This window comes from Oncorhynchus nerka, linkage group LG12 (assembly GCF_034236695.1).
Source record: "Oncorhynchus nerka isolate Pitt River linkage group LG12, Oner_Uvic_2.0, whole genome shotgun sequence".
NCBI lineage: Eukaryota > Metazoa > Chordata > Actinopteri > Salmoniformes > Salmonidae > Oncorhynchus > Oncorhynchus nerka.
The window spans coordinates 86,490,128-86,551,989 of NC_088407.1; the positions used below are offsets into that span (position 1 = coordinate 86,490,128).

General features: G+C 44.9%; 2 protein-coding genes across 2 annotated transcripts in view; both read left to right on the plus strand.

Moving 5' to 3' along the window:
- LOC115138855 (E3 ubiquitin-protein ligase TRIM9-like) overlaps positions 1-11,226 on the plus strand; it is an 84,998-nt gene extending 73,772 nt beyond the window's left edge. The window contains exons 7-12 of the mRNA XM_065025086.1: positions 1-138; positions 3,929-4,067; positions 5,507-5,545; positions 6,271-6,574; positions 8,442-8,604; positions 10,002-11,226. The exon at positions 1-138 is cut by the window's left edge and continues 8 nt beyond it. Of these exons, the coding sequence (XP_064881158.1) occupies positions 1-138; positions 3,929-4,067; positions 5,507-5,545; positions 6,271-6,574; positions 8,442-8,604; positions 10,002-10,079 (861 nt within the window). The 3' untranslated portion in view covers positions 10,080-11,226. The remainder of the gene's footprint in view (positions 139-3,928; positions 4,068-5,506; positions 5,546-6,270; positions 6,575-8,441; positions 8,605-10,001) is intronic.
- Positions 11,227-24,255: 13,029 nt separating this feature from the next.
- Positions 24,256-59,361, plus strand: LOC115138854 (glycogen phosphorylase, liver form-like). The gene is made up of 20 exons (XM_065025906.1): positions 24,256-24,558; positions 26,261-26,362; positions 26,796-26,874; positions 28,032-28,135; positions 36,553-36,684; positions 37,145-37,256; positions 39,446-39,528; positions 41,279-41,416; positions 41,508-41,600; positions 44,531-44,677; positions 45,337-45,500; positions 46,731-46,845; positions 46,967-47,068; positions 49,012-49,159; positions 49,927-49,985; positions 50,723-50,864; positions 55,412-55,619; positions 55,955-56,089; positions 56,512-56,578; positions 58,745-59,361. The coding sequence occupies exons 1-20, from the start codon at positions 24,316-24,318 to the stop codon at positions 58,931-58,933; spliced, it is 2,562 nt and encodes an 853-aa protein (XP_064881978.1). The 5' UTR covers positions 24,256-24,315; the 3' UTR covers positions 58,934-59,361.
- Positions 59,362-61,862: the final 2,501 nt, after the last annotated feature.

A 61,862-nucleotide genomic window follows, 5' to 3' on the forward strand; every position in this document is an offset into this window, starting at 1 on the left:
GCCCCCATGCTCCAGCTGGAGGAGTGCTGCACCATCAACAACAGCGCCACGTTGTCATGGAAACAGCCACCTCTCTCCACCATCGCCGTGGATGGATACATCCTGGAGCTGGACGACGGCAACGGGGGACAGTACAGGGTGGGTGTTGTCATGGTAACAGGGACAGTTCAGGGTGGGTGTCTCCCTAGTAACAGGTGACAGTTCACGGGGGGTGTCTCCATGGTAATGGGGGACAGTACAGGGTGGGTGTCTCCATGGTAACAGGTGACAGTTCAGGGTAGGTGTCTCTGGTAATGGGGGATTATTCAGGATGGGTGTCTCCATGGTAAAGGGGGACAGTTCAGGATGGGTATTGTCATGGTAACAGGGGAACGGTTCAGGATAGTTGTCGTCATAGTAACACAGGGACACTTCAGGGTTGGTGTGTTGTCATAGTAACTAGGGCCAGGACAATACCAGTATCGCAAAATTATACAAACCTGCTGTATGTCAAATATTGTTATAAATGTGACTCTGGTTTCTTTCCAACATTAGGGCTATTTTCCTACAGAAGTTAAATCTGCTTCGTGTTTTGTATTGCAATACTGGTGTTGTCCCGGGCCCTAATAGTAATGGGGGACAGTTAAGTGTCTCCATGAGAACCTGGAAGTTCTTTCAAATGCTTATTTATTGCTCAAACCAGCCTTTGTTGGAGATTGACTTAGCTTCAGTGTTTCTTCAGTTCAGGGTGGGTGTCTCCATGGTAACAGGTGATCATGATTCTGGTGTTGTCACGGGCCCTAATAGTAATGGGGGACAGTTCAGGGTGGGTGTCTCCATGGTAACAGGTGATCATGATTCTGGTGTTGTCACGGGCCCTAATAGTAACGGGGGACAGTTCAGGGTGGGTGTCTCCATGGTAACAGGTGATAATGATTCTGGTGTTGTCACGGGCCCTAATAGTAATGGGGGACAGTTCAGGGTGGGTGTCTCCATGGTAACAGGTGATCATGATTCTGGTGTTGTCACGGGCCCTAATAGTAACGGGGGACAGTTCAGGGTGGGTGTCTCCATGGTAACAGGTGATCATGATTCTGGTGTTGTCCTGGGCCCTAATAGTAATGGGGGACAGTTCAGGGTGGGTGTCTCCATGGTAACAGGTGATCATGATTCTGGTGTTGTCACGGGCCCTAATAGTAATGGGGGACAGTTCAGGGTGGGTGTCTCCATGGTAACAGGTGATCATGATTCTGGTGTTGTCCTGGGCCCTAATAGTAATGGGGGACAGTTCAGGGTGGGTGTCTCCATGGTAACAGGTGATCATGATTCTGGTGTTGTCCTGGGCCCTAATAGTAATGGGGGACAGTTCAGGGTGGGTGTCTCCATGGTAACAGGTGATCATGATTCTGGTGTTGTCACGGGCCCTAATAGTAATGGGGGACAGTTCAGGGTGGGTGTCTCCATGGTAACAGGTGATCATGATTCTGGTGTTGTCCTGGGCCCTAATAGTAATGGGGGACAGTTCAGGGTGGGTGTCTCCATGGTAACAGGTGATCATGATTCTGGTGTTGTCCCAGGCCCTAATAGTAATGGGGGACAGTTCAGGGTGGGTGTCTCCATGGTAACAGGTGATCATGATTCTGGTGTTGTCCCAGGCCCTAATAGTAACGGGGGACAGTTCAGGGTGGGTGTCTCCATGGTAACAGGTGATCATGATTCTGGTGTTGTCACTGGCCCTAATAGTAATGGGGGACAGTTCAGGGTGGGTGTCTCCATGGTAACAGGTGATCATGATTCTGGTGTTGTCCCGGGCCCTAATAGTAATGGGGGACAGTTCAGGGTGGGTGTCTCCATGGTAACAGGTGATCATGATTCTGGTGTTGTCCCAGGCCCTAATAGTAACGGGCCCTAATAGTAACGGGGGACAGTTCAGGGTGGGTGTCTCCATGGTAACAGGTGATCATGATTCTGGTGTTGTCACTGGCCCTAATAGTAATGGGGGACAGTTCAGGGTGGGTGTCTCCATGGTAACAGGTGATCATGATTCTGGTGTTGTCACGGGCCCTAATAGTAATGGGGGACAGTTCAGGGTGGGTGTCTCCATGGTAACAGGTGATCATGATTCTGGTGTTGTCACGGGCCCTAATAGTAATGGGGGACAGTTCAGGGTGGGTGTCTCCATGGTAACAGGTGATCATGATTCTGGTGTTGTCACTGGCCCTAATAGTAATGGGGGACAGTTCAGGGTGGGTGTCTCCATGGTAACAGGTGATCATGATACTGGTGTTGTCACGGGCCTTAATAGTAATGGGGGACAGTTCAGGGTGGGTGTCTCCATAGTAACAGGTGATCATGATACTGGTGTTGTCACTGGCCCTAATAGTAATGGGGGACAGTTCAGGGTGGGTGTTTCCATGGTAACAGGTGATCATGATTCTGGTGTTGTCACTGGCCCTAATAGTAATGGGGGACAGTTCAGGGTGGGTGTCTCCATGGTAACAGGTGATCATGATTCTGGTGTTGTCACGGGCCCTAATAGTAATGGGGGACAGTTCAGGGTGGGTGTCTCCATGGTAACAGGTGGTAATCCATACGCTGATGGAATCTTTTTGATAGATTCGAGTCATGTGATCGAGAGGCATTGAATGATATCGTTCCAGGAGGAAGGGCCTGGTCAATAACACAACTGTCAGCTGGGAGGGTCTCAAACACACACACACACACACACACACACACCCACACACAGTCTTGTTCTGTCAATCAAGAGGTATAGATGTACTCTACTACTACAGTACTACTACTACTACTACTACTACTACTACCACTATTACTACTACTACTACTACTACTACTATTACTACTATTACTACTATTACTACTATTATTATTACTACTACTATTACCACTATTACTACTACTACTGCTACTACTACTATTACTACTACTACTATTACTACCACTACTACTATTACTACGACCACTACTACTACTACTACCACTACCACTACTACTACTACTACTACTATTACTACTATTACTACTACTACTATTACTACTATTACTATTACTACTACTACTACTACTACTATTACTACCACTACTACTATTACTACGACCACTACTACTACTACTACCACTACCACTACTACTACTACTACTACTACCACTACCACTCCTACTGCAGGTACTACTACTACTACTACTACTACTACCACTACTATTACTACTACTACTATGACTATTACTATTACTACTACTACTACTACTACTACTACTATGACATTACTACTACTACTACTATTACTATGATTATTACCACTACCACTACTACTACCACTACTACTACCACTACTACTACTACTACTACCACTACCACTCCTACTGCAGGTACTACTGATGCTGCTTTTCTCACGCAGTACCAACTCCTGGCCTCTCTTTCCCTCCTTTCCTCTCTCTCTCTGCCCCCCCCCCCCTCTCTCCCTCCCCCTCTCTCATCAGCACTGAGTCTAAAAGTCTCTAAATGGGCCAGTGTAATTATAGAAAGATAGAGCACCCACCCCTCTGTTAGCCTTGGTTGATAGTGTTTTATTCATCTTCTTGTTATTGGACTGTGTGTTGTTAAACAAGCCCACATCTTAACCCGTTAGACCAAGAGGACATTCTCAAGGTCCAAGGATGCCATGTGGGCTTTACAAGTCTCAGGCAGAGCTACCTCATCACCAACAAATCGCCTCTGCTACATTAGCTAGTTAAACGTGTTTTATACTCTTGTAAACGGGTCAGTTCTACAGTCTCCGTTGTGACAAATAGCTGCCATCGTCTAGTACAACCATCCTTCACATTCTGTTTCCAAACAGAAGTACGAGGCTAGCCACAATCATACCAGTGTGACGATTATCTAACAGGAAGTTGTCATGGTTCTAACAGGAAGTTGTCATGGTTCTTACAGGAAGTGTACGTGGGGACGGAGACGATCTGCACGGTGGATGGACTCCACTACAACAGCACCTACATGTCCAGGGTCAAAGCCTTCAACGCCAGCGGGGTGGGACAGTACAGCAAGATACTGGCCATGCAGACCTCCGAGAGTAAGCCCTACCTGAGCCCGCTCTATAGAGCATATGGCCCAAATGGCCCCCTGTTCCCTATGTAGTGCACTACTTTTTGATCAGGCCCCATAGGGTGACAAAAGTAGTTCACTCTAACAGGGAATAGGGGGCCATTTGGGATGCAGTCATACCGTATGTGCTGCAGTGTCACCAACTCGTCTTATCCATCGTTGTCATGCCCGAGACATGTATGTTTAGCATGGCAATGAGCCCACGCAGACAGCGGTTGGCTAAAGCACATTCTGATTGGTGACGGTGAATCTAAAGAGCATATAGACAGCTGCCTATCAGACCTGGGTTCTAATTGAGCAATAAGGCCGGGTGGAGGGGGGTATATGGCCAATATACCACGGCTAAGGGCTTGTTCTTATGCACGGCGAAACGCGGACTGCCTGGACACAGCTTTGGTACACACACATACAGTATTCCCACTCTCCCTTACCCCTGCCTGCCACCTGCTCTCCCATTGTGTATGCTGCTCAGCTCTACACGTACGTACGGACAGACAGACAGACAGATAACAGAATCTTGTCGCGCGTCAGTGGACCTGTGAGATCCAGGCAGCTCCTTCTCTCTTTGTGACGTGATTTTGGACTGGATTGTCTCTTTTGACGTTGTCCTATGTAGCTGTTGGTTTAACAAGGATAACACTGTATCTGGAAAACAAGACAAACATGCCTGGATAGATTCTATTGGTTTCAGGTTTCAATTGACATATTTTGATGCCAGGCAACAAGCATTTGTTCCCGCCTTTAATTTTGTCCCCGTCTGGTAAATAGTCTAGGGGACAGAGTGCTGTAATAATCTACGTAGCCCTTGTCGTTGATTGGGAAAAGAATCCCGAGGCTGGTTGGAATATGAGTCTTCTCTGTGATACTAAAATGGCCACTGAACAGAAGCAGTTTCCCTGATAAACTCAACACGGCTTTTACAGTCTCTACCACCCCCCCCCCCCCACCCTCCACCCTCACCTCCTACACACTGTGCTTTTACTCTGCTCCCTCTCACTCTCTCCCTTCCCCTCACTCTCTCTCTTTTTCTCTGCCCCCTTTCTCTCCCCCCCTTCATCTCTCTCTCTCTCTTTCTTTCGCTCTCTCTCCCTCCCAACTTTCTTCCCCCTCTTCCTCTCTCTCTCTCTTTCTTTCTCTCAACCCTCTCTCCCCACTTTATTCCCCCTCTTTCTCTCTCTCTCTCTTTCTTTCTTTCTTTCACTCTCTCTCTTCCAACTTTCTTCCCCCTCTTCCTCTCTCTCTCTTTCTTTCTTTCACTCTCTCTCTCTCCCAACTTTCTTCCTCCTCTTCCTCTCTCTCTCTTTCTTTCTTTCACTCTCTCCCAACTTTCTTCCCTCCTCTTCCTCTCTCTTTCTCTTGCCGTCTTTCTCCCTCTCTCACTCTCCCTCTATTCATTTCACATTGCACCTGGACAATCTCCATGTGATATGCAAATACTGGCCACAGGTATGGATGGTTCACACACCCTTTAGCCCTCTCATTGCTGAATGTCTACTCTGCTCCACTCCTAACCTGATCATTGCCAGTGTCATCACAGCAACCAATCATTGAATTGATAACCAAAGGGTGAGCAGTTTGCTGTCCAATGAGGGCTTCAGTTATTCCAGGTTTCACTGGGAACCTCCAATCAACATTTTTTTTTTAAACTTATGTTCCCATGGGAACTCTCGTGTTCTGATGTTCCAATTACCATGGTAACAGTATCAAGTCCCATAGAGCGCCCACAGAGATAGCAACGGCCCTCTCCTTGAGTGTCTACTGGACTATTGTATTTGTAATATCTGTCATTTATGTATAATAATAGTGTATTTGACAGTATGTGCCAGAGATATGTGTTTTGCCTGTACCGTACCATAGAGTATGAGCCAGTACATAAGTCTTCTATTCTGATAACACTCTGGGATGCAGTAGCTGTCATTCCACTCCTTGTATTCACGTGTCATATGCCAAAGACAATGTTCGTCAAGGAGTGGAATGATAGGTAAAAACGTGAACAACTTGAGGTCCCCGGGACCGAGTTTGGGAAACGCTGGTCTAACCTCACCTCAGACCACCAGTTTCTAGCCTCATCTCCTCTGTTAGGTGTTTTCACCATGCTGATGGTTCCTTATGGTGGTAAAACCTAAAAGTGAACTTCTTTATCTGTCTGTGTGTGTGTCTACTTCTTGTAGTTGCCTGGTTCACCTTTGACCCCGCGTCAGCCCACCCTGACATCATCCTCTCCAACGACAACCTGACAGTGACGTGCAACAGCTACGATGACAGGGTGGTCATGGGTAATTCAGGCTTCTCCCGCGGTGTGCACTACTGGGAGATCACGGTGGATCGCTACGACAACCACCCGGACCCTGCGTTTGGGGTTGCCCGCGGCGACGTGCTGAAGGACGTGATGCTGGGGAAAGACGACAGGGCCTGGGCCATGTACGTGGACAACAACCGCTCCTGGTTCATGCACAACAACTCACACACCAACAGGTAGGTCACCTGGTACACCTGATGCATCCACACCAACAGGTAGGTCACCTGGTACACCTGATGCATCCACACCAACAGGTAGGTCACCTGGTACACCTGATGCATCCACACCAACAGGTAGGTCACCTGGTATACCTGATGCATCCACACCAACAGCTAATGGAGAGGCTTTGTATAATGAAACACCAACCAATCCACTCTGGCTAGTGTAACAGTGTTGCTTCCATTCATCTCCTCGCCCCTGACCTGGGCTCAAACTAGTGACCCTCTGAACACATCGACAACAGTCACCCGCAAACCATCGTTACCTACAGCTCTATAAAAGCCACGGCCCTTGCAGAGCAAAAGAAACAACTACTTCCAGGTCTCTGAACGAGTGACGTCACCGATTTTTAAACACAACTAGCTGCTAACCAGCTGACCATTTCACACCGGTTACACGACTGTGAAGATACTGCTTCTTTTACCTGTATGCTTAAGATGTGTCAGTAGGACTCAAATCAAATCTACTTGTATTTGTCACATACTTGGTAAACAACAGGTGTAGACATAGTGAAATGCTTACGGTCCTTTTCCAACAATGCAAGTTTTTATTTTTCTTAAGAAGAAAGAAAAAGGACTGTAGGTATTTACAGAGCTTTCAGAAACTATTCACACCCTTTTACCTATTACACATTTTGTTGCGTTATAAAGTGATTAAATAGATATTTTTTTCTCACCATAGTGTTGACTCAAGGGTGGGAATACTTACTGTATGTAAATTAGATATTTCATTTATTTATTTTTTGTAAAAATGTAAACATGCGTTCTCTTTGTCATTATTAATATTATTAATCATTTTTAGATTTTTTTTGTATTTTTTTTATGACGAAAATCCGGTGTTTCTATGTCAAACAGAGCATTCGGAAAGTATTCAGACCCCTTGACTGTTTCCCCACTTTGTTACGTTACAGCCTTATTCTAAAATGGATTCAATTGTTTTTTTTCTTCCTCATCCATCTACACACAAGTCCCCATAATGACATCACAATACCCCATAATGACATCACAATACCCCATAATGACATCACAATACCCCCTAATGACAAAGCAAAAACAGGTTTTTCGATTTGGGTGGAGTGCTACAGAGATGGTTGTCCTTCTGGAAGGGTCTCCCATCTCCACAGAGGAACTCCGGAGGTCTCTCAGAGTGACCATCGGGTTTTTGTTCACCTCCCTAACCAAGGCCCTTCTCTCCAGATTGCTCAGTTTGGCCCGGCGGCCAGCTCTAGGAAGAGTATTGATGGTTCCAAACTTCTTCCATTTAAGAATGATGGAGGCCACTGTGTTCTTGGGGACCTTCAATGCTGCAGACAATTTTTGGTAACCTTCCCCAGATCTGTGACTCGACACAATCCTGTCTCTGAGCTCTACGGCCAATTCCTTCGACCTCATGGCTTGGTTTTTGCTCTGACATGCACTGTCAACTGTGGGACCTTATATAGACAGGTGTGTGCCTTTCCAAATCATGTCCAATCAATTGAATTTACCACAGGTGGACTCAAATAAAGTTGTAGAAACATCTCAAGGATGATCGATGGAAACAGGATGCACCTGAGCTCAATTTGGAGTCTCATAGCAAAGGGTCTGAATACTTATGTAAATAAGGTATTTCTGTTTTTTTTTTATACATTTGCTAAAATTTCAGGAAAACCTGTAATTCACTTTGTCATTATGGGGTTTTGCGTGTAGATTGATGAGAATTGTATATTATTTGATCAATTTTAGAATAAGGCTGTAACGTAACACAATGTGGACAAAGGGAAGGGGTCTGAATACTGTATACTATGCATACTGTATGTATTTGACAGTCTGTGCGTCTCTTCAGGACGGACGGGGGCGTCAGTAAAGGGGCTACAGTAGGAGTGTTGTTAGACTTCACCAGAAGGGTCCTCATCTTCCTCATCAACGACGAACAGCAGGGTCCTGTGGCCTTCGAAGGCATCGAGGGGCTCTACTACCCTGCTATCAGCCTCAACCGAAACGTACAGGTAACATAGAAACAACATAGAAACAACGTTATAGCCCCAACGTAGAAACAACGTTATAGCCCCAATGTAGAAACAACGTTATAGCCCCAACGTAGAAACAACGCTATAGCCCCAACGTAGAAACAACGTTATAGCCCCAACGTAGAAACAACATTATAGCCTCAACGTAGAAACAACGTTATAGCCCCAAAGTAGAAACAACGCTATAGCCCCAACGTAGAAACAACGCTATAGCCTCAAAGTAGAAACAACGTTATAGCCCCAACGTAGTAACAACGTTATAGCCCCAACGTAGAACAACACTATAGCCCCAACGTAGAAACAACATTATAGCCCCAATGTAGAAACAACGTTATAGCCCCAACATAGAAACAACGTTATAGCCCCAACGTAGAAACAACGTTATAGCCCCAACATAGAAACAACGTTATAGCCCCAACGTAGAAACAACGCTATAGCCTCAAAGTAGAAACAACGTTATAGCCCCAACGTAGAAACAACGTTATAGCCCCAACGTAGAAACAACGTTATAGCCCCAACGTAGAACCTTACAGTTTCTAGTCCAACACTCTAACCACTAGGCTACACTGCCACCCCAGCTTGAGACAGTCATTTGTAGTTCTGTATGATAGCCACATTAGCAACTAATTAGCATTCCATTTTTTTTGAGGACGACAGGGCTAAACACAGGAGAATATATTGATAAAAGTCACCTTGTCCTAGAGAGATTTACACGGTTGTCAAAACGTCACGCCTCCACTAAACACAGCCCTCATATGTAGTTGGGGCGGCAGGTAGCCTAGCGGTTAGAGCGGTGGACTAGCAACCGAAAGGTTGCAAGATCAAATCCCTGAGCTGACAAGGTAACAATCTGTCATTCTGCCCCTGAACAAGGCAGTTAACCTAGACCAGTTAACCCACTGTTCCTAGACCAGTTAACCCACTGTTCCTAGACCAGTTAACCCACTGTTCCTAGACCAGTTAACCCACTGTTCCTAGACCAGTTAACCCACTGTTCCTAGGCTGTCATTGAAAATAAGAATTTGTTCTTAACTGACTTGCCTAGTTAAATAAAGGTACATTTTTTTAAAAGTATTTCTAAAATCTACTACAGAAAAAATGAATGGTGAAAAAACGATTGGAACTGTTTGACTGCTAGGTTTTATGGGTATTGTGGCTCTATTGGTAATGCAGTGTTTGCTAACACCTCATGCAGTGATACAATAGCTCAGTCTACTTCACATTAGTTCAACGACTCCACCTGCTGTTCAATACCTGCAATGACATCTACAGATAGTTGTTCAATCTGCTTCGAGAACTATTATTTTCTGCTGCTAGGATATGAGGAAGGGGAGGAGGAAGGAGGAGGAAGATTATGATTTTTGTTTGTTCTGTAGGTGACCCTGCACACCGGCCTGCCCATTCCTGACTTCTACACTCCAGGGGAAGCAGACCTGTCTGGCTCAGTGTGTTAAGGAGTTGACTCAGCACTGCAGTGAAGCAAGACAATACAAAGGGCTATGTCCCAAATGGCACACTATAGCGCACCCTATTCCCTTCATAGTGCACAGGGCTCATAGAGCTCTGGTCAAACGTAGTTCACTATATAGGGAATAGGGTGCCATTTGGGACTCAGAGAATGGCAACAAGCTGCTCACCTTCTGGGCTCTCTAAGTGTGGATCCCAAATGGCACCCTATTCCCTGTATAGTGCACTGCTCTTAGCTAGACTCATGCTAAAACGTAGTCTGCTGTATAAGGAATAGGGTTCCGTTTAGTGCTCGTTCAACTCACAGCCATGTACACAACACCACATCCCTATTCCCTAGCTTCTATAGACCAACCAGGCCCATTGTCAGGCGTCAGACAGCGCAACCGTCGCCTGTTGATCGCAGGACCAGCGTTGGGTTGGAGTGACGTCAGTGTCTGACGCAAGACAATGCTCCTGCCCTCTACAGACCACTGGACGGTCCGGACCCATAGGCTTGACTGTACAGTACAAGATACTCTCAATACCCAGCCATACAGTTACTGTACAAACTTACTGAGCCATCAACACCCAACTCTCAATACCCAGCCATACAGTTACTGTACAAACTTACTGAGCCATCAACACTCAACTCTCAATACCCAGCCATACAGTTACTGTACAAACTTACTGAGCCATCAACACCCAACTCTCAATACCCAGCCATACAGTTACTGTACAAACTTACTGAGCCATCAACACCCAACTCTCAATACCCAGCCATACAGTTACTGTACAAACTTACTGAGCCATCAACACCCAACTCTCAATACCCAGCCATACAGTTACTGTACAAACTTACTGAGCCATCAACACCCAACTCTCAATACCCAGCCATACAGTTACTGTACAAACTTACTGAGCCATCAACACCCAACTCTCAACTGAAATGGAACTCTGATTTGGCTTAATTATTATGATTGTTTGAAAAGTGAACTAGATTCATCCATCTAACCAATCCAAGAAGACTACTTACTGCTCATCACCAGACTCTAGAACCCCTCTAGACTCTAGAATCCTGCCCTGTTAGTTCTGGTTCTAGATCTCTGAAGAAGACAACATATTATGTCATCATAGAACCTTTAACTTTAGACATTCTCTGTCTCTCTCTGTCTCTCTCTCTGTCGCTCTCTCAGCAACACACACACACACACACACACACAATGACCCTGTTACCATAGTCTGTACAAACCACTTCTCCACACTAACATTTCAACAGAATCCTTGTCCAACCAAACCCATATACATGAGAGTGCAGAATGGAACAGGAGTGGATTACCCTTGATGACAGCCAGAGAAGCAGAACAGGACACTCATCTACCTGCTGAAGAGGCCCGCTGGGCCAAAACTGGTTGAATCGACGTTGATTCCACGTCATTTCAACCCCAAAAAATTCAATGTGATGAAGTTGAATCAACGAGAAAAACTGATTGGATTTGAAACAGAGTTGTCAACGTAAGGGAATTCTGTCATTTCTTTCACCAAACTTGTAACTTCAATCCAATCCAATGTCAGGTGGGACGGACTGTCATGTGGGACGGACTGTCATGTGGGACGGACTGTGGGAAGGACTGTCATGTGGGACGGACTGTCATGTGGGACGGACTGCCATGTGGGACGGACTGTCATGTGGGACGGGGACGGACTGTCATGTGGGACGGACTGTCAGGTGGGACGGACTGCCATGTGGGACGGACTGCCATGTGGGATGGACTGTCATGTGGGACGGGGACGGACTGTCATGTGGGAAGGACTGTCATGTGGGAAGGACTGTCATGTGGGAAGGACTGTCATGTGGGACGGGGACGGACTGTCATGTGGGACGGACTGTCATGTGGGACGGACTGTCATGTGGGACGGACTGCCATGTGGGACGGACTGTGGGAAGGACTGTCATGTGGGACGGACTGTCATGTGGGAAGGACTGTTATGTGGGAAGGACTGTCAGGTGGGACGGGGACGGACTGTCACGTGGGACGGACTGCCATGTGGGACGGACTGTCATGTGGGACGGACTGTCATGTGGGAAGGACTGTCATGTGGGACGGGGACGGACTGTCATGTGGGACGGACTGCCATGTGGGACGGACTGCCAGGTGGGACGGACTGTCATGTGGGAAGGACTGTCATGTGGGACGGGGACGGACTGTCATGTGGGACGGACTGTCATGTGGGACGGGGACGGACTGTCATGTGGGACGGACTGCCAGGTGGGACGGACTGCCAGGTGGGACGGACTGTCATGTGGGAAGGACTGTGGGACGGACTGTCATGTGGGACGGACTGTCAGGTGGGAAGGACTGTCATGTGGGACGGACTGTCATGTGGGACGGACTGTCATGTGGGACGGACTGTCATGTGGGACGGACTGCCAGGTGGGACGGACTGCCAGGTGGGACGGACTGTCAGGTGGGAAGGACTGTCATGTGGGACGGACTGTCATGTGGGACGGACTGTCATGTGGGAAGGACTGTGGGACGGACTGCCATGTGGGAAGGACTGTGGGACGGACTGTCATGTGGGACGGACTGTCAGGTGGGAAGGACTGTCATGTGGGACGGACTGTCATGTGGGACGGACTGTCATGTGGGAAGGACTGTGGGACGGACTGTCATGTGGGACGGACTGTCAGGTGGGAAGGACTGTCATGTGGGAAGGACTGTGGGACGGACTGTCATGTGGGACGGACTGTCATGTGGGACGGACTGTGGGACGGACTGCCATGTGGGACGGACTGTCATGTGGGACGGACTGTCATGTGGGACGGACTGTGGGACGGACTGTCATGTGGGACGGACTGTCATGTGGGAAGGACTGTGGGACGGACTGTCATGTGGGACGGACTGTCATGTGGGACGGACTGTGGGACGGACTGCCATGTGGGACGGACTGTGGGACGGACTGTCATGTGGGACGGACTGTCATGTGGGACGGACTGTGGGACGGACTGTCACGTGGGACGGACTGTAGACGTGGACTGTATTTCTATTGTATTATGTAATTGAGACGCTACCAGAGGCTGTGTTTTTTTAACCTGAATCGCATCCGTAGTTTGTAACCAACGAAATACAGTCGACTTATTCTATTCTACCAAGAAGACCTTTATTTATTCAAACCTATGGTACATCCCACATGTTCCCTAAATGAACTACTTCTGCCCAGGGCTCGTCGGGATGGGGAGGTTGTGGTAGTGTTGGGGGTGGTGGTGGTTTGGGTGGTTGGATTGGGGGTGGAGGTGGTGTTGGGGGAGGTTGTGGTAGTGTTGGGGGTGGAGGTGGTGTTGGGGGTGGAGGTGATGGGGAGGTGGAGGTGTTGGGGGAGAGGTTGTGGTAGTGTTGGGGGTGGAGGTGGGATTGGGGGTGGTGTTGGAGGTGGTGGTAGTGTTGGGGGTGGAGGTGGTGGTGGGGGTGGAGGTGATGGGGATAATGTGGTAGTGTTGGGGTGGAGGTGATGGGGATAATGTGGTAGTGTTGGGGGTGGAGGTGATGGGGGTGGGGGTGGAGGTGATGGGGTGGAGGTGGTGTTGGGGGTGGAGGTGATGGGGATAATGTGGTAGTGTTGGGGGTGTAGGTGATGGGGGTGAAGGTGATGGGGGTGGTGGTGGAGGTGATGGGGGTGGTGGTGGAGGTGATGGGAGTGGTGGTGGAGATGATGGGGGTGGAGGTGGTGTTGGGGGTGGAGGTGATGGGGATAATGTGGTAGTGTTGGGGTGGAGGTGATGGGGATGGGGGTGGAGGTGATGGGGGTGGTGGTGGAGGTGATGGGGGCGGAGGTGATGGGGGTGGTGGTGGAGGTGATGGGGGTGGAGGTGATGGGGTGGTGGTGGAGGTGATGGGGGTGGTGTTGGGGGTGGAGGTGGAGGTGATGGGGATAATGTGGTAGTGTTGGGGGTGGAGGTGGAGGTGATGGGGGTGGTGGTGGAGGTGATGGGGGTGGAGGTGGAGGTGATGGGGGTGGAGGTGGTGTTGGGGGTGGAGGTGGAGGTGATGGGGATAATGTGGTAGTGTTGGGGGTGGAGGTGATGGGGATGGAGGTGGTGGTGGAGGGGATGGAGGTGGAGGTGGTGGTGATGGGGATGGAGGTGGAGGTGGTGGTGATGGGGATAATGTATTTATATTTTTTATTGAACCTTTATTGAACTAGACAAGTCAGTTAAGAACACGTTTTTATAATGCTTGATGTTTCACTCCTGTCTGTTTTGAAATAAGGGGCTACTGCAACGCAGCGTACTAATGCTCTTCCTGTAGATGACTGAATCCTAGGGTCCCATATAGCACCCTATACCCTATAGAGTGAACCACTTTACACCAGTGGCCATAGGGCTCTGGTCGAAAGTAGTGCACTAACTAGGGCAGCGGTTCTCAAAGTGGGGTACTGTAGGGTATCCATTTTAGTAGATCTCAATATATACACTTCATGACCAAAAGTATGTGGACGCCTACTCGTCAAATATCTCATTCCAAAATCATGGGCATTAATATGAAGTTTGTCCCCTTTTTGCTGCTATAACAGCCTCTACTCTTCTGGGAAGGCTTTCCTCTAGATGATGGAACATTGCTGTTATAACAGCCTCCACTCTTCTGAGAAGGCTTTCCACTAGATGATGGAACATTGCTGCTATAACAGCCTCCACTCTTCTGGGAAGGCTTTCCACTAGATGTTGGAACATTGCTGCTATAACAGCCTCCACTCTTCTGAGAAGGCTTTCCACTAGATGATGGAACATTGCTGCTATAACAGCCTCCACTCTTCTGAGAAGGCTTTCCACTAGATGATGGAACATTGCTGCGGGGACTTGCTTCCATTCAGCCACAAGAGCATTTGTGAGATCAGGCACTGATGTTGGGCGATTAGGCCTGGCTCGAAGTCGGCGTTCTAATTAATTCCAAAGGTGTTCGATGGGGTTGAGGTCAGGGCTCTGTGCAGGCCAGTCGAGTTCTTCAACACCGTTCTCGACAAACTATTTCTGTACGGACCTTGCTTTGTGCTGAAACAGGAAAGGGCCTTCCCCAAACTGTTGCAAAAAAAGTTAGAGGCACAGAATCATCTAGAATGTCATTGTATGCTGTAGCGTTAAGATTTCCCTTCACTGGAACTAAGGGACCTAGCCTGGAACCATGAAAAACACGGCGGTCCCGTTCTGTGAGCTTGTGTGGCCTACCACTTCGCGGCTGAGCCGTTGTTGCTCCTGGACATTTACACTTCACAATAACAGCACTTACAGTTGACCGGGGCAGTTCTAGCAGGGCAGAAATTTCACGAACTGACTGACTTGTAGGAAAGGTGGCATCCTATGACGGTGCCACATTTGAAAGTCACTGAGCTCTTCAGTAAGGGCCATTCTACTGCCAATGTTTGTCTACGGAGATTGCATGTCGGTGTGCTCGATTTTATACACCTGTCAGCAAACGGGTGTTGCTGAAATAGCCAAATCCACTAATTTGAAGGGGTGTCCACATACTTTTTATTTTATTTTTTACATATAGTCAATATTACTAACAACAACAGATTAAAATCATTTTGGCGAAGGGATCCGTGGAATAAGTTAAGAGAGTGTAATACATTAAAATACAATGTAATTTTATTAATCTACACGTTTCTGTCCTCAACCCTGGGTGGCTTACAGGGATATTGGTATCCACAGTACTCCACCAATTGTACATTTTTCAACTCAATTACCCCTCAAAATATTATATTTTTTACAAACAGAAATGCACTGTAATTTAAGCTTTAAAATGGCAATGATTTCTTTCTGCCTCGTGGCAAAATGAGTAGAATTGCAGAAAATTCGGCGACATTTTCTCATTGCCAAGGAGATGGGTCTTTAAAACGTTCCTTCCCGGGATCAAAGACTTGGTTCGTCCGGCAACGCCATGCCAACGCCAACGCCATGCCAACGTCATAGTAGAAGTCCTCGTGTTTTTATCTCACTCGAGTTGTGTTCTGATTAGGAGTTTGAGAACCCCTTATCTAAGACATCGTTTTTTGTATGATTGTTCTTGAAAATGCTCTTTATGTGAAGGAGATGTATAGATGGATTGATTATTGATGTTTACACAGAGTATCTTTGATTTTTCATATAACATTGTTGTTCTTTTTTAAATATTTTTTTTACTTAATATATGATTTTAATGATGAATGGAATATCCCATTAAGGTATTAGCTGTCTACAAGCAGGGCTGTTTCCTGGTTGTCTATAAGCAGGGCTGTTTCCTGGTTGTCTATAAGCAGGGCTGTTTCCTGGTTGTCTATAAGCAGGACTGTTTCCTGGTTGTCTACAAGCAGGGCTGTTTCCTGGTTGTCTACAAGCAGTGCTGTTTCCTGGTTGTCTATAAGCAGGGATGTTTCCTGGTTGTCTATAAGCAGGGCTGTTTCCTGGTTGTCTACAAGCAGGGCTGTTTCCTGGTTGTCTACAAGCAGTGCTGTTTCCTGGTTGTCTACAAGCAGGACTGTTGACAGGGAGTGGCAAGAAGTAGAATGATAGCACAATCAGACTGGTACCCAGGCTAGCGCTAGTGGTTGATGGGCTACAAAACCTTCAAAAAACAAAGACAGGATGCTTCACCTAGAGCAACTCTAGAACAACTCTAGAGCAACTCTCGAACAACTCTAGAACAACTCTCGAACAACTCTCGAACAACTCTAGACCTACTGGAGTGTTCACTTCAGCACACAGTGTCTGTGTCCCAAATGGCACCCAATTCCCTATTTAGGGCAATACATTTGACCTGGGCCCATAGGTCTCTCGTCAAAAGTAGTGAACTATATAGCGAATAGGGTCCCATTTGGGACAGAGGCAGTGAGATCAGTGACACTTGGCATTCACCCTGAAATGATCCCTTTTAAAATCCCTTTAACATCCCTTTAAAATCCATTCAAAATCCCTTTAAAAACCCTGTCAAATGGGCTAACTAACTAACTAACTAACTAACTACAGAGGATTTATGTCTTGAGGCATCCTTTTTGTAAGCGTATTCATTTCCTTGATGTCATTAGGAATCAAACAAAGCACTCCACAGGGGGACTTGGATGGTCATCAACCATCTTCCAACTGCCGGTTCTTTGGGGTGATGGTTCTTTGGGGTGATGGTTTTGGGGTGATGGTTTTTGGGGTGATGGTTCTTTGGGGTGATGGTTCTTTGGGGTGATGGTTATTCGGGGTGATGGTTCTTTGGGGTGATGGTTCTTTGGGGTGATGGTTCTTTGGGGTGATGGTTCTTTGGGTTGATGGTTCTTTGGGGTGATGGTTATTCAGGGTGATGGTTCTTTGGGGTGATGGTTCTTTGGGGTGATGGTTATTCGGGGTGATGGTTATTTGGGGTGATGGTTCTTTGGGGTGATGGTTATTTGGGGTGATGGTTCTTTGTGGTGATGGTTCTTTGTGGTGATGGTTCTTTGGGGTGATGGTTATTTGGGGTGATGGTTATTTGGGGTGTTGGTAGACCTATGGAAATATATTGGGGTGTTGGTAGACCTATGGAGATATATTGGGGTGTTGGTAGACCTATGGAGATATATTGGGGTGTTAATCGGCCTATGGAGATATATTGGGGTGTTGGTCGGCCTATGGAGATATATTGGGGTGTTGGTAGACCTATGAAGATATATTGGGGTGTTGGTAGACCTATGGAGATATACTGGTGTGTTGGTAGACCTATGGAGATATATTGGGGTGTTGGTAGACCTATGAAGATATATTGGGGTGTTGGTAGATCTATGGAGATATATTGGGTTGTTGGTAGATCTATGGAGATATATTGGGGTGTTGGTCGGCCTATGGAGATATATTGGGGTGTTGGTAGACCTATGGAGATATATTGGGGTGTTGGTACATCTATGGAGATATATTGGGGTGTTAGTTATTTGGGGTGTTGGTAGCTCTATGGAGATATATTGGGGTGTTGGTAGACCTATGGAGATATATTGGGGTGTTGGTAGACCTATGGAGATATATTGGGGTGTTGGTACATCTATGGAGATATATTGGGGTGTTAGTTATTTGGGGTGTTGGTAGCTCTATGGAGATATATTGGGGTGTTGGTAGACCTATGGAGATATATTGGGGTGTTGGTAGACCTATGGAGATATATTGGGGTGTTGGTACATTTATGGAGATATATTGGGGTGTTAGTTATTTGGGGTGTTGGTAGCTCTATGGAGATATATTGGGGTGTTAGTTATTTGGTGTGTTGGTAGATCTATGGAGATATATTGGGGTGTTGGTAGACCTATGGAGATATATTGGGGTGTTGGTAGACCTATGGAGATATATTGGGGTGTTGGTAGACCTATGGAGATATATTGGGGTGTTGGTAGACCTATGGAGATATATTGGGGTGTTGGTAGACCTATGGAGATATATTGGGGTGTTGGTAGACCTATGGAGATATATTGGGGTGTTGGTAGACCTATGGAGATATATTGGGGTGTTGGTACATCTATGGAGATATATTGGGGTGTTAGTTATTTGGGGTGTTGGTAGATCTATGGAGATATATTGGGGTGTTAGTTATTTGGGGTGTTGGTAGACCTATGGAGATATATTGGGGTGTTGGTAGACCTATGGAGATATATTGGGGTGTTGGTAGACCTATGGAGATATATTGGGGTGTTGGTAGACCTATGGAGATATATTGGGGTGTTAGTTATTTGGGGTGTTGGTAGATCTATGGAGATATATTGGGGTGTTAGTTATTTGGGGTGTTGGTAGAACTATGGAGATATATTGGGGTGTTGGTCGGCCTATGGAGATATATTGGGGTGTTGGTAGACCTATGGAGATATATTGGGGTGTTGGTAGACCTATGGAGATATATTGGGGTGTTGGTCGGCCTATGGAGATATATTGGGGTGTTGGTAGACCTATGGAGATATATTGGGGTGTTGGTAGACCTATGGAGATATATTGGGGTGTTGGTAGACCTATGGAGATATATTGGGGTGTTAGTTATTTGGGGTGTTGGTAGACCTATGGAGATATATTGGGGTGTTGGTCGGCCTATGGAGATATATTGGGGTGTTGGTAGACCTATGGAGATATATTGGGGTGTTGATCGGCCTATGGAGATATATTGGGGTGTTGGTCGGCCTATGGAGATATATTGGGGTGTTGGTAGACCTATGAAGATATATTGGGGTGTTGGTAGACCTATGGAGATATACTGGTGTGTTGGTAGACCTATGGAGATATATTGGGGTGTTGGTAGACCTATGAAGATATATTGGGGTGTTGGTAGACCTATGGAGATATACTGGTGTGTTGGTAGACCTATGGAGATATATTGGGGTGTTGGTAGACCTATGAAGATATATTGGGGTGTTGGTAGATCTATGGGGATATATTGGGTTGTTGGTAGATCTATGGAGATATATTGGGGTGTTGGTCGGCCTATGGAGATATATTGGGGTGTTGGTAGACCTATGGAGATATATTGGGGTGTTGGTACATCTATGGAGATATATTGGGGTGTTAGTTATTTGGGGTGTTGGTAGCTCTATGGAGATATATTGGGGTGTTGGTAGACCTATGGAGATATATTGGGGTGTTGGTAGACCTATGGAGATATATTGGGGTGTTGGTACATCTATGGAGATATATTGGGGTGTTAGTTATTTGGGGTGTTGGTAGCTCTATGGAGATATATTGGGGTGTTGGTAGACCTATGGAGATATATTGGGGTGTTGGTAGACCTATGGAGATATATTGGGGTGTTGGTACATTTATGGAGATATATTGGGGTGTTAGTTATTTGGGGTGTTGGTAGCTCTATGGAGATATATTGGGGTGTTAGTTATTTGGTGTGTTGGTAGATCTATGGAGATATATTGGGGTGTTGGTAGACCTATGGAGATATATTGGGGTGTTGGTAGACCTATGGAGATATATTGGGGTGTTGGTAGACCTATGGAGATATATTGGGGTGTTGGTAGACCTATGGAGATATATTGGGGTGTTGGTAGACCTATGGAGATATATTGGGGTGTTGGTAGACCTATGGAGATATATTGGGGTGTTGGTACATCTATGGAGATATATTGGGGTGTTAGTTATTTGGGGTGTTGGTAGATCTATGGAGATATATTGGGGTGTTAGTTATTTGGGGTGTTGGTAGACCTATGGAGATATATTGGGGTGTTAGTTATTTGGGGTGTTGGTAGACCTATGGAGATATATTGGGGTGTTGGTAGACCTATGGAGATATATTGGGGTGTTGGTAGACCTATGGAGATATATTGGGGTGTTAGTTATTTGGGGTGTTGGTAGATCTATGGAGATATATTGGGGTGTTAGTTATTTGGGGTGTTGGTAGAACTATGGAGATATATTGGGGTGTTGGTCGGCCTATGGAGATATATTGGGGTGTTGGTAGACCTATGGAGATATATTGGGGTGTTGGTAGACCTATGGAGATATATTGGGGTGTTGGTCGGCCTATGGAGATATATTGGGGTGTTGGTAGACCTATGGAGATATATTGGGGTGTTGGTAGACCTATGGAGATATATTGGGGTGTTGGTAGACCTATGGAGATATATTGGGGTGTTAGTTATTTGGGGTGTTGGTAGACCTATGGAGATATATTGGGGTGTTGGTCGGCCTATGGAGATATATTGGGGTGTTGGTCGGCCTATGGAGATATATTGGGGTGTTGGTAGACCTATGGAGATATATTGGGGTGTTGGTAGATCTATGGAGATATATTGGGGTGTTGGTCGGCCTATGGAGATATATTGGGGTGTTGGTACATCTATGGAGATATATTGGGGTGTTAGTTATTTGGGGTGTTGGTAGACCTATGGAGATATATTGGGGTGTTAGTTATTTGGGGTGTTGGTAGCTCTATGGAGATATATTGGGGTGTTAGTTATTTGGGGTGTTGGTAGCTCTATGGAGATATATTGGGGTGTTAGTTATTTGGGGTGTTGGTAGACCTATGGAGATATATTGGGGTGTTGGTAGACCTATGGAGATATATTGGGGTGTTGGTCGGCCTATGGAGATATATTGGTGTGTTGGTAGACCTATGGAGATATATTGGGGTGTTAGTTATTTGGGGTGTTGGTAGCTCTATGGAGATATATTGGGGTGTTAGTTATTTGGGGTGTTGGTAGCTCTATGGATATATATTGGGGTGTTAGTTATTTGGGGTGTTGGTAGACCTATGGAGATATATTGGGGTGTTGGTAGACCTATGGAGATATATTGGGCTGTTGGTCGGCCTATGGAGATATATTGGTGTGTTGGTAGACCTATGGAGATATATTGGTGTGTTGGTAGATCTATGGAGATATATTGGGGTGTTGGTAGACCTATGAAGATATATTGGTGTGTTGGTACATCTATGGAGATATATTGGGGTGTTAGTTATTTGGGGTGTTGGTAGATCTATGGAGATACAGTGTATTCGGAAAGTATTCAGACCCCTTGACTTTTTCTACATTTTGTTACGTTACAGCCTTATTATAACATGGGTTAAATCGTTTTTACCCTCATTGTTCTACACACAGCACCCCATAATGACATCACAATACCCCATAATGACATCACAATACCCCATAATGACATCACAATACCCCATAATGACAAAGCAAAAACAGGTTTTTAGAAAAGGTTGCATATTTTAAAAAATTTAAAAACTTTTTTTAAAGATATCATATTTACATAAGTATTCAGACCCTTTACTCAGTACTTTGTTGAAGCACCTTTGGCAGTGATTACAGCCTGAGTCTTCTTGGGTATGACGCTACAAGCTTGGCACACCTGTATTTGGGGAGTTTCTGACTTCTCTGCAGATCCTCTCAAGCTCTGTCAGGTTGGATGAGGAACGTCACTGCACAGCTGTTTTCAGGTCTCTTCAGAGATGTTCAATCGGGTTCAAGTCCGGGCTCTGGCTGGGCCACTCAAGGACATTCAGAGACTTGTCCCGAAGCCACTCCTGCGTTGTCTTGGCTGTGTTCTTAGGGTCGTTGTCCTGTTGGAAGGTGAACCATCACCCCAGTCTGAGGTCCTGAGCGCTCTAGAGCAGGTTTTCATCAAGGATCTCTCTGTACTATACTCCAGTGGTGCCATGTTTCCTCCAGGCGTGACTCTTGGCATTCAGGCCAAATATTTCAATATTGGTTTCATCAGACCATCATGGTCTGAGAGTCTTTTAGGTGCCTTTTGGCAAACTCCAAGTGGGCTGTCATGTGCCTTTTACTGAGGAGTGGCTTCCGTCTGGCCCCTCTAAAGGCCTGATTGGTAGAGTGCTGCAGAGATGGTTGTCCTTCTGGAAGGTTCTCCCATCTCCACAGAGGAACTCTGGAGCTCTGTCAAAGTGACCATCGGGTTCTTGGTCACCTCCCTGACCAAGGCCATTCTCCACCAATTGCTCAGTTTTGCCGGTCGGCAAGCTCTAGGAAGAGTCTTGGTGGTTCCAAACTTCTCCATTTAAGACTGATGGAGACCACTGTGTTCTTGGGGACCTTCAATGCTGCAGACATTTTTTTGGTACCCTTCCCCCAGATCTGTGCCTCGACACAATCCTGTCTCAGAGCTCTACGGACAATTAGAGTAGAGCTCTGAGACAGGATTGAAGTTTTCTCCTAGATACTGATCTTGGGTCAGTTTTGCATATTCCTCATGGTTGGTTAAGGTTGTGGATTGGAGGAGAGGAAGATGATCCTAGATCTGTATCTAGAGGACATTTCACCCTGGAACTCATTAATGCCATTGCCAACTCTCTAAACACGTAGTTGTTTTTTCTGTTTGCCTCTTTGTTGAGTCATTATGCAGACTACTAGACAGACTCTTTCCCACACTGCCCAAAAATATCTACACAGGCCCAGCACTGAGGAGGTCACTGGACACACGTGTGTGTGTGTGTGTGTGTGTGTGTGTTGTGAGAGAGAGAGAGAGAGAGAGAGAGAGAGAGAGAGAGAGAGAGAGAGAGAGAAACAGGTAGACGGAGGGGGACTGAGACAGAGAGAGACGGGGGAGGGAGACAGAGAGAGGGGCGAGGGAGACAGAGAGAGGGGCGAGGGAGACAGAGAGAGGGGCGAGGGAGACAGAGAGAGGGGCGAGGGGACAGAGGAGACGAGGAGACAGAGAGGGGCGAGGGAGACAGAGTAAGAGAGAGAGAGAGAGAGAGAGGGGGCGAGGGAGACAGAACCAGGGGCAGGAAGACAGAGTGGGGGGGAGAGAGAGTGGGGGGGAGACAGAGAGAGCGAGGAAGACAGAGAGGGGGAGGGTCATCTCTGATCTAGGCCAAATTAAGACAAAGATGGTCATTATCCCAATGTTATATAACTATTCCAGGATACAAATTAAATTAGCATTCTTTTGTAAACTAGTTTTTAAGCAATTTTGAGACTGAATTTATATTTGATTCAACCAAATACAAATGTGTAGATACTGTCGGTACTGGAAGGTTGATGTTGAACTATTGGTGTAATTTATCCATACTCATTGTAGCTTCTCTAAACCTGCTGTATAGACCACGTTGTCTGATCATTTAAGTCATTTAAGGTGCCTATCCAAGAAGATGTGAGTTGAATGAAATACAAGTTTGAGCACAGGAAACGCACGTGGGTAGTGGCGGTATCAATAACCAAATGCGTCCTGCAGTCCCTCAAGACAACCTTTCTTTACTCTCCTAATTTAGCATAATTTAGCATTCTAGAATTTACATACGGTCGCTGGGCGACACACCGTAGGCAGTTCTCTCAATGTATATAATGCGCGCTTAAGCAATGTGCGTCGGAAATATAAAGTAATCAAATCGAAGCTCTGCTTGGCGGGTTATACAAAAAGTCCAATGTCCTTAAACATTGGTTATACTTTACATATAGTCTGCTTACTTATATGTCAATAAAGACAACTGTTGCTATTGTTATGATTATTGTTATTACTATATTTGGAAGTGTTGCTATTATTACTGATCTCTCTTAGTGTTTTCTGTATCTGTGAATATTCAATAAAATGAGAAGTGTCCAAAAAAGATTTTTCCAATATTTTTCTCTGCGCTCATCTGCCAGAGGTTGAGAGGTTGGGAGGTTGGGAACACGACACACCTCCTCCTCCATGCACCAATGGACATTAAAGAGGAGGAGACTGACGCTACAGAAAAGCAACTACCTAAACTTAATTTCTCCACTTTAAGAGTTGAAATTGAATGACTGTTAGCAGCCGTTTTGTTCAGCAGCATGGCGGCTCCTCTCACTGACCAGGAGAAGCGTAAACAGATCAGTATCAGAGGAATTGTCGGGGTGGAGAACGTCGCCGAGTTGAAGAAAGGTTTTAACCGACACCTCCACTTCACTTTGGTCAAAGACAGGAATGTAGCGACGCCGCGGGATTATTACTTCGCCCTCGCGCACACGGTTCGAGATCACCTGGTGGGAAGATGGATCAGAACCCAGCAGTTCTACTACGAGACCGATCCCAAGGTAAAGTTGTTGGCTTTTCCAAATATCATGCTGTACTTTTGTTTGGAGAATTTATCCTGGCTTTACCTGTCTGTCTTGTGCTGTCCTTATTTGGTCCAGTATTAGCTATTGATGGGTCGTTCCAATGGCTCTTTTTGGTGAACTTTGGGAACCGAATCGTATTTGGTTCCCAGATTTGCATACTGCGTCTACTAACACATTTTTTTGAGTTTCAAACAACGATTATCTGCTAATAAATTACAAAATAATTATCAGAAGATGGTGAATCCTCACTGCAAGAAAAATAATACATAGTGGAGAGAACATATCGATCCGGTGCACGCAGGTTTTTGCACTGCGCCCCTCCCCCCTCCCCCCAAAAAGTGGGGTTATGTATCTAAAATATGTATCTAAAACGTGCATATCACGATCTGACATTGTACCCTACTTTTTTTGGATTACATTTGAGATTTGCAATTGAAAAAAAAAATCAAGGTCGATTTTCAAGAGTTTTGAATAAAGAGCTGTTTGGGACGCAATTTACGCGTCTCTTATTTTTTTTTTATGTCAACGGAGCCAAATAATGTGGCTCTCCGAAAAGACTCGGAATGACCATCACTAGTCACAGCCCCGCCTCCCTTTCTAATACATGTTTCCGTTTGCTGCTCCTCGTCATCATTATCATCATTATGCACCCTCTGGATGCTTCCTGATAATATCTCCTTCCTCCTGAAATGTAACCTAATTTCTACAAATCTAATCGCGTTGGATTGGTGGAGACCATAGTTTAGTGGGCGTTTCCACCATTTATTTCTAATGGCGTTGGATTGGTGGAGACCATAGGTTAGTGGGCGTTTCCACCATTTATTTCTAATAGCGTTGGATTGGTGGAGACCATAGGTTAGTGGGCGTATCCACCATTATTTCTAATAGCGTTGGATTGGTGGAGACCATAGGTTAGTGGGCGTTTCCACCATTTATTTCTAATAGCGTTGGATTGGTGGAGACCATAGGTTAGTGGGCGTATCCACCATTTATTTCTAATAGCGTTGGATTGGTGGAGACTATAGTTTAGTGGGCATTTCCACCATTATTTCTAATAGCGTTGGATTGGTGGAGACCATAGGTTAGTGGGCGTTTCCACCATTATTTCTAATAGCGTTGGATTGGTGGAGACCATAGGTTAGTGGGCGTTTCCACCATTATTTCTTATTCCAGTCATTTTCCTTTTTCAATTTAGTGAAGGGACTTAAACAACTGTACACTTTGGGAGGAAGGAGAGAGAAATTCTGATGAAGACTATATTTAGCCTTACCATGAAGCAATAGGACTCTCATGAAATCATAGTTTCAATGGCCTGGTTGTATTCCGGAAGAATCTGAGAGTAGGAGAGCTGATCTCGGATCAGTTTTGACTTTCACATCATAATGAAAAGGATTACACTCCTACTCTGAGAACGTATTTTATTTTTTTATTGATACGTGCCAGTGTTGTATTAGTACTGAATGTTGCATGTTCCTGGGATGTGTTCATCACTAGGAAGCACACAGAGAATGGAACTAAAGCTGGTTATTGACATACCTGACTTTGTTCAATACAAACTCTTCTTTTTTTTAATGCAAAACGTTTTCTAATTGGAATAAACGGGTTTGCATTGAAAAAATGATTATTTTTTGATTATGGTCTGCCACCTAATGAATACACCCCTGTTCTCCTTGACCAGCGGGTGTACTATCTCTCCCTGGAGTTCTACATGGGCAGAACCCTCCAGAACACCATGATTAACCTGGGGCTGCAGAACGCCTGTGACGAGGCCATCTACCAGGTGAGACAGAACTGAGAGACGTCTGGAGCACACCAATGGCATGACTACAGGCAGGAACCACTGGAGCCAGAGACTAAAACAGCTGTTACAAGAGACAGAATTTCTCAACAACTGTGAAAGCGTGATTAACACACCTTAGTCGAGCAGGTTAAGCGTGATTAACACCTTAGTCGAGCAGGTTAAGCGTGATTAACACACCTTTAGTCGTGCAGGTTAAGCGTGATTGCCACACCTTAGTCGAGCAGGTTAAGCGTGATTAACACACCTTAGTCGAGCAGGTTAAGCGTTATTAACACACCTCAGTCGAGCAGGTTAAGCGTAATGATGTGATGCATCAGCTCATACATTATTAAATGTTCTATTTTTTTGTTGTTGTATTGCCTGAACAAGTTGAATTTGAGTTATTTATTTGAAGTCTCTGTTTGTTGTGTAGCTGGGTTTGGACATGGAGGATCTGGAAGAGATGGAGGAAGATGCCGGGCTGGGGAACGGAGGCCTGGGCAGACTGGCAGGTACAGTATGGACCAAGTGTTAGGTGTGTGTCCTGGCTAACTTCTATGGAGGTTCGTGACCAAAGAAGTTGGCTACAGGGTTCTATTTAATGTAGTACAGAATACAGTGGGTCGTCATCGGTTGGAAAACTACAGCAAACCTCTCCTGTCTGCAAGCCAGAACAGGAAGTTTACCTAACACTATGAGGCTGTTGTTGGCTGGCCAAAACAGGAAGTTTAACCAACCGTAGGAGGCTGTTTGGATGGCTGCATGTCCGTGTTTACACAAGCAGCTCAATTCTCTAAAAAAAAGATCAGATTTGGGCTCCCTGTGTAAACGCAGCCTTTTTGAAATGAGAGCAGATCTTCATTCCACGAAGGAAATTATCAACCTCACTGTAGCCTGGTCCCAGATCTGTTTGTTCTAATAAGCCAACTCCTATAGTCTCTATAACTAACCTCCATAGGAATATTCCAGAACAGATACTAAGAAATACTACACCATACTTTACGCCATACTTTACACCATACTTTACCCCCTACACCATACTTTACACCATACTTTACCCCCTACACCATACTTTACCCCCTACACCATACTTTACACCATACTTTACCCCCTACACCATACTTTACCCCCTACACCATACTTTACACCATACTTTACCCCCTACACCATACTTTACCCCCTACACCATACTTTACCCCCTACACCATACTTTACACCATACTTTACCCCCTACACCATACTTTACCCCCTACACCATACTTTACACCATACTTTACCCCTACACCATACTTTAAGCTATACTCTACCCCTTACACCATACTTTAAGCTATACTCTACCCCCTTACACCATACTTTAAGCTATACTCTACCCCCTTACACCATACTTTAAGCTATACTCTACCCCTTACACCATACTTTAAGCTATACTCTACCCCCTTACACCATACTTTAAGCTATACTCTACCCCCTTACACCATACTTTAAGCTATACTCTACCCCCTTACACCATACTTTAAGCTATACTCTACCCCCCTTACACCATACTTTAAGCTATACTCTACCCCCCTTACACCATACAGGTTTTCTTTGCATCCACTGTGTCTTTAAACTTCATCGGTTTGGTATTTTTGAAAGATCGACTAGTAATGAATTGAAATTCCCTGCCCAGCATGTTTCCTGGACTCGATGGCCACCCTGGGTCTGGCAGCGTACGGTTATGGCATCCGTTATGAGTATGGGATCTTCAATCAGAAGATCAAGAACGGCTGGCAGGTAACAACCCTTCTCTGCTTTATAACCACTGCATTTTAAAGGGGCAATCTGGTATTGATACATCCAGGTTTTTGACTAAATTATTGAGATGTATCATTTGATTCTTGGAGAATATAATTAATAAATGCATCATGAGCTTATTTAAACTGTCTTACCCTATTAGATATAGATCCCCCTTGCTTGAGACTCAATAGAGAACAAAAGAGCAAAGGTCCATATGCTACTTATCATTTTATCTATAAATGGTCTGCCACAACAAGTGAAAAACGTTACACATTTTAGGTTTCCTCTGTAAAAGCCATTTGCCCGACGACGAGCTCATGGACAACGAGTCATTTCATACAAGCGCATTTGTTTTCCGTATAGATACACTCTACTGCAAAGAATGAAATCCTTGTGGTTTGTCATTGTTAAAATAAGTGTAACTTCTACAACACTATTCGTTATGTAGAGGACAGGTTTCATGCCTCTCCACTTCAGTCAATGAATAATCAAAACAATCTAGTTCAGTGTTCAGAAGTGCATTGCACTGCAAACACACAGCCCAAATTGAAAAGGGCAAAAACCCTCCGGTGTGTAATGTTGTTATCAGAATCCAAACAAGGGCAACAACTCGTCGATTGGTTGGCTCAGAGGTTGAGAAGGCTATCTCAACCTCTGAGCTCCCAAATGTAGTGGCTCCCTATGTAGTGTACTACTTTGGACCAGGGGCCGTAGGGCTCTGTTCATAAGATGTTCACTATATAGGGAATAGGGTGCTATTTGGGATAAAAGCCAGTGTTTCACCACTTCAAACGAGAGTGAAGACAGGCAGCAGCAAACCTCTTTCTGTTAAATGATTGACCGACACCGCAGACCTGGGTTCAAATACTATTCAAAATAATGTCTAATACTTTATCTGGGCTTGTTTGATGCAGTGGAACCAATCAAATAATCCTTCCCATTTGACACCTAAGAGTCCAATCAGATTAGAGCAGACCTGGGTTCAAATACTATTCAAAATAATGTCTAATACTTTATCTGGGCTTGTTTGATGCAGTGGAACCAATCAAATAATCCTGCCCATTTGACACCTAAGAGTCCAATCAGATTAGAGCAGACCTGGGTTCAAATACTATTCAAAATAATGTCTAATACTTTATCTGGGCTTGTTTGATGCAGTGGAACCAATCAAATAATCCTGCCCATCTGACACCTAAGAGTCCAATCAGATTGGAGCGAACGCTAAAATGTATTTGAAAGGTTCCAGGTCTGCAACACTGTGGCGACCCACATCCTTCCTCTCTATGGCTCCAGCCTGGATTGCAACAGTGTGACAGGGGTGGATTTCAATTGAAATTAACCCCGGCTGCCCAGGAGGCCCCACTGATAAAATATTATGACAAAAATGTGTTCAAAACAATTATGTATGGCCTATTGTGTTTATTTTTATTCTGAAATTAAAAGTGACATGAAAGATATTTTAAGTTGTGTAATAATAGCAGCAGGTCATGTCTGTGGGGAAATTTCTAGTTTGGGGGCACTCAACGGTATTTTGAAACTGGGGCCCCCTGGCTAGTGAGGACGTCTTTAGACCATCGTTCAGTCAGATCACACTGACTGAATGAAGAAACGTTTTAGAATGAGAAGCTCAGCTGTTGTATTTGTACAGTCATCTTTGGGGTGGCAGGGTAGCCTAGTGGTTAGAGTGTAGAGGCGGCAGGGTAGCCTAGTGGTTAGAGTGTAGAGGCGGCAGGGTAGCCTAGTGGTTAGAGTGTAGAGGCGGCAGGGTAGCCTAGTGGTTAGAGTGTAGAGGCGGCAGGGTAGCCTAGTGGTTAGAGTGTAGAGGCGGCAGGGTAGCCTAGTGGTTAGAGTGTAGAGGCGGCAGGGTAGCCTAGTGGTTAGAGCGTTGGACTAGTAACCGGAAGGTACAAATCTGTCATTCTGCCCCCTGAACAGGCAGTTTAACCCACTGTTCCTAGGCCGTCACTGAAAATAAGAATTTGTTCTTAACTGACTTGCCTAGTTAAATAAAGGTAAAATAAATAAATAAAAATCTAGAGCAAACTGGTCCCCCCCCCAGGGGTCCGCAAATTATTATTATACTGAACAAATATATCGACTCATGTAAAGTGTTGGTCCCTGAGCTGAAATAAAATATCCCATAAATGTTCCATACGTACAAAAAGCTTATTTCTTCTAAATGTTGTGTGTTTACATCTCTGTTAGTGAGCCTTTCTCCTTTGCCAAGATTGTCCAGCCACCTGACAGGTGTGGCATAATCAAGAAGCTGATTAAACAGCATGATCATTACACAGGTGCACCTTGTGCTGGGGGGACAATAAAAGGCCACTTTAAAATGTGCAGTTTTGTCACACAACACAATGCAACGGATGTCTCAAGTTTTGAGGGAGCGTGCATTTAGCATGCTGACTGCAGGAATGTCCACCAGAGCTGTTGCCAGAGAATTGAATGTTCATTTATCTACCATAAGCCACCTCCAACATCATTTTAGAGAAGCCTCCCAACCGCAGACCACATGTAACCACGCCAGCCCAGGACCTCCACGTCCGGCTTCTTCATCTGCAGGATTGTCTGAGACAGCTGATGAAACAGAACTATTTCATGTGAAATCCATAGATTAGGGCCTAATGAATTCATTTCAATTGACAGATTTCCTTTCAACAAACTAAACTCTGTAAAATGTTTTCATTTTATATTTTTTGTTCAGTATAGTTATATATTTATTTGGTGTGGGAAAATGTATTTAATATTGCTAGCTGCAACATAATACCATTTTAGTATGAATGAAGTTGGAAGTACAGTAGTTTCACTAGACAAGGCTAACTAGCGTTAGCGCAAAGACTAGCGTTAGCGCAAAGACTAGCGTTAGCGCAAAGACTAGCGTTAGCGCAAAGTCTACAGGAACAGTTAGCATGCCGACTCTGGGGAAGTAGAAAAATGGCTTTATTGCCATAGTTTGAGATTCTCTTAAAATAGATGAAATTACAGTCAGCTGCGCTAATTCGTTTTTCTTCTTCTGTATAGAACATTCTTACGCGGGTCATCTAAGTAGTCAGTTTTGGGATGGGAAACTTTGTCAAATGAATCTACTAAAACCTGATGTTGAACTACACTGAGCAAAAATATACATGAAACAGTTTCAAAGATTTTACTGAGTAACTGTTCATATAAGGAAATCAGTCAATTGAAATATATTAATTTGGTCCTAAGCTATGGATTTCACCTGACTGGCCACTATACTTCCGGCGCCGACAGAGATGGCCGCCTCGCTTCGCGTTCCTAGGAAACTATGCAGTTTTTTTGTTATTTTACATGTTATTTCTTACATTAGTATCCCAGGTCATCTTAGGTTTCATTACATACAGTCGAGAAGAACTACTGAATATAAGATCAGCGTCAACTCACAATCAGTACGACCAAGAATATGTTTTCCGCGACGCGGATCCTGTGTTCTGCCTTACAAACAGGACAACAGAATGGATCGCATGCAGCGACCCAAGGAAACGACTCCGAAAAAGAGGGAAACGTAGCGGTCTTCTGGTCAGACTCCGGACAAGGGCACATCGCGCACCACTCCCCAGCATTCTTCTTGCCAATGTCCAGTCTCTTGACAACAAGGTTGATGAAATCCGAGCAAGGGTAGCATTCCAGAGGGACATCAGAGACTGCAACGTTCTCTGCTTCACGGAAACATGGCTTACTGGGAAGACGCTATCCGATGCGGTGCAGCCAACGGGTTTCTCCACGCATCGCGCCGACAGAAACAAACATCTTTCTGGTAAGAAGAGTGGCGGGGGCGTATGCCTCATGACTAACGAGACATGGTGTGATGAAGGAAACATACAGGAACTCAAATCCTTCTGTTCACCTGATTTAGAATTACTCACAATCAAATGTAGGCCGCATTATCTTCCAAGAGAATTCTCTTCGATTATAATCACAGCCGTATATATCCCCCCCAAGCAGACACATCGATGGCTCTGAACGAACTTTATTTAACTCTTTGCAAACTGGAAACCATTTATCCGGAAGCTGCATTCATTGTAGCTGGGGATTTTAACAAAGCTAATCTGAAAACAAGACTCCCTAAATTTTATCAGCATATCGATTGCGCGACCAGGGGTGGTAAAACCTTGGATCATTGTTACTCTAACTTCCGCGACGCATATAAGGCCCTGCCCCGCCCCCCTTTCGGAAAAGCTGACCACGACTCCATTTTGTTGATCCCTGCCTACAGGCAGAAACTTAAACAAGAGGCTCCCACGCTGAGGTCTGTCCAACGCTGGTCAGACCAAGCTGACTCCACACTCCAAGACTGCTTCCATCACGTGGACTGGGACATGTTTCGTATTGCGTCAGATAAAAATATTGACGAATACGCTGATTCGGTGTGCGAGTTCATTAGAACGTGCGTTGAAGATGTCGTTCCCATAGCAACGATAAAAACATTCCCTAACCAGAAACCGTGGATTGATGGCAGCATTCGCGTGAAACTGAAAGCGCAAACCACTGCTTTTAATCAGGGCAAGGTGTCTGGCAACATGACCGAATACAAACAGTGCAGCTATTCCCTCCGCAAGGCTATTAAACAAGCTAAGCGTCAGTACAGAGACAAAGTAGAATTTCAATTCAACGGCTCAGACACAAGAGGCATGTGGCAGGGTCTACAGTCAATCACGGACTACAAGAAGAAACCCAGCCCAGTCACGGACCAGGATGTCTTGCTCCCAGGCAGACTAAATAACTTTTTGCCCGCTTTGAGGACAATACAGTGCCACTGACACGGCCTGCAACGAAAACATGCGGTCTCTCCTTCACTGCAGCCGAGGTGAGTAAGACATTTAAACGTGTTAACCCTCGCAAGGCTGCAGGCCCAGACGGCATCCCCAGCCGCGCCCTCAGAGCATGCGCAGACCAGCTGGCCGGTGTGTTTACGGACATATTCAATCAATCCCTATACCAGTCTGCTATTCCCACATGCTTCAAGAGGGCCACCATTGTTCCTGTTCCCAAGAAAGCTAAGGTAACTGAGCTAAACGACTACCGCCCGTAGCACTCACTTCCGTCATCATGAAGTGCTTTGAGAGACTAGTCAAGGACCATATCACCTCCACCCTACCTGACACCCTAGACCCACTCCAATTTGCTTACCGCCCAAATAGGTCCACAGACGATGCAATCTCAACCACACTGCACACTGCCCTAACCCACCTGGACAAGAGGAATACCTATGTGAGAATGCTGTTCATCGACTACAGCTCGGCATTCAACACCATAGTACCCTCCAAGCTCGTCATCAAGCTCGAGACCCTGGGTCTCGACCCCGCCCTGTGCAACTGGGTACTGGACTTCCTGACGGGCCGCCCCCAGGTGGTGAGGGTAGGCAACAACATCTCCTCCCCGCTGATCCTCAACACGGGGGCCCCACAAGGGTGCGTTCTGAGCCCTCTCCTGTACTCCCTGTTCACCACGACTGCGTGGCCACGCTCCAACTCAATCATCAAGTTTGCGGACGACACAACAGTGGTAGGCTTGATTACCAACAACGACGAGACGGCCTACAGGGAGGAGGTGAGGGCCCTCGGAGTGTGGTGTCAGGAAAATAACCTCACACTCAACGTCAACAAAACTAAGGAGATGATTGTGGACTTCAGGAAACAGCAGAGGGAACACCCCCTATCCACATCGATGGATCAGTAGTGGAGAGGGTAGCAAGTTTAAGTTCCTCGGCATACACATCACAGACAAACTGAATTGGTCCACTCACACTGACAGCGTCGTGAAGAAGGCGCAGCAGCGCCTCTTCAACCTCAGGAGGCTGAAGAAATTCGGCTTGTCACCAAAAGCACTCACAAACTTCTACAGATGCACAATCGAGAGCATCCTGGCGGGCTGTATCACCGCCTGGTACGGCAACTGCTCCGCCCTCAACCGTAAGGCTCTCCAGAGGGTAGTGAGGTCTGCACAACGCATCACCGGGGGCAAACTACCTGCCCTCCAGGACACCTACACCACCTGATGTTACAGGAAGGCCCTAAAGATCATCAAGGACATCAACCACCCGAACCACTGCCTGTTCACCCCGCTATCATCCAGAAGGCGAGGTCAGTACAGGTGCATCAAAGCTGGGACCGAGAGACTGAAAAACAGCTTCTATCTCAAGGCCATCAGACTGTTAAACAGCCACCACTAACATTGAGTGGCTGCTGCCAACACACTGTCATTGACACTGACCCAACTCCAGCCACTTTAATAATGGGAATTGATGGGAAATGATGTAAATATATCACTAGCCACTTTAAACAATGCTACCTTATATAATGTTTCTTACCCTACATTATTCATCTCATATGCATACGTATATACTGTACTCTAGATCATCGACTGCATCCTTATGTCACTAGCCACTTTAACTATGCCACTTTGTTTACTTTGTCTACATACTCATCTCATATGTATATACTGTACTCGATACCATCTACTGTATGCTGCTCTGTACCATCACTCATTCATATATCCTTATGTACATATTCTTTATCCCCTTACACTGTGTATAAGACAGTAGTTTTGGAATTGTTAGTTAGATTACTTGTTGGTTATCACTGCATTGTCGGAACTAGAAGCACAAGCATTTCGCTACACTCGCATTAACATCTGCTAACCATGTGTATGTGACAAATAAAATTTGATTTGATTTGACATAATTGCATCTTGTTGGTCACAGATACCTTTAAAAAAAGGTAGGGGTGTGGATCAGTAAACCAGTCAGTATCTGGTGTGACCACCATTTGCCTCATGCAGCGTGACACATCTCCTTCTCATAGAGTTGATCAGGCTGTTGATTGTGGAATGTTGTCCCACTCCCCCTTTTTTTTCTACTGTGTTATTGACTTGTTAATTGTTTACTCCATGTGTAACTCTGTGTTTCTGTTCAGACTGCTATGCTTTATCTTGGCCAGGTCGCAGTTGCAAATGAGAACTTGTTCTCAACTAGCCTACCTGGTTAAATAAAGGTGAAATAAAAAATTTAAAAAATTCAATGGCTGTGTGAAGTTGTTTGATATTGGTGGGAACTGGAACACGCTGTTGTACACGTAGATCCAGAGCATCCCAAACATGCTCAGTGGGTGACATATCTGGTGAGTATGCAGGCCATGGAAGAACTGGGAAATTTTCAGCTTTCAGGAATTGTGTACAGATCCTTGCGACATTGGGGCTGTGCATTATCATGCTGAAACATGAGGAGATGGTGGTGGATGAATGGCACGACAATGGGCCCCAGAATCTCGTCATATCTCTGTGCATTCAAATTGCCGTTGATTTAAAATGCAATTGTGTTCAATTGTCCGTACCGTAACCCCACCGTCACCATGGAGGACTTCACGACGCCATACACGCTATCTGCCCGGTACAGTTGAAACCAGGATTAGTCCGTGAAGACCACACTTCTCCAGTGGCCATTGAAGGTGAGCATTTGCCCACTGAGGTCGGTTACAACGCTGAACTGCAGTCGGGTCGAGACCCTGGTGAGGACGACGAACACACAGATGAGCTTCCCTGAGACTGTTTCTGACAGTTTATGCAGAAATTATTTGGTTGTGCAAACTCAGTTTCATCAGCTGTCCGGGTGGCTGTTCTCAGACGATCCCACAGTTTCATCTGCTGTCTGGGTGGCTGGTCTCAGGCGATCCCACAGTTTCATCAGCTGTCCAGGTGGCTGGTCTCAGACGATCCCACAGTTTCATCTGCTGTCTGGGTGGCTGGTCTCAGGCGATCCCACAGTTTCATCAGCTGTCCAGGTGGCTGGTCTCAGACGATCCCACAGTTTCATCTGCTGTCTGGGTGGCTGGTCTCAGACGATCCCACAGTTTCATCTGCTGTCTGGGTGGCTGGTCTCAGACGATCCCACAGTTTCATCTGCTGTCTGGGTGGCTGGTCTCAGACGATCCCGCAGGTGGAGAAGCCGGATGTGGAGGTCCTGGGCTGGCGTGGTTACACGTGCGGTTGTGAGGCCGTTTGGACCAAATTCTCTAAAATGACGTTGGAGGCGGCTTATATCCTGTACTGTCTATCTGTATGTGTACTGTAACTATACTACACTGTACTGTACCTATAATGTATTGTACCTGTAATGTACCCATGCTGTACTGTCTATCTGTATGTGTACTGTAACTATACTACACTGTACTGTACTTCTACTACTGCTGTACATGGACCATCTATGGCTTTATTAGCCTGACTACCAATCTGTTTGTGTGGTCATGCCACTGGCTTGACAATGAGCGCTGGAGTTGGCAAGAACACAAACTGATCTGAGACCAGGCTATGGTTCTATTCAACATATTGACCCATTTCAAGTTTTGCTTAGTCACACTTCGATTTAGTATGTTGTCTTGTGATTGGCTTGCTCCTAGGTGGAAGAAGCAGACGATTGGCTGCGTCATGGTAACCCTTGGGAGAAGGCCCGCCCTGAGTACATGCTACCAGTGCACTTCTACGGCAGAGTGGAGGAGTCTAAGGAAGGGGCCAAATGGGTGGACACACAGGTACTTAAAGTCATGATAATGAATACTACCTTTAAAAAAAAAATTGTAACGTGCTGATAATAGCGCTAAGTTGTACCACTTAGTACCTGCATATCTGAAGGGGATTTGAGATGCATTTTCTAATGTACTTACATTGTCACTTGTGTTATTACACAGGTATAACAGCAACTAAGGGTCGTTGTGGTGTTAAAAAGATTGTTTTGGGCATTATTCAACTTTGCTAAAAGTATTACTGATATTTATAATGTTAAATTTAAGTGTTCCCAATTCTTCCCACAGGTTGACTCATTAAGTACAGTACCTGCATATCTATGATTTTATTGAGTTTGGTATTCTTTTAATTTATCGTCTTGAATTGACCCTCAATCTTATTTGGGAGGAAGTTTTAAGATGATGAATAAGTCTTACATTTTAATCTTCAACCTAATCTTATTCCCCCCCCAATGCCTTGCCTCTATAGGTGGTCCTGGCCATGCCTTATGACACGCCCATCCCTGGATATATGAACAACACAGTCAACACCATGAGGCTGTGGTCTGCCAGAGCTCCCAACGACTTCAACCTGATGGACTGTAAGTGGTGTCGTGTCTTTGGCATCATGAGATTGAAGACTGTTAATTTATCAAATCAATTCTCTGTAATTATTATTATTATTACGTGATTAAACTAATCATGTAAATGTAATAACTAGGAAGTCAGGGTACCAAGAAAAATCTTCAGATTATGAAGTTATACTTTTCCTAATATAACTCTTCAGATATATTAATATCTGATCAATTAGTCTTCTATTAATGAATGATTCTTCACCTCACGTTAGTCTCATTCCAAACGTCGTAAATTGTTGGTTATCTGCACGAACCCAGTCTTCACTATGAGTCATCCATACATCAATTGTCTTAATCATTTATTTACTAACTAACTAAATAATCACAGAAAGGCATAAACAAACAGTAGATATGGTTACAAGGAAATGATAGGGGAGGTTCCCTAGTGGTCTAAGCTGATATGACAGCTTGGTGGACAAAGGGAAGTGGGTGTGGACTGGGAAGTGGGTGTGGACTGGGAAGAGTCACTACACAGTTGATAATTATATTAATTGAAATGCTAATCCTTTGCACGTGAACGCTCACTCATTCGGAATTAATTGCAATCAATATATATATATTTATATATATTTTTATTTTATTTATTTATTTATTTACACTCAGTGTCATCGTGATCTCTGTTGGAATCATCAGTCCTTCTGTTGGAAGGTTCATCTGAGCGTCTCTCTCTGCTTCCCTGAAGTCTCTCGTGGTTAGAATGGATACTTCGGAGTACCATTCAGAAATGTTCTCATGGAATAGATGTTTCGGCGGTTGTCGGACTTCGCGTCTCAGGTTGACAATTTCTAGCTGCAGACTAATAATTAGTATCTAAGATTTGCTCTTATTCTGTCTGGTCGACAGTCTCAGAGTTGAACCATTTCCACCCGTGTAGCCAATGCTCCACGTGGTTTAGTTAGGAATTCAACAACCATTACAACCTTGGCTTATACTGAGGTTTTTGTGGACTCTACTCAAACCTTCGCCCCCTCGGTGAAAATTTCAATTCTCTCACATTAACGGTTTAAAATCACATTACATAATTTCACAAATAGTTTCATCTTTACTCATTCGTTTTATACAATAATTAGACGCAAACCTCATAATGGAGGCACCTGTATAAACAGAGTTATGGTAATGTGGCATGAAACAAAACGGACCGGGTCGTACCTGGCTTCTCCACCAACCGTTTACACATTCCCCAAAACGGACCGGGTCGTACCTGGCTTCTCCACCAACCGTTTACACATTCCCCAAAACGGACCGGGTCGTACCTGGCTTCTCCACCAACCGCGTTTACACATTCCCCAAAACGGACCGGGTCGTACCTGGCTTCTCCACCAACCGTTTACACATTCCCCAAAACGGACCGGGTCGTACCTGGCTTCTCCACCAACCGTTTACACATTCCCCAAAACGGACCGGGTCGTACCTGGCTTCTCCACCAACCGTTTACACATTCCCCAAAACGGACCGGGTCGTACCTGGCTTTTCCACCAACCGTTTACACATTCCCCAAAACGGACCGGGTCGTACCTGGCTTCTCCACCAACCGTTTACACATTCTCCAAAACATGGATATTGTTCAGTTCTCAAGTTCTGTGATGTAGAAGTTCCTTTGTTCTACTGTGAAACTCTCTCTACACTGGATGGCCCTGAGGAGAGTCTCCTCCAGGAATTTACAACCTGAGATAACAGAACCCGGGTGTAGGAGGGAGGGGGATGCCACACCCTGTCACCTAAATGACGTGTTTTTGCCAATGTACGCTTTACGGAGGAAACAAAGTCGCACACATCTCAAGTTAGAATCCAGGCCTGAATGATGACAGCATTGAACCGGTGAGTCTAGTGAATAATATGAAGCCGTTTCTTCTCCTGAGAAACAGAAATCTACGAGTCTTCTCCCATTAAGGTCCCTGTTAAATCACTTCTATGTGCTCTCCCATTTAAGGTAGGGTAGCCTAGTGGTTAGAGCGTTGGGCTAGTATTCAAAAGGTTGCAAGTTCATATCCCCGAGCTGACAAGGTACAAGGTACCCACTGTTCCTAGGCCGTCATTGAAAATAAGAATTTGTTCTTAACTGACTTGCCTAGTTAAATAAAGGTAAAATGAATAAAAATCACTTCTATGTCCTCTCCCATTAAAGTCCCTGTTAAATCACTTCTATGTCTCCTCAGTCAATGTTGGAGATTACATCCAAGCTGTTCTGGACAGGAATCTGGCGGAGAATATTTCTCGTGTGCTTTACCCCAACGATAACGTAAGTTCTAGATTGGTACATTGACCACGTAGGTGTTAGTCCATTTTGTCCTGCTCTCTTTCGCGTCGTTTAGCAAACGCTCTTATCCAGAGCGACTTACAATATCGAGTGCATACATATTCAATGATTTTTCACACACTGGTCCCCTCGTGGGAATTGAACCCACAACCCTGGTGTTGCAACCACCATGCTCTACCAACTGGGTGTGTGTGTGTTTTAATTCTCACTTGGCACCTCTTGTTTTCTCCCCCTCCTATTTGTGGATGTTTCCCGATAGGCCCTGGTCTAAAGTAGTGCACTAACCTATGGGGCCCTGGTCTAAAGTAGTGCACTACCCTATGGGGCCCTGGTCTAAAGTAGTGCACTAACCTATGGGGCCCTGGTCTAAAGTAGTGCACTACCCTATGGGGCCCTGGTCTAAAGTAGTGCACTACCCTATGGGGCCCTGGTCTAAAGTAGTGCACTACCCTATGGGGCCCTGGTCTAAAGTAGTGCACTACCCTATGGGGCCCTGGTCAATATTAGTGCACTACCCTATGGGGCCCTGGTCTAAAGTAGTGCACTACCCTATGGGGCCCTGGTCAATAGTAGTGCACTACCCTATGGGGCCCTGGTCTAAAGTAGTGCACTACCCTATGGGGCCCTGGTCTAAAGTAGTGCACTACCCTATGGGGCCCTGGTCTAAAGTAGTGCACTACCCTATGGGGCCCTGGTCAATAGTAGTGCACTACCCTATGGGGCCCTGGTCTAAAGTAGTGCACTACCCTATGGGGCCCTGGTCCAAAGTAGTGCACTACCCTATGGGGCCCTGGTCTAAAGTAGTGCACTACCCTATGGGGCCCTGGTCTAAAGTAGTGCACTATAACGTATAGGGTGCCATTTCGGCACGCACACCTTGATTCCTCCACATACTCATCTCATATGTGTATATACTGCACTCAATACCATCTACTGTATCTTGCCTATGCCGCTCTGTACCATCACTCATTCATATATCTTTATGTACATATTCTTTATCCCCTTACACTTGTGTCTATAAGGTAGTAGTTTTGGAATTGTTAGCTAGATTACTTGTTGGTTATTACTGCATTGTTGGAACTAGAAGCACAAGCATTTCGCTGCACTCACACTAACATCTGCTAACAATGTGTACGTGACCACTAACATCTGCTAACCATGTGTATGTGACCACTAACATCTGCTAACCATGTGTATGTGACCACTAACATCTGCTAACCATGTGTATGTGACCACTTAACATCTGCTAACCATGTGTATGTGACCACTAACATCTGCTAACCGTGTGTATGTGACCACTTAACATCTGCTAACCATGTGTATGTGACCACTAACATCTGCTAACCGTGTGTATGTGACCACTTAACATCTGCTAACCATGTGTATGTGACCACTAACATCTGCTAACCATGTGTATGTGACCACTAACATCTGCTAACCATGTGTATGTGACCACTAACATCTGCTAACCATGTGTATGTGACCACTAACATCTGCTAACCATGTGTATGTGACCACTTAACATCTGCTAACCATGTGTATGTGACCACTTAACATCTGCTAACCATGTGACCACTAACATCTGCTAACCATGTGACCACTAACATCTGCTAACCATGTGACCACTAACATCTGCTAACCATGTGACCACTAACATCTGCTAACCATGTGACCACTAACATCTGCTAACCATGTGTATGTGACCAATAACATTAGATTTGATGTGATGTAGTTCTTTGAAGGGAAGGAGCTGCGGCTGAAGCAGGAGTACTTTGTGGTGGCTGCTACCCTCCAGGACATCATCCGACGCTTCAAGAACTCCAAGAAGGGCTCCTCCGGCCCGGTCTCCTTCGACAGCTTCCCAGAGAAAGTAGGTTACTTATTGATTTTATCACGACTCCACTGAATCCTAACAACAACAACAAATACAGTTGGTTGTTCTTTTTTTTGTGTGTTAACAGGTGGCCATCCAGCTGAATGACACTCATCCTGCCATGGCCATCCCAGAGCTCATGAGGGTCTTTGTGGACATTGAGAAACTCGACTGGGACACGGTGCGTTTTAAGAAAGGGAGAGGATGAAACTGATTATTTATTGAATGAAAATAAAACCACTAACTTTGTCTAAATAATAAGTCTTTGTGTGTGTGGTGTGTTGGGTAGATGAGTGAAAAGCCATGCAGCACCTTGAACCCTAAAGCCATGCAGCACAGCACCTTGAACCCTAAAGCCATGCAGCACCTTGAACCCTAAAGCCATGCAGCACCTTGAACCCTAAAGCCATGCAGCACCTTGAACCCTAAAGCCATGCAGCACCTTGAACCCTAAAGCCATGCAGCACAGCACCTTGAACCCTAAAGCCATGCAGCACAGCACCTTGAACCCTAAAGCCATGCAGCACAGCACCTTGAACCCTAAAGCCATGCAGCACAGCACCTTGAACCCTAAAGCCATGCAGCACAGCACCTTGAACCCTAAAGCCATGCAGCACAGCACCTTGAACCCTAAAGCCATGCAGCACAGCACCTTGAACCCTAAAGCCATGCAGCACAGCACCTTGAACCCTAAAGCCATGCAGCACAGCACCTTGAACCCTAAAGCCATGCAGCACTGCACCTTGAACCCTAAAGCCATGCAGCGCAGCACCTTGAACCCTAAAGCCATGCAGCGCAGCACCTTGAACCCTAAAGCCATGCAGCACTGCACCTTGAACCCTAAAGCCATGCAGCGCAGCACCTTGAACCCTAAAGCCATGCAGCACCTTGAACCCTAAAGCCATGCAGCCCAGCACCTTGAAGCACCTATATGTCATAGAACGAGAGCCTTGTCTGTCGTAGCCTGGTATATCCACAGAAGTTGTCTATAGAGCACAAAACAGATCTGGGGCCATCAAATCAAATGTTATTGGTCACATACACATATTTAGCAGATGTTATTGCGGGTGTAGAGAAATGCTTGTATTCCCAGCTCCAACAGTGCAGTAGTATCTAACTAAATGCTTGTGTTCCCAGCTCCAACAGTGCAGTAGTATCTAACTAAATGCTTGTGTTCCCAGCTCCAACAGTGCAGTAGTATCTAACTAAATGCTTGTGTTCCCAGCTCCAACAGTGCAGTAGTATCTAACTAAATGCTTGTGTTCCCAGCTCCAACAGTGCAGTAGTATCTAACAATACGCACATCTACAGTGCCTTGCGAAAGTATTCGGCCCCCTTGAACTTTGCGACCTTTTGCCACATTTCAGGCTTCAAACATAAAGATATAAAACTGTATTTTTTTGTGAAGAATCAACAACAAGTGGGACACAGTCATGAAGTGGAACGACATTTATTGGATATTTCAAACTTTTTTAACAAATCAAAAACTGAAAAATTGGGCGTGCAAAATTATTCAGCCCGCTTAAGTTAATACTTTGTAGCGCCACCTTTTGCTGCGATTACAGCTGTAAGTCGCTTGGGGTATGTCTATCAGTTTTGCACATCGAGAGACTGAAATTTTTTCCCATTCCTCCTTGCAAAACAGCTCACTGAGGTTGGATGGAGAGCATTTGTACAGCAGTTTTCAGTTCTTTCCACAGATTCTCGATTGGATTCAGGTCTGGACTTTGACTTGGCCATTCTAACACCTGGATATGTTTATTTTTGAACCATTCCATTGTAGATTTTGCTTTATGTTTTGGATCATTGTCTTGTTGGAAGACAAATCTCCGTCCCAGTCTCAGGTCTTTTGCAGACTCCATCAGGTTTTCTTCCAGAATGGTCCTGTATTTGGCTCCATCCATCTTCCCATCAATTTTAACCATCTTCCCTGTCCCTGCTGAAGAAAAGCAGGCCCAAACCATGATGCTGCCACCACCATGTTTGACAGTGGGGATGGTGTGTTCAGGGTGATGAGCTGTGTTGCTTTTACGCCAAACATAACGTTTTGCATTGTTGCCAAAAAGTTCAATTTTGGTTTCATCTGACCAGAGCACCTCCTTCCACATGTTTGGTGTGTCTCCCAGGTGGCTTGTGGCAAACTTTAAACGACACTTTTTATGGATATCTTTAAGAAATGGCTTTCTTCTTGCCACTCTTCCATAAAGGCCAGATTTGTGCAATATACGACTGATTGTTGTCCTATGGACAGAGTCTCCCACCTCAGCTGTAGATCTCTGCAGTTCATCCAGAGTGATCATGGGCCTCTTGGCTGCATCTCTGATCAGTCTTCTCCTTGTATGAGCTGAAAGTTTAGAGGGACGGCCAGGTCTTGGTAGATTTGCAGTGGTCTGAAACTCCTTCCATTTCAATATTATCGCTTGCACAGTGCTCTTTGGGATGTTTAAAGCTTGGGAAATCTTTTTGTATCCAAATCCGGCTTTAAACTTCTTCACAACAGTATCTCGGACCTGCCTGGTGTGTTCCTTGTTCTTCATGATGCTCTCTGCGCTTTTAACGGACCTCTGAGACTATCACAGTGCAGGTGCATTTATACGGAGACTTGATTACACACAGGTGGATTGTATTTATCATCATTAGTCATTTAGGTCAACATTGGATCATTCAGAGATCCTCACTGAACTTTTGGAGAGAGTTTGCTACACTGAAAGTAAAGGGGCTGAATAATTTTGCACGTCCAATTTTTCAGTTTTTGATTTGTTAAAAAGTTTGAAATATCCAATAAATGTCGTTCCACTTCATGATTGTGTCCCACTTGTTGTTGATTCTTCACAAAAAAATACAGTTTTATATCTTTATGTTTGAAGCTTGAAATGTGGCAAAAGTTCGCAAATTTCAAGGGGGCCGAATACTTTCGCAAGGCACTGTAAAAGTAATGGAATTAAGAAATGTATAAATATTTGGATGAGCAATGTTGTAGTGGCGTTGACTAAAATATATCAGAATAGACATATGAGATAAGGAAAGCAGTATGTAAACATGATTTAAAGTGACCAGGCTACGTCATTCAGTGTGTATTGCGCTATTAGAACCATTGCTCTGTCCTATCAGGCGTGGGCCATCACCAAGCGGACCTTTGCGTACACCAATCACACGGTGCTTCCCGAGGCTCTGGAGCGCTGGCCCATTGGACTGCTGGAGACCCTGCTGCCCAGACACCTCCAGATCATCTACAGGATCAACCAGGGACACCTGGACGTACGTACTGTATAGACTGGGTTCAGTGGGTCGTATTCTGATGTACCATTTATAGACTGGGTTCAGTGGGTCGTATTCTGATGTACCACTATAGACTGGGTTCAGTGGGTTGTATTCTGATGTACCACTATAGACTGGGTTCAGTGGGTCGTATTCTGATGTACCACTATAGACTGGGTTCAGTGGGTCGTATTCTGATGTACCATTTATAGACTGGGTTCAGTGGGTCGTATTCTGATGTACCACTATAGACTGGGTCCAGTGGGTGGTATTCTGATGTACCACTATAGACTGGGTTCAGTGGGTGGTATTCTGATGTACCACTATAGACTGGGTTCAGTGGGTGGTATTCTGATGTACCACTATAGACTGGGTTCAGTGGGTCGTATTCTGATGTACCACTATAGACTGGGTTCAGTGGGTCGTATTCTGATGTACCACTATAGACTGGGTTCAGTGGGTGGTATAAGACTCATGGACACTCATCCGGTCCCCATCAGCTCCCTACTCCTCATCTTGGCCCTAATTCACCCATAGACATGCTGCTTGTACTGTGTCATTAACCGGACTGTTCAGATTGGCAGAATCATGTGGTTTTTAGGAGGGATATGGAGCAGATTGGGACCAGCTGACACAGTGCGTTTCTGGTGTTGCTCCAGGAGATTTCAGCTCTCTTCCCAGAGGACATGGATCGGATACGCAGGATGTCTCTGATCGAGGAGGACGGGGGAAAGAGGGTCAACATGGCTCACCTGTGCATTGTGGGATCTCACGCCGTCAACGGAGTCGCTGAGATACACTCCAACATCATCAAGAATGATGTGTAAGATGGTTCATCTCCACTGTATTCTCCCTGACAGTAACAGCTTTCTCTCAGATGTGTACGATGGGGCTACTCTAGGTTATGTAAGAGAAACTCCCAACTGTCTGAAACCAGGGGCGGCAGGGTAGCCTAGTGGTTAGAGTGTAGAGGCGGCAGGGTAGCCTAGTGGTTAGAGTGTTGAGGCGGCAGGGTAGCCTAGTGGTTAGAGTGTAGAGGCGGCAGGGTAGCCTAGTGGTTAGAGTGTAGGGGCGGCAGGGTAGCCTAGTGGTTAGAGTGTAGGGGCGGCAGGGTAGCCTAGTGGTTAGAGGTAGGGGCCTAGCCTAGTGGTTAGAGTGTAGGGGCGGCAGGGTAGCCTAGTGGTTAGAGTGTAGGGGCGGCAGGTAGCCTAGTGGTTAGAGTGTAGGGGAGGCAGGGTAGCCTAGTGGTTAGAGTGGAGGGGAGGCAGGGTAGCCTAGTGGTTAGAGTGGAGGGGAGGCAGGGTAGCCTAGTGGTTAGAGTGGAGGGGAGGCAGGGTAGCCTAGTGGTTAGAGTGGAGGGGAGGCAGGGTAGCCTAGTGGTTAGAGTGGAGGGGAGGCAGGGTAGCCTAGTGGTTAGAGTGGAGGGGAGGCAGGGTAGCCTAGTGGTTAGAGTGGAGTGGAGGGGAGGCAGGGTAGCCTAGTGGTTAGAGTGGAGTGGAGGGGAGGCAGGGTAGCCTAGTGGTTAGAGTGGAGTGGAGGGGAGGCAGGGTAGCCTAGTGGTTAGAGTGGAGTGGAGGGGAGGCAGGGTAGCCTAGTGGTTAGAGTGGAGTGGAGGGGAGGCAGGGTAGCCTAGTGGTTAGAGTGGAGTGGAGGGGAGGCAGGGTAGCCTAGTGGTTAGAGTGGAGTGGAGGGGAGGCAGGGTAGCCTAGTGGTTAGAGTGGAGTGGAGGGGAGGCAGGGTAGCCTAGTGGTTAGAGTGGAGTGGAGGGGAGGCAGGGTAGCCTAGTGGTTAGAGTGTTGGGCCAGTAACCGAAAGGTTAAAGTCTGTCGTTCTGCCCCTGAACAAGGCAGTTAACCCACTGTTCCCCGGTAGGCCGTAATTGTAAATAAGAATTTGTTCTTAACTGACTTGCCTACTTTAAATAAAAATATTTTTTAAATATAACCTTCTGAACAACTGTTTTGCTACGGTGGGCCTTATTGAACACAATTTTACCGTCTTCTAGTAGCGTCCTTCTAGAATCTAAAATATATTTCTTTTTTTGTTCTGAAAGGTTCCGAGACTTCAGCGAATTAGAACCGGAGAAGTTCCAGAACAAGACCAATGGCATCACTCCTAGACGCTGGCTCCTCCTCTGTAACCCGGGATTGGCTGAGCTCATTGCTGAGGTTTGATTGGCATCTTTGATTGCCCGTTTTTATTTCTCTTGATATTCCTGTATCTTTTGAATGCAATTTTCTTTGCTAATCTGCTATTTCACCTTCATGTACTTTGTCTACATGTTTCTAGGCCATTGGGGAGGAATATGTGAAGGACCTCAGTCAGTTACAGAAGCTCAATGAGCTGGTAGACGATGATACCTTCATTAGAGATGTCTCTAAAGTCAAGCAGGTAATGTCTCCCCACCCATTCATTAACAGTCAACATGCATGGCCAATAATGGGGCATATTTGTGAGTTCTACTCTGTTTATTTACTCTATTTATTCAGTTGGTTGGATTGTTTGCTTGGCGGGAACATTGTTTTTATCCATGGGGGGGGTCTTTCTGCCAATATTACTATTGGGAAATGGCTCAGAACCATGCCATTTCCCAATAGTAATATTGGCAGAAAATGACCCCCCCCCCATGGGATAAAAACAATGTTCCAGCCATGCAAACAATCCAACCAACTGAATAAATACACTGAGTACACGTCAGTGTGGAACTCCTAATGCCATGCAAACTCGGCGTAGACAGGAAGTTGACCATATATAATGCCATGCAAACTCGGCGTAGACAGGAAGTTGACCATATATAATGCCATGCAAACTCGGCGTAGACAGGAAGTTGACCATATATAATGCCATGCAAACTCGGCGCAGACAGGAAGTTGACCATATATAATGCCATGCAAACTCGGCGTAGACAGGAAGTTGACCATATATAATGCCATGCAAACTCAGCGCAGACAGGAAGTTGACCATATATAATGCCATGCTAACTCGGCGTAGACAGGAAGTTGACCATATATAATGCCATGTAAACTCGGCGTAGACAGGAAGTTGACCATATATAATGCCATGCTAACTCGGCGTAGACAGGAAGTTGACCATATATAATGCCATGCTAACTCGGCGTAGACAGGAAGTTGACCATATATAATGCCATGTAAACTCGGCGTAGACAGGAAGTTGACCATATATAATGCCATGCAAACTCAGCAGACAGGAAGTTGACCATATATAATGCCATGTAAACTCGGCGTAGACAGGAAGTTGACCATATATAATGCCATGCAAACTCAGCAGACAGGAAGTTGACCATATATAATGCCATGTAAACTCAGTGCAGACAGGAAGTTGACCATATATAATGCCATGTAAACTCAGTGCAGACAGGAAGTTGACCATATATAATTGGGATTTGTTCCTAGGTACACGTGTTGGGGCTCGTTGCTGATGTTACTATTTCATAAGATCTTCCTTTCAAACTGATCCCATTGGTTCAACAGGGTTACGCCCCAAATGGAACCTCGGTGTTCTACTTCCTGCGGTGGTACAAGTAGCATGTCATACTGTAGTGAAGATACCTCTGTGTTCTACTTCCTGCGGTGGTACAAGTAGCATGTCATACTGTAGTGAAGATACCTTAGTGTTCTACTTCCTGCGGTGGTACAAGTAGCATGTCATACTGTAGTGAAGATACCTTAGTGTTCTACTTACTACGGTGGTACAAGTAGAATGTCATACTGTAGTGAAGATACCTTAGTGTTCTACTTCCTGCGGTGGTACAAGTAGCATGTCATACTGTAGTAAAGATACCTTAGTAGTAAATAACTCAAGTAAAAGTCACAGTAAAATCCAACTTGAGTAAAAAAAAGTTTTTGGTTTTAAATATTCTTGAGTATCAAAAGTAAATGTATTTGCAAAAATATACTTAACTTAAGTTAAAATCATTTCACTTTTTTTTTAATATATATTTTTTTATATTAAGAAAACCATACGGCACAATTTTATTATTTTTTGTTTTATTTACAGATAGCCAGGGGAACACTCAGACATAATTTACAAACAAAGCATTTGTGTTTAGTGAGTCCCCCAGATCAGAAGCAATAGGGATGACTTTACTGGGATCACTTTATACTTTATGGGCCATGGTAAGAAGTGTTATGGGCCATGGTAAGAAGTGTTAGGGCCCCTGGTCAAAAGTGTTAGGGCCCCTGGTCAAAAGTGTTAGGGCCCCTGGTCAAAAGTGTTAGGGGCCCTGGTCAAAAGTGTTAGGGCCCCTGGTCAGAGGGAGTACATTCACTACAAGGGAATAGAATGCCATGTGTATCAAGTCTTTCTTTGCCCAGGATAACAAGGAGAAGTTTTCCCAGTACCTGGAGAAAGAGTACATGGTGGAAATCAACCCGTCCTCTATGTTTGATGTTCACGTCAAGAGGATTCACGAGTACAAGCGCCAGCTCCTCAACTGTCTTCACATCGTCACCATGTACAACCGTACGTCGTGTGTGTGTAGTGCACTAGTTTTGTCAAATGGGGAATAGGGTGGCATTTGGGATCCTCGCCTCCCTGCCTTATGATGACCCTTGGTTATATACAGTGCCTTGTGAAAGTATTCGGCCCCCTTGAACTTTGCGACCTTTTGCCACATTTCATGCTACAATGGAATGGTTAAAATGGTTAGAATGGCCAAGTCAAAGTCCAGACCTGAATCCAATCGAGAATCTGTGGAAAGAACTGAAAACTGCTGTTCACAAATGCTCTCCATCCAACCTCACTGAGTTCGAGCTGTTTTGCAAGGAGGAATGGGAAAAAATTTCAGTCTCTCGATGTGCAAAACTGATAGAGACATACCCCAAGCGACTTACAGCTGTAATCGCAGCAAAAGGTGGTCGCTACAAAGTATTAACTTAAGGGGGCTGAATCATTTTGCACGCCCAATTTTTCAGTTTTTGATTTGTTAAAAAAGTTTGAAATATCCAATAAATGTTGTTCCACTTCATGATTGTGTCCCACTTGTTGTTGATTCTTCACAAAAAAATACAGTTTTATATCTTTGTTTGAAGCCTGAAATGTGGCAAAAGGTCGCAAAGTTCAAGGGGGCCGAATACTTTCACAAGGCACTGTATGATCTGTGAAGCTTCAACGTCAAAGCCTTTTTATATAAAGGGTTATGAAGGCTTCATTTAGGCGTTATAATAAGTAACACCTTATTGTTTAAAATCTGATCAAATATTTTCTTTATTTTTTAATTTTTTTTAAAGGCATCAGGAAGAACCCAAAAGCACCTTTTGTTCCCCGGACTGTGATCATTGGTGGCAAGGTACGTACCAAACTACCTTCAACTCTTTCTCTCAATATCGGAAAAGAAAGAATTGACCTCCTGACTTTCTCATCCAATGGAGTTTTGAGGAGGAGGAAAGAGGACACGAGGAATCAAGGAAATGCAATTGAGATTCTCCCTGTGTCTTTCATGTATTCCTTACACCCTCTCCCCTCGTTTTCTATTGGAGGAAAAGGCTCGAAGGGGAGGAACTGTGGCTCTTCTACTTCAGATGTATTTTGAGAAGGAAGTGAGGAGAGGGGACACCCTAGTGAAATTAATTGACACCCTAGGGGGCCCCTGGTAAAAAGTAGTGCACTATCATGACCCCTAGGGGCCCCTGGTAAAAAAGTAGTGCACTATCATGACCCCTAGGGGGCCCCTGGTAAAAAAAAGTAGTGCACTATCATGACCCCTAGGGGGCCCCTGGTAAAAAAGTAGTGCACTATCATGACCCATAGGGGCCCCTGGTAAAAAAGTAGTGCACTATCATGACCCCTAGGGGCCCCTGGTTAAAAAAAAGTAGTGACAAACCCAGTGGCGTTGCAGTTCTTGATACAAACCGGTGCGCCTGGCACCTACTACCCTACCCCGGTCAAAGGCACTATGACCCCCTAGGGGCCCTGGTTAAAAGTAGTGCACTAAATATAGGGAAAATGGTACCCTTTTTTTTGGGATGCAACCCCATGAATGGAGGAAAGCTGAATTTGAGAAGGATCCTTTGTCTCCCTCTACAGGCTGCGCCGGGGTACCACATGGCCAAGATGATCATCAAGCTGATCACGGCTGTGGGAGAGGTGGTCAACAAAGATCCTGTGGTGGGCAGCAAGCTGAAGGTCATCTACCTGGAGAACTACAGAGTCTCTCTGGCTGAGAAAGGTACTGTCTCTACCTGGAGAACTACAGAGTCTCTCTGGCTGAGAAAGGTACTGTATCTGGAGAACTACAGAGTCTCTCTGGCTGAGAAAGGTACTGTATCTATCTGGAGAACTACAGAGTCTCTCTGGCTGAGAAAGGTACTGTATCTATCTGGAGAACTACAGAGTCTCTCTGGCTGAGAAAGGTACTGTCTCTATCTGGAGAACTACAGAGTCTCTCTGGCTGAGAAAGGTACTGTCTATCTGGAGAACTACAGAGTCTCTCTGGCTGAGAAAGGTACTGTCTATCTGGAGAACTACAGAGTCTCTCTGGCTGAGAAAGGTACTGTCTATCTGGAGAACTACAGAGTCTCTCTGGCTGAGAAAGGTACTGTCTATCTGGAGAACTACAGAGTCTCTCTGGCTGAGAAAGGTACTGTCTATCTGGAGAACTACAGAGTCTCTCTCTGGCTGAGAAAGGTACTGTGTATATATCTACAGTTGCTAGTGAAAGTCATGGGCTTTGCTCTTTCATGTTTATTTTGATCTTGACAAACTCCCCAGTCCCTACCAGTGACTAGCATACCCATAACATGATGCTGCCAACATAATACTTACATTTTCAGGGGAAAAGCATCACCATTATCCTCGTGGGAGTATTAGTGATGTCCAGGTAACTGCCAAAATAAAGGAAACCGTCAACATATAAAGCGTCTTAAAAAGGGTTTTTGGGTCACCGTGAGTCAGAACATCTTCAATGCACCTTTGGTCTAGATTCTACAAATGTCTGGAACTCTATTGGAGAGATCTGGTGACTGAGACGGCCAGGACATATGGTTTACATCGTCTTCATGCTCATGAAACCATTGTGACCACTCGTGCCCTGAGGATGAGGGAATTGTCATCCTGTGGGGGCGTAGCCAAAATAATGGCCTGCCCAATGTTTTTATGTGACCCTAAGCATGATGGGATGTTAAATTGTTTAATTCGCCCAGGAACTACACCTGTGTGGAAGCACCTGCTTTCAATATACTTTGTGTCCTTCATTTACATTTAGTGGCAGTTACTCTATTAGATACAGGTAGCGCTAAATATGTCCCCCAAATGTGCCAGGTAGCCTAGCGGTTAAGAACATTGGGCCAATAACCGAAAGGTTGCTGGTTTGAATCCCCAAGCCGGCTAGGTAAAAAAAAGTCTGCTAAATGACTCACTACTGTAAGTCTCTCTGGATAAGAGTCTGCTAAATGACTCACTACTGTAAGTCTCTCTGGATAAGAGTCGGCTAAATGACTCACTACTGTAAGTCTCTGGATAAGAGAGTCTGTTAAATGACTCACTACTGTAAGTCTCTCTGGATAAGAGAGTCTGTTAAATGACTCACTACTGTAAGTCTCTGGATAAGAGAGTCTGTTAAATGACTCACTACTGTAAGTCTCTGGATAAGAGAGTCTGTTAAATGACTCACTACTGTAAGTCTCTGGATAAGAGAGTCTGTTAAATGACTCACTACTGTAAGTCTCTGGATAAGAGAGTCTGTTAAATGACTCACTACTGTAAGTCTCTGGATAAGAGAGTCTGTTAAATGACTCACTACTGTAAGTCTCTCTGGATAAGAGAGTCTGCTAAATGACTCACGACTGTAAGTCTCTCTGGATAAGAGAGTCTGCTAAATGACTCACGACTGTAAGTCTCTCTGGATAAGAGAGTCTGCTAAATGACTCACGACTAAGTCTCTCTGGATAAGAGAGTCTGCTAAATGACTCACGACTAAGTCTCTCTGGATAAGAGAGTCTGCTAAATGACTCGCGACTAAGTCTCTCTGGATAAGAGAGTCTGCTAAATGACTCACGACTGTAAGTCTCTCTGGATAAGAGAGTCTGCTAAATGACTATCATGAGCAATGTTTATTTTATTCATTTATTTCACCTTTATTTAACCAGGTAGGCAAGTTGAGAACAAGTTCTCATTTACAATTGCGACCTGGCCAAGATAAAGCAAAGCAGTTCGACACATACAACGACACAGAGTTACACATGGAGTAAAACAAACATACAGTCAATAATACAGTATAAACAAGTCTATATACAATGTGAGCAAATTAGATGAGGTAAGGGAGGTAAAGGCAAAAAAGGCCATGGTGGCAAAGTAAATACAATATAGCAAGTAAAACACTGGAATGATAGATTTGCAATGGAAGAACGTGCAAAGTAGAAATAAAAATAATGAGGTGCAAAGGAGCAAAGTTAATTAATTAATTAATTAAATACAGTAGGGAAAGAGGTAGTTGTTTGGGCTAAATTATAGGTGGGCTATGTACAGGTGCAGTAATCTGTGAGCTGCTCTGACAGTTGGTGCTTAAAGCTAGTGAGGGAGATAAGTGTTTCCAGTTTCAGAGATTTTTGTAGTTCGTTCCAGTCATTGGCAGCAGAGAACTGGAAGGAGAGGCGGCCAAAGAAAGAATTGGTTTTGGGGGTGACTAGAGAGATATACCTGCTGGAGCGTGTGCTACAGGTGGGAGATGCTATGGTGACCAGCGAGCTGAGATAAGGGGGGACTTTACCTAGCAGGGTCTTGTAGATGACATGGAGCCAGTGGGTTTGGCGACGAGTATGAAGCGAGGGCCAGCCAACGAGAGCGTACAGGTCGCAATGTTGGGTAGTATATGGGGCTTTGGTGACAAAACGGATTGCACTGTGATAGACTGCATCCAATTTGTTGAGTAGGGTATTGGAGGCTATTTTGTAAATGACATCGCCAAAGTCGAGGATTGGTAGGATGGTCAGTTTTACAAGGGTATGTTTGGCAGCATGAGTGAAGGATGCTTTGTTGCGAAATAGGAAGCCAATTATAGATTTAACTTTGGATTGGAGATGTTTGATATGGGTCTGGAAGGAGAGTTTACAGTCTAACCAGACACCTAAGTATTTGCCAAAGTCGAGGATTAGTTGTCCACGTATTCTAAGTCAGAGCCGTCCAGAGTAGTGATGTTGGACAGGCGGGTAGGTGCAGGTAGCGATCGGTTGAAGAGCATGCATTTAGTTTTACTTGTATTTAAGAGCAATTGGAGGCCACGGAAGGAGAGTTGTATGGCATTGAAGCTTGCCTGGAGGGTTGTTAACACAGTGTCCAAAGAAGGGCCAGAAGTATACAGAATGGTGTCGTCTGCGTAGAGGTGGATCAGAGACTCACCAGCAGCAAGAGCGACCTCATTGATGTATACAGAGAAGAGAGTCGGTACAAGAATTGAAACCTGTGGCACCCCCATAGAGACTGCCAGAGGTCCGGACAGCAGACCCTCCGATTTGACACACTGAACTCTATCAGAGAAGTAGTTGGTGAACCAGGCGAGGCAATCATTTGAGAAACCAAGGCTGTCGAGTCTGCCGATGAGGATGTGGTGCTTGACAGAGTCGAAAGCCTTGGCCAGATCAATGAATACGGCTGCACAGTAATGTTTCTTATCGATAGCGGTTAAGATATCATTTAGGACCTTGAGCGTGGCTGAGGTGCACCCATGACCAGCTCTGAAACCAGATTGCATAGCAGAGAAGGTATGGTGAGATTCGAAATGGTCGGTAATCTGTTTGTTGACTTTGCTTTCGAAGACCTTAGAAAGGCATGGTAGGATAGATATAGGTCTGTAGCAGTTTGGGTCAAGAGTGTTCCCCCCTTTGAAGAGGGGGATGACCGCAGCTGCTTTCCAATCTTTGGGAATCTCAGACGACACGAAAGAGAGGTTGAACAGGCTAGTAATAGGGGTGGCAACAATTTCGGCAGATAATTTTAGAAAGAAAGGGTCCAGATTGTCTAGCCCGGCTGATTTGTAGGGGTCCAGATTTTGCAGCTCATTCAGAACATCAGCTGAACGGATTTGGGAGAAGGGGAAATGGGGAAGGCTTGGGCGAGTTGCTGTGGGGAGCGCAGTGCTGTTGACCGGGGTAGGAGTAGCCAGGTGGAAAGCATGGCCAGCCGTAGAAAAATTCTTATTGAAATTCTCAATTATGGTGGATTTATCAGTGGTGACAGTGTTTCCTATCTTCAGTGCAGTGGGCAGCTGGGAGGAGGTGTTCTTATTCTCCATGGACTTTACAGTGTCCCAGAACTTTTTTGAGTTAGAGTTGCAGGAAGCAAATTTCAGCTTGAAAAAGTTAGCCTTGGCTTTTCTAACTGCCTGTGTATAATGGTTTCTAGCTTCCCTGAACAGCTGCATATCACGGGGGCTGTTCGATGCTAATGCAGAACGCCATAGGATGTTTTTGTGTTGGTTAATGTAAATATAAATCGGGCCCTGGTCAGAAGTAGTGCACTATAAACTGTATCCTGTATTAGAGATGGATCGGTTTTTCTATATCTATTTTTTCCCCCTACTGTAATCTATTCCCCCCTACAGTAATCTATTCCCCCCTACAGTAATCTATCCCCCTACAGTAATCTATGTCCCCCTACAGTAATCTATCCCCCTACAGTAATCTATCCCTCCCTACAGTAATCTATGTCCCCCCTACAGTAATCTATTCCCCCTACAGTAATATATGTCCCCCCCTACAGTAATCTATGTCCCCCCTACAGTAATCCCAGCCACGGACCTGTCTGAGCAGATCTCCACAGCTGGCACGGAGGCGTCCGGCACTGGCAACATGAAGTTCATGCTGAACGGAGCGCTCACCATCGGCACCATGGACGGAGCCAACGTAGAGATGGCCGAGGAGGCTGGAGAGGAGAACATGTTCATCTTCGGCATGAGGGTGGAGGACGTGGCAGAGATGGACGTACAGGGGTAACACACACACACACACACACAGGGGGACATAGAGGGTAGGGTTTTTTTCCACAAAATATATCTAATACTAATCTAAGGGTCATACTTTATGCAATGCCACATCGGCCGCGCCACATCGACCGTGCCATAAAGTTATGCGATGCTTAACTCAATAAGAAACTCGACTCGTGTGATTTACTGAGGAAGTAATCCCTGAACACATTGTTGACCAGTTTTGGTTGAAAGGGATGTTGCTCTTTTGTAAAACTTGAGATGTAGATGTAATGTAGAGATGTGACTATGATGTCTTGTTGTGAGAAATGTTGCTACTCCTCCTGTTCTCTCCTCTTAAGCTACGATGCCATGACGTATTACCAGAAGATTCCAGAACTGAAGCAAGCCATTGATCAGATCAACAGTGGATTCTTCTGTCCCAAACAACCAGATCTCTTCAAAGACGTCACCAATATGCTTTTCAACCATGACCGGTAGGTAGTGGCTGTGAACCCCAAAATGGTACCCTATTCCCTATATAGATAGTGTACTACTTTTGACCAGGCCCTATGGCACCCTATTCCCTATATAGTGTACTACTTTTGACCAGGCCCTATGGCACCCTATTCCCTATATAGTGCACTACTTTAGACCAGAGCCCTATGGCACCCTATTCCCTATATAGTGCACTACTTTTGACCAGGCCCTGGTCGAAAGTAGTCAACTGTAAAAGGAATTGGATGCCATTTTGGGATGCAGACCAGAAGGGTCGAGGAACGCCTCTCCAGTCAATTTGACTGCAACACCCAACGCAGAACATTGATTTGAATGGGAATGTTGATTCCAGTAATTGTATTTCTATGGCTACAGTACTGTTGGCTGCTGTGGTCTTGACATTGACTGTCTCTGTCTTCAGCTTCAAGGTGTTTGCAGACTATGAGGACTACATAAAGTGCCAGGAGAAAGTCAACGAACTATATCAGGTAATCATCATTATCCTCCATGTACCTCTAGTTAATAATGACTATATCAGGTAATCATCATTATCCTCCATGTACCTCTAGTTAATAATGACTATATCAGGTAAACATCATTATCCTCCATGTACCTCTAGTTAATAATGACTATATCAGGTAATCATCATTATCCCCCCATGTACCTCTAGTTAATAATGACTACATCAGGTAATCATCATTATCACTCATGTACCTCTAGTTAATAATGACCCAGGTAATCATCATTATTCCCCATGTACCTCTAGTTAATAATGACTACATCAGGTAATCATCATTATCCCCCATGTACCTCTAGTTAATAATGACTATATCCGGTAAACATCATTGTACCTCTAGTTAATAATGACTATATCAGGTCATCATCATTATCCCTCATGTACCTCTAGTTAATAATGACTATATCAGGTAATCATCATTATTCCCCATGTACCTCTAGTTAATAATGACTACATCAGGTAATCATCATTATCCCCCATGTACCTCTAGTTAATAATGACTATATCCGGTAAACATCATTGTACCTCTAGTTAATAATAACTATATCAGGTAATCATCATTATCCTCCATGTACCTCTAGTTAATAATGACTATATCAGGTAATCATCATTATCCCCCATGTACCTCTAGTTAATAATGACTATATCAGGTAATCATCATTATCCTCCATGTACCTCTAACTAATAGCGTGGTAAGTTGACTGAGAACACATTCTCATTTACAGTGACGACCTGGGGAATAGTTACAGGGGAGATGAATGAGCCAGTTAGAAGCTGGGGATGATTAGATGGTCTTGATGGTATGAAGGCCAGATTGGGACTTTAGCCAGGACACCAGGGTTAACACCCCTACTCTAACAATAAGTGCCATGGGATCTTTAGTGACCACAGAGAGTCCACACATCCATTTTAACATCCCATCTGAAAGACAGCACCCTACACAGGGCAATGTCCCCAATCACTGCCCTGGGGCATTGGGATTTTTTTTTTTTTAGACCAGAGGAAAGAGTGCCTCCTACTGGCCCTCCACTTCCAGCAGAATCTGGTCTCCCATCCAGGGACCGACCAGGACCAACCCTGCTTAGCTTCAGAAGCAAGTCAGCAGTGGGATGCAGGGTGGTATGCTGCGGAAGCCTGATTACAGTAGAGCCTGATACGGACCATCCTGTTGACTAGATTACAGTAGAGCCTGATACGGACCATCCTGCTGAATAGATTACAGTAGAGCCTGATACGGACCATCCTGCTGAATAGATTACAGTAGAGCCTGATACGGACCATCCTGCTGACTAGATTACAGTAGAGCCTGATACGGACCATCCTGCTGACTAGATTACAGTAGAGCCTGATACGGACCATCCTGCTGACTAGATTACAGTAGAGCCTGATACGGACCATCCTGTTGACTAGATTACAGTAGAGCCTGATACGGACTATCCTGTTGACTAGATTACAGTAGAGCCTGATACGGACCATCCTGTTGAATAGATTACAGTAGAGCCTGATACGGACCATCCTGCTGACTAGATTACAGTAGAGCCTGATACGGACCATCCTGTTGAATAGATTACAGTAGAGCCTGATACGGACCATCCTGCTGACTAGATTACAGTAGAGCCTGATACGGACCATCCTGTTGACTAGATTACAGTAGAGCCTGATACGGACCATCCTGCTGACTAGATTACAGTAGAGACGGACCATCCTGCTGACTAGATTACAGTAGAGCCTGATACGGACCATCCTGCTGACTAGATTACAGTAGAGCCTGATACGGACCATCCTGCTGACTAGATTACAGTAGAGCCTGATACGGACCATCCTGCTGACTAGATTACAGTAGAGCCTGATACGGACCATCCTGCAGAAAAGGTACATCTGGGCACAATTACCATTCTAAGGTGGTCCTTTGTGGCACAGTAGGTAAGACAGTGGTGTTAGTAGTACCAAAGTTGTAGGTTCAATTCCCACAGGGTTTACATGCTACCATAAACAAGTTTGCGCTCACTACTGCAAGTCTTTTCAGACAAAAGTGTGTGTGTATATTTAAAAAAAATTGCTGAATGACCAAAATGTAAAAGTAAAGTGGCATTATATATATATATATATATATATATCATCATGTTTTTTTCCTTAGAACCCGAGGGAGTGGACCAAGATGGTGATCAAGAACATCGCTGCGTCTGGGAAGTTCTCTAGCGACCGTACCATCACCGACTACGCCACGGAGGTGTGGGGGGTGGAGCCTACAGATCTGAAGATCCCACCCCCCAACGAGCCACGCGAGGCCCTGGACGAGACGGCCAGGGCGCTGCGGGAGAAGTGAGGCTGCCTGGTGTGGTGTGGACCAGGGTGAAGTTACTCCTAGATGCTGTTGTTGTCAGGTTAATGGTTAGGAGGGGGAGATGGGGAAGCTAATCCTTGACCTGTACCTAGGGAAAACTTCACCCCAGATTGCCTGCCATTATTTAAAGAGTAAATATGTAACTCCATAAACGGAGCATTTTACGTAAAGCAGTTGACTACTTAATAACAGTCTGTTACATACTTTCAGCATAAACAAACAGTGTTCTATTTTTCTGACCCCGTCTTCTAGGTGCTACACTGTTGCAACCAGATTCTTACCGTGTCTTTCAGTGGCCAACTGGCTCATATTGTACTTGAAAGTGAAGTTATCAAAAAAAAGTTTATTGTGACCCTTAATTTTCAAATATTCTGTATTTGTTACTTAAAAATAAATCTAATCGTCTCCGATCTGATGTATTTGATTTATTTTTCAACTAATAGTAACATTATGAACATGGTTACAGACAAGTATGAGAAAGACTAGTACAATACAAAATCTGACTCAGAACATGGACACGCTGCCATGAAAGTTCCAGTGAGGACAAAGGACATGACAATGAACAGACTATGTTCCGTCCTGTTGGTACGCTTAGCCACCGGACAAAAGCAGCCAAAAAGTGCTCAGCATATGTGGGAACACCTTCAAGGCCGTTCGAAAAGCATTCCAGCTGAAGCTGGTTGAGAGAATGCCAAGAGTGTGCAAAGCTGTCATCAAGGCAAAGGGTGGCTATTTGAAGAATATAAAATATACTTAGATCGGTTTAACACTTTTTTGGGGTACATGATTCCATGTGTTATTTCATAGTTACAATGTAGGGAAAAAAGTACAAATAAAGAAAAACCCTTGAATGAGTAGGTGTTCTAAAACTTTTGACCGGTAGTGTGTTTTTTTATTTTTATATACAGTGGGGCAAAAAAGTATTTAGTCAGCCACCAATTGTGCAAGTTCTCCCACTTAAGAATACGAGAGGCCTGTAATTTTCATCATAGATACACTTCAACTATGACAGACAAAATGAGAAGAAAAAAAATCCAGGTGCCATTAATACAGGTAACGAGTGGAGGACAGAGGAGCCTCTTAAAGAAGAAGTTACAGGTCTGTGAGAGCCAGAAATCTTGTTTGTAGGTGACCAAATACTTATTTTCCACCATTTGCAAATAAATTCATTAAAAATCCTACAATGTGATTTGCTGGATTTATTTTTCTCATTTTATCTGTCCCACTGTACAGTGCCTTCGGAAAGTATTCAGACCCCTTGACTCTTCCCGCATTTTGTTACGTTACAGCCTTTATTCTAAAATGTATTAAATATAATTCTCAGCAATCTACACACACTACCCAATAATGACAAAGAGAAAACCAGGTTTTAATACATTGTTGGAAATGCATTAAAAACATTTACATAAGTATTCAGACCCTTTGCTTTGTGACTCAATTGAGCTCCGGTGCATCCTGTTTCCATTGATCATCCTTGAGATGTTTCTACAACTTGATTGGAGTTAACCTGTGGTAAATTCAATTGATTGGGCATGATTTGGAAAGGCACACACCTGTCTATATAAGGTTGCACAGTTGACAGTGCATGTCAGAGTAAAAACCAAGCCATGTGGTTGAAAAAACAATTCCGTAGAGCTCTGTGACAGGATTGTGTTGAGGCACAGATCTGGGGAAGGGTACCAAAAAATGTCTGCAGCATCGAAGGTCCCCAAGAACACAGTGGCCTCCATCATTGTTAAATGGAAGAAGTTTGAAAACCACTAAGACTCTTCCTTGAGCTGACCGCCCAGTCAAACTGAGCAATCGGGGGAGAAGGGTGACCAAGAACTCTGCTAGAGTTCTTGAGTTCCTCTGTGGAGATGGGAGAATCATCCAGAAGGACAACCATCTCTGCAGCACTCCACCAATCAGGCCTTTATGGTAGAGTGGACAGACGGAAGCCACTCCCCAGTAAAAGGCACCTTGGAGTTTTCCAAAAGGCACCTAAAGACCATTTGAAACAAGATTCTCTGGAATGATAAAACCAAGATTAAACTCTTTGGCCTGAATGCCAAGCGTCACATCTGAAGGGAACCTGGCACCATCCCTGGCACTATCATGCTACGGTGAAGCATGATGGTGGCAGCATCATGCTGTGGGGATGTTTTTCAGCTGCAGGGACTGGGGGACTAGCCAGGATCGAGGGAAAGACGACAGGACAAGTCTCTGAATGCCCTTGAGTGGCCCAGCCAGAGCCCGGACTTGAACCCCATCGAACATCTCTGGAGAGACCTGAAAATTGCTGTGTAGCAACGCTCCCCATCCAACCTGACAGAGCTTGAGAATCTGCAGAAAAGAATGGGAGAAACTCCCCAAATACAGGTATTCCAAGCTTGTAGCATCATACCCAAGAAGACTTGAGGCTGTAATCGCTGCCAAAGGTGCTTCAACTAAGTACTGAGTAAAGGGTCTGAATAATTATATAAATGTGATATTTTTTGTTTGTTGCTGAAATGTCTAAATAGCTTCTTTTCCTTTGTCATTATGGGCTATCGTGTGTAGATTGATGTAAAAAAATGGATTAATTCATTTTAGAATAAGGCTGTAAAGTAACAAAATGTGGAATACATCAAAGGGGTCTGAATACTTTCCAAAGGTACGGCCTCTCTCTCTCTCTATATATATATATTAGTGCCTTGCGAAAGTATTCGGCCCCCTTGAACTTTGCGACCTTTTGCCACATTTCAGGCTTCAAACATAAAGATATAAAACTGTATTTTTTGTGAAGAATCAACAACAAGTGGGACACAATCATGAAGTGGAACGACATTTATTGGATATTTCAAACTGTTTTAACAAATCAAAAACTGAAAAATTGGGCGATTCTGGTGTCTCTGTCGGTCGTTGTCTCTCTCTCATATATATATATATA

What these genes read in the sequence shown, in the direction of transcription:
- LOC115138854 (XM_065025906.1), top strand. Translation starts at nt 24,316, where the DNA reads ATGGCGGCTCCTCTCACTGACCAGGAGAAGCGTAAACAGATCAGTATC. An exon ending in ATGCTTTTCAACCATGACCG is followed by an intron (nt 56,090 to 56,511) that starts GTAGGTAGTGGC and finishes CTCTGTCTTCAG; the next exon opens with CTTCAAGGTGTTTGCAGACT. An exon ending in AAGTCAACGAACTATATCAG is followed by an intron (nt 56,579 to 58,744) that starts GTAATCATCATT and finishes TTTTTTCCTTAG; the next exon opens with AACCCGAGGGAGTGGACCAA.